Source organism: Elaeis guineensis, chromosome 15, assembly GCF_000442705.2.
Source record: "Elaeis guineensis isolate ETL-2024a chromosome 15, EG11, whole genome shotgun sequence".
In the NCBI taxonomy this organism is placed as follows: domain Eukaryota; kingdom Viridiplantae; phylum Streptophyta; class Magnoliopsida; order Arecales; family Arecaceae; genus Elaeis; species Elaeis guineensis.
Window position 1 is genome coordinate 67,470,109 of NC_026007.2, and position 70,763 is coordinate 67,540,871.

Genomic DNA, 70,763 nt, shown 5'->3' on the forward strand with positions numbered 1-70,763 from the left:
AAGAATACATAAAAAAAGAAAAAATGAGAAAAAATTAAAATTAAAATTTTAAATTTAAAAAATTTAATTTTAATTTTAATTCAAATAAAATCACCATTTCAAATTAGTTTCTCCGTTTCAAATTAATTTTTTAAAAAAAGATGTTTTTAAAAAAATAAAAAAAAAAAATAAAAGTGCCATAAAGAAGTCAAAAATTTAAAAAAATAAAAAATAAATAAAAATTATAATTTTAAATTTAAAAAGAACAAAATTTTTAATTTTAATTAAAATAAAAGACATCATTTCAAATTACTTTACCCATTTCAAATTAATTTTTTTAAAAAAATTTCAAACAAATAAAAAAAATCTCAAAAAAATTTATAAAAATAGAAAAAATGGTAAAATGAGAAAAAAATAAGAATTATAATTTTAAGTTATAAAAAAATTTAAAATTTTAATTTGAATTCAAGAAAAATAAAAGAAAAAATGCCACACGAAAAGTGAAAAAAATAAAAAATGCAAAAAAAATAAAAATTATAAATTAAAATTTTTAAAAAAATAAAAATTTCAACTTTAATGAAAATAAAAAATATCATTTCAAATTAATTTCCACATTTCAAATTATTTTTTTAAAAAAATATCAGAAAAAAAGAAAAAAAATTGGTGTAAAAAAATAAAAAACACCATAAAAAAGAAAAAATTAAAAAAAATTAAATTTTTTTGGCATTTTTTCTCACCAAAAAAAAGAAAAAAATGGTTAAAATAAAAAAAAATAAAAAAAATAAATTTATAAAAAAAATAAAAATTCAAATTTTGATAAAAATAAAAATTATCATTTAAAATTAGTATCTCCATTTCAAATTATCTTTTTAAAAAAATATCTGAAAAAATTTATGTAAAAAAAAATAAAAAATATCATTAAAATTTTTAAAAAATAGAAATTATAATTCTAAAATTTTAAAAAATAAAAATTTTAATTTTAATTCAAATAAAAATCATCATTTCAAATTACAATCTCCTTTTCAAATTAATTTTTTAAAAAAATATCATAAAAAATAAAAAAATAAAAATTATAATTTTGAATAAATTTTAAAGAATAAAATTTTAATTTTAATTCAAATAAAAAAATAATTTTAAATTATTTTATCCATTTAAAATTTATTTTTTTAAAAAATATCTCAAAAAATCTTAAAAAATTAAAAAAATAAAAATTACCATAAAAAAAGAAAAAATGAGAGCCAAATAAAAATTATAATTTTAAATTTTAAAAAATAAAAATTTTAATTTTAATTCAAATAAAAACCATCATTTCGAATTACTTTCTCCATTTCAAATTAATTTTTTTAAAAAAGATATGTCAAAAAAAATAAAAAATTAAAAAAATACCATAAAAGAGCAAAATATTTAAAATTTATGAAAAAAATAAAAATTATAATTTTTAATTTAAAAAAATAAAATTTTAAATTTTAATTAAAATAAAAAATATCGTTTCAAATTACTCTTTCTATTTTAAATTATTTTTTTAAATATTCCAAACAAAGAAGTAAAAAATGAGAAAAAAATGAGGAAAAAATAAAAATTCAAATGTTAACTCAAATAAAAAACATAAATTCAAATTATTTTTTTCATTTAAAAATAATTTTTTTAAAAAAATATCCCAAAAAATTTGTGGGAGTTAAAAAAATAAAAAATATCATTAAAAAAAATATCAAAAAAATGAGAAAAATTAAAAATTATAATTTTAAATTTAAAAAAATAAAAATTTTAATTCAATTTTTTTTCAATACCGCACCGTACGTAGCTGTTTGTATCCGTACCAGATCAAGATGTATCAGTACGGTCCGATTCATCTCATAATTAAATTATCTGATATACTATTATTATTTACAGTATAATTTCTATAGTCCTTTTAGCATAACTTTTTCTCTCCTTTGTCGCCGGCGGTCAAGAAAAAAGAGAGAGAGAGGAGGAAGAAGAAAGAGAAAGGAGGGAGCTCACCCGTCGGGAGGTCGCCGCCGTGCCGTCGGAGAGGAAAAATGCCGGAGATAGCCGGAGGAAAGGGAGAAGAAGGAGAGAGGGGCGGGAATGGCATTTTTCTCCAATTTTTTTTCTTTTTTTATGTTTTTTTATTTTTTTATTTTTCTTTACTTTTTTTATGTGATTTTTTAATAAATAAAATTAATTTAAAATGGGCATAGTAATTTGAAATAAATTTTATTTGAATAAATAAATTTTTATTTCAAATAATTTTTTAATAAATAAATTTTATTTTTTTATCATTTTTTATTTGAATTATAATTAAATTTTTTAAATTTAAAATTATAATTTTATTTTAAATTACAATTAGAAATTTATTTTTTTCAATTCAATTATTTTCCCTTTTTTCTTTTTTATGGTGTCTTTTATTTTTTTTACACCAATTTTTTTCTTTTTTTCAGATATTTTTTTAAAAAAATAATTTGAAATGGAGAATGTAATTTAAAATTATATTTTTTATTTTCATTAAAGTTAAAAATTTTATTTTTTTAAATTTTAATTTATAATTTTTATTTTTTTTCATATTTTTTCTTTTTTTTCACTTTTCGTATGGCATTTTTTCTTTTATTTTTCTTAAATTCAAATTAAAATTTTAATTTTTTTATAACTTAAAATTATAATTTTTATTTTTTTCTCATTTTTACTATTTTTTCTGTTTTTATAAATTTTTTTTGAGATTTTTTTTATTTGTCTGAAATTTTTAAAAAAATTAATTTGAAATGGAGAAAGTAATTTGAAATAATGTCTTTTATTTTAATTAAAATTAAAAATTTTATTCTTTTTAAATTTAAAATTATAATTTTTGTTTTTTCTATTTTTTTAAATTTTTGACTTCTTTATGGCACTTTTATTTTTTTAATTTTTTATTTTTTAAAAAATATCTTTTTTAAAAAAAATTAATTTGAAATGGGGAAACTAATTTGAAATGATGGTTTTTATTTGAATTAAAATTAAATTTTAATTTTTTAAAATTCAAAATTTTTATTTTTATTTTTTCTCATTTCTTTCTCATTTTTTCTTTTTTTATGGTATTCTTTATTTTTTAAATTTTTAAGTTTTTTATATATTTTTTAAAAAAATTAATTTTAAATGGATAAAATAATTTAAAATTATCTTTTTTATTTGAATTATAATTAAAATTTTTATTTTTTAAAATTCATTCAAAATTATAATTTTTATTTTTTTCTCTTTTTTCTTCTTTAATGATATTTTTTAAAAAAGTTTAATTTGAAAAAATTAATTTTATGGTATTTTTTATTTTATGCTATTTTTTAAGATCTTTTTTGAGATATTTTTTTTAAGCATTAAATTTTTAAATAATTTTAGAATTATAATTTCTATTTCTTTTCGATTCTTTTTTTAATGGTATTTTTAATTTTTTTTATACAAATTTTTTTCAGATATTTTTTTGAAAAGATAATTTGAAATAGAAATACTAATTTTAAATGATAATTTTTATTTTTATCAAAATTAATTTTTTTATTTTTTTATAAATTAATTTTTTTTATTTTTTTATTTTTTATCATTTTTTTTCTTTTTTTTGGGGGGGAAAATGCCAAAGAATATAGTATTTTTAAAAACGCCATTTCGAATGGCGTTTTTAGAAACGCCATATTTTTTGATGTTTTTATTTTTTTATTTTTTTTTAAGTGGTTTATGTGAAAAATATGAGGTGACGTGGTCATGATAAAACGTCATTCAAAATGACGTTTTACCGAATTTGTATCATTCTGATAAATAAATTAAAAACTAAATTATTTAGATAAATAAATTTTTTTTATATATTAATTAGAAAAAGAACTCCCTCCAGACTTTATTTACCAAGCGGAAAGATACAGCAATATAGTTTAAAATAACAACCTTTATAACTTCATAATGACCATTGCAACAGTTATGGAAGCCTCCTATTGCCTTGTATGATATCGGGCTTCAAGGTCCCGGTCTCTATGGTTGTCATCCCATCTTTCTGACAGCTGGTTGTGATCCCATTATAATTGTGAATAAAAATATTACAGTTGTTTATAATATAATGGGAATAACACTGTAACAGCCATATTTTTACAAATTTTTGTTGTTCATTGAATTAGTTATTCGTTTCAAACTCAAATCATATTGCAAGCAGGAGAGTTTTTTCAATAAAGAAAACAATTGTGAACAATTAAGCCAATAACTCTGTTATTTGATGTTATGACAGCGAATAACAGATGTTTTGTTGGTTAAGATTTTATCCAGCTAAAATTAATCTTGGGCTATAAATTTACTAGGGGAAGATAACAAGATGTTGGGTTAACCGGACAAACAATGCCTGTCATTTGTGTTATAACGGGGAACATTAATATTTCTGAATGGCGTAACCAAAATCATTTTTTTTTACATTCTCCTCCAAAAACATCATGCAGCGAATTGACTCAATCTGCATGAAGACTATGTTGCCAATTAATGATTACATCCAGAAAATTTTGGAGAAGAAAGATGGCACTCCATTAGCCATTTGTCCCAGCATTTGCACTGATCAAAGATACAATCTGACCGACAAACGAATTATTGAATATCACTTCAATGAATATGAGGGCTATCAAACCTACTTCCACCATCAATGAGGGCAAGTTAATAGAACCTAGTGCCATCGAAGCAACAAATAATGGTTGTTAATGAAATGCTTAGCTTTATGCAAAAATCCTTCTAATAGTTCTTGCAGCTGCACGAGAGAACAGCCTCCCAACTAAATCGGCTGGTAGACGAACTACTTGCTGTTGGGTCTCTGGTGGAAGCTGCCAATGGAAGGAAAAAATAGCATCTCAGCAGTCTAACTGGTGTGACATGTTTAACTCTCAAAGAGGCTGAGACATTTCTTTGAATTAGCTACCAACAAAGCACTGATAAGAAATCAAAGTCAGCAAAGCTTTGCAACGACACACACACACACACAAAATCAAAGTCAGCAAAGCTTTGCAACGAGATACACACACACAGAGACTATTACCAGCCTAGTTGTATTACCAGGTCTGAAGTTGATCAAACAGCCCTTGTAACCGAGTCTAATAATATTTTAAGTTTCTGCTAATAAGCCTATATTTCTACCATTTTAATGATCAATATCGCACACCTATTTGTTAAGCATAAAAATAACTAATATGAGAAAGTTATTAAGAGCAGTATTTATCCAAGAGAAAGCAAAATAATATCCATATGAATGGTCGAAAGCTTTGGGAGTTATGCAGGTTTTGAACTGGTGCTCTGAAACTTCAAACATTTTTCCTTTGAACCGATCAAATGGCATAGGGGAAGCCAAACATCAAACAAGCAGCATCGCATGTATGTCTGGATGTGGATGTGCATGTTTGTATAGGTTTTGAAAAAATATACATAGGTGATGATGCAAGCCAGCAGTTACATACACCTAACATTTGACAAATCTCCCTTCTGTAGTGCATGTTAAAACATGTGCGCATTGTGCAGTAATACTCATCACACATCAACATACTGCAAGGTGCCAATCTCTAGATACATAAATAAAAGCAACTTAAATTATGTATATCCTCTTCATAGTTCAGCAGCAAAGTAAATCTCAGCTAAATCAGTAACGTAATTGTGGGTGGACCTAATTGAAGACCAGAAAATGCAAAGAGGATATGGCTCTGGTCATCAATGAAGAAAATTGATGGGCCTTTTTTTGAAAATGAAACATGACTATGCTACATCTGCATTCTAACAAACCTGGGAATCCTAACAAGAACTGCATTGTTTGAGAAAGGATGCTGGTAGGCCAGGCCACCAACTGATGTTGGAAATATTGTATCGTATTTGCTACTTTGAAATAGAAATAAGGCCAGCCAGTAAAGAAATTGCCGAAGTTATTGACAGCAAAGGATTCATATACTGGGGTCAAAAGCATTTCTCCTAGTTGCAGACCTTTGCAATTGTCTTCTGGGAGGGGGTTGGGTGTTGTTACTATAGTTCTCTTGAGCTCTCTTCAAGGTTCATCAGGTCCAAATATCCAAGAATGCATGCCCATCAATCATGTTATATAACATTTTAGTTAACGTCTACACCAGTTGTCTTTTGTACAAATTCTTGATTATAACTCCAATCGCTTTTTCTTCCTGACATTGTCACGGCCATAATAGCAAGAAGTTTTTACTTGAGGTGCCATGCTTTGGAACCCTTATGAAACTCGCGCTTGCACCTGCTTCCAAAGTGTTTCCTCTTCATAACCCTTTTTGCAAGACTTCCATGCAACAGAACCAGAATTTGCTCCCACAACCACCCTTGCTTCAGGTAATGAGGTCTTGACTACAACACATATCACATTTATAGATTCACCTATGAAGTGGAGCTTTTCAAGATAATCCTAGTGCTCCAAGTTTGTCCTAACTTTAGGATTGAAGTTCATATTTCTGCACCTTTACCTCCATTACGAAGTCCATTTTCACTGCTTTAAAGTTTAATCTCACCAATATTTCTTTTTCTGAGAAAATTAATCTCATCAATATTTCTAATTATCATGTATTACAATTTGAAGTATGGACCCAAAACGTTTTTCTTGGCCTTTACTTCTGTCAGAAAGTCTGTTTGCAGCATCTTCAATGACATTACTGGTACCTCTACACCATGTATCAGAATATTTCATCACCATTTCAGCAGTTCTATCAAGTATCAGGACTGTCTTTTAAAGCTTCATGCATTGGTTGAATTCAATCATACGAGTCTTCCATGGTTACTAACTTACTAATTTAAATGCTTTTCCCTTTATTTGATGAGCTTACAGACATACCTTGCAGTTAATCCTACACCCTCACTGCCCAACTTGTCAGCAAGATTAGCGCATCATAGTGCATATAACTCATTCGTGGTCATATGCTCTTGAGGTCAACACCCAGCTCAATCATTCTTTAGGCTCAGCATGTGGGTCATCGCGTTTGAAGCTCATTACTTGACTGCCATATTACCATCTTGATGTTCTTCTTTCTTGTCACCAGATCAACTACTTCTTGCCCTAAGTCATGACAAATTCTTGGTAGGTGATCTACCTTGATTTTAAGGGAAAAAGGAGGGTGGGGATGTAGCATAACCCTCATCATGCACAAGCGTTACAAAATATGTGCGCTGATTATGCTGGTCATTTTTTGTTTCTTTAGTCCTTTCATGAATTTATACTATGGTCCAAAGTCTTGGTTTCGGTTTCGGCTTCAATCAGGCCACCAAATTAGTTTTAGTTTCAACATTATCAGCTCCAATTTTGATAGTTATGGTAAAAGTAATCAAATTTTCAAAGAAAAATCCAAAGTAGAAAGATATGCCAAAAAATGGATATTAAAACCAATTGAAAAGACATTATATGGGGATTACCATTTTTGGTGGTTTAATGCTGAAACAGTCATATACTATATTTTTATCCAAAGATGAGGAATAAAAATCATGTTTCACTTTACTGATGAGTGTAATATATCTTTAATTTTTCTGAAAACAATATAGCACATTGCATTCTAAATGCGTATGAGATCTAGGACAGACAAACCTGTCAACAATCTTGTTCTCTGAAGTTCGTTTGAACCCAATACTGAAATGCTTCTATTTCTTTTCAAAACTTGCAAAGTTCGAGTTCGCAAAATTCAAGAAACGGAGATGCAACAAAATAGCTACATAAGTTTCCATGTATGCTATACTTTTGGAGAAGTTAGTTTTGTCTAGAACCCTAAGCTGACACAGTTTTAGATATTTTGTGGCCAAGACCAAAATGTTTGAGTTTTAATTTCAGAGTTTTGGCAAAACTTTCCAACCAAGATTTGTGCCCCATAAATGCCATGTGTATAGTCTATGTATACGCACACATTTATGTGGTGATATACTTAATAGATGTAAAAAGACAACTCGGTGCACAAAGATTCTGCCACTTAGGGTCTGGTGAGGGTCAAAAGTACGCAAACTTACCCAGCCTACAGAGAGGCTATTTTCATGTTTTGAACATGCAATACTCTGGTCAGAATGGAGCAACCTTATCAGTGCACCAAGGCTCACACTCATACGCTTAACAAATGTGAATCTCATAATTATGTTTGATAGATAAGTTCCCTGGCAAACAACACTGTTATCATGATTGCCATCCTGAGATCAACCAACTTCTCGTATCAAGGTTTAGGACCTGCATGCTCGCATGTAGACATGCATATGCAATTACACATAGATATTGTTAAAAATTACAGTTATCTACACAGAGATGCTTATGCTTGTGTGAAACATATATATGTGTATAACATAATAAGTTAATAACTATCAGATGGTGAAAAAAATAGAAAACATCATTCTGAAAACATGAAAAAAAGGCTTGAATGAGCAAATGCATGCATAATTAAATCCAGTCCTATGCATGCACACATGATATTTGCTTCCTTACCTCATAAATGACAGAAAGAATAGGCCAAAATTCTTGTATAGATGTCATTTGATATATAACAAGAGAGACCTCCTCCATATAGGCACTTTTGTTCACTTCAGCATCAGCATATTTTATTTCCTACAAAAGGAATCATTATGTTGGAATTACAGCATCACATTGTCTTTTTCATTTTTTAGAAGAAAGAAACAGATTCACAATTTCAAATCATAGCAAATTTCTATCTCGTAACAACAGGATCAGCTATGTAGTGATTAGCATGTCTATGTAATTTCTTGATACAAAGGAACATAAGGAAATTAAAGGGAATTATGTTGGTTGATTATGATCAGGACTGTGTTCGATAAATAGTTCCAGCAAGTTCATAAATCACAATTAATTTAAAACAAACAAGTCTCATCCAATTTAACATCTGTATTTGTGTATGCATGTGTCTTGTTCAGGAATCTTCCACCTAAGGTAATGAACCTGCTTGAGAAGCTTCCCAGAATCCTCAACCTGCACCTTCCTAAGTGCCTTCTTACCTTAAGTGTTACTTAAGGAACTGCTTCCCTCCACCCATACTCGCTCTGCACCTGCTCCATATTTTGTCAACTAAGGTATTGTAACAGTTATATGTACCTCTCATTGTTTTTTGTAATTTATACATGATTTGCACATCATGGAGTCTGTGCAAACATCCTTCAGTTAAAACCTCATATTTAGGATAGCTGATCTCGTTAAATATATACATCTGGCTATATGCCACATGAGAGTTGGGCATACTCTCTGACTCTTGCTCCTCGAGTACTATATTTAGGCCAATCATGTAGTCAGGCATTCTTCTATATTTCCTAACATTTCATTTTTCGTTTTTGCAAAAAATTTGTGTAATACTGCTTAACTATAGGTATCCTCAAATTCAACAGGCGGCAAGAGTATTGGGGTAAATATTGATTCTGACCTCCAAATTAACCTTGTCACCACTACACAAGGTGTTGTTACTGCTAAGTTAAAAAGTTTGATGCATTTTCATGAAGACGTGAACTTAATCATGATTATCAAAGAAAATGCTAGAGTGAAATATACATCCTTACTGTATTTGGATTTCCATCCTTCTGAAGCCTGGATAACAGCAGGAGAAGGCGACGCAAAGTTCTCAAATTAGCAATATCTTCATCGGTGACTGATGATGATGCTGAGTACGGAAAGGCAAATGGCAACCTTGAAGCAACAGCAGATGTGAGAGAGTCCAAGGTAGCTAAACCAAGTGCATCTATTCCCTGTATATATTCAATATACTTATCATGTTAATTAGCATGAAAGAACATGTTTTAAGTGAGCAGCTAAAGAAACTAATGTAAGAAGCCTCATGCTAGGGACAATAGTTTAAAACATATGATTCTCTTTAAGACCTGATGAAATTACGTAATCATACCATGCAAAAATTGATGTGAAGGCATAATTATGTTTTCAGCTCCTCACCAATCTGGGACAACTTAGGCGTATTCGTTAGAAATATTTTTTAAACAAAAAATGAATAATGAATTTCTTATACTTTAAAATAGATTTTATCTAAATTACTTTTTAATTAAAGCAAAATACCATAGTATTGATTGTTGACCTCATTGCTAGATGAATTCCAAGTATTAAAAATAGATTGTGCGTCTAATCAATCACTAATGCAGAATGTGGCCGAAGACAAGTTACTGAAACACAATAAAATAAATTTGTTGATTCACTAAAATGACCTTATTAAATTTGTTATTTTGTGCATTCTTGCTTAACACTGTTTGTTAATAGTGGGAATGAGGATTCATATGGACAATGAATAAGAGTAATCAGATGAAACAACCTTAATTTGGTAGTAGCAGGTAAGCATGCCTAACAGCATTCATAAATAGTTCAAATTAAGGATTCAAAAAACCAAGATTAAAGTTATGGTTTGGTGAAGATGGATTTATATAACTGACCTAAAGTAGTTGGGACAAGGATTATGATTATGGTTAGACATGCTTGCCTATGTGTGTCTTCCATTTAAAGCATGTTTGAGAAGAGTTTTAATTGCAACTAGAGATGCCTAAAATTGAGGAGATGCAATCCACCTGTATTTTTTCTTTTTCCTTTGGTAGTAATTGTCAGTGACGCTCTTGAAAATAAATGCATCAGGAAGTAATGAATAGAGAGGAGGCAAAAAACCCAATCCCCATATATTTCTCCTAGTCATAATTAGCTGCTATGCTGATCCTTAATTTGTTTACTTTCTAAGTGCGTAGTTCAGCAGACCATTATTTTGCCACTGTAGGTCATAAATTTAATCAGCATGGTGCAACCAAAAGATATTCAAAATTGCAACTTCGATGCTTTAAACTGAGTAACTTGAAGGTGGTCCAACCGATGCATTTGAATTACATGATCTTATGGAGTCATGGATGCATGATCTTATAGAGTCATGGACATATGGTGATTACAACAATGGCTTAGGCCTACATATACATACTTTAGCAAACTCTTGCATCAATATTTCCCTCACAAATGCACCCTGAAACAATGAGAGAAATCTACCATCAGGTTCCATGTCCATTCATTGCTCAGCAAAGTTCAATAGCAAACAAAGAGAGGCACATCCTTTGTACCTTTTCAGACAAAGTGAAAGAAAGCGCTTGCTGGATTGCTGCTGTAGAATCAGTTTTCCCTACTTCCTTTCTAACCATTGACTGCTCAGTTCTTGCACGAAGTGACTGCAATTAGTTACACCAAAATTAATTCAGATATTTTAGATATAACAATTTCCAACAATAGAAGTATTGGAGTACTATCATGATGCAAGCAGATCCACTTAAGAATGGAACATATCATACCTTCAAACTTGAAAATACTATAAATGATCAAAGTAACAATTATGATGCACGAGATGACAGAACACGGATCTCTTGATCAGCTGTCTCAAGTCGAGAAAGAGAATACATGTATGTTCTAGAGTGCTCCACTACGTGTGATATTTTTTTTCTTCAAGTTTTGCTATTTGATTATCTCTTAGTAGAACTTTCCATTGACCTATTGTTCCAATCTACCTACTGTCAAACAATAAGCAACCTTATGTTCCTTTACTTCATTAAGTTAAACAACCATATTTTGAAAGATTCATATGTATTAACAACAAGGCATATTCTTTAACTGATTTTTCCTCAAAAAAAGAAAAAAATATTGGCTAACTGATTAACAAACCATACATACATATGCACATGATCACTAGATTATGGATGAAAGAATGCGTTTGTCAAGATCTTTCTAGAGTGACTGGGTGAAAACTATTAGTTAAACCACTGCCAGAATGTCATATGTGCCTGGTTCCATATTGTTGCTGATAATTTGCAACTTTATAGTTTGTGAAATATGTACTCCACATTTAGTCATCGAATATGCTGCTCAGAAGCTGCCACATTTGTTGCTGATAATTTGCAACTTTATAGTTTGTGAAATATGTACTCCACATTTAGTCATCGAATATGCTGCTCAGAAGCTGTCACATTTGGGTCTATAACCTTTTCCTTCAAGATGCCTATCCAAATATGATCTTTAATGTAAAATTAAAATTATCGAGAGTATCTTTTCTTAACATTCAAATGGAAATAATTTATACAAATTCCACAGAAACATGCAGTTCAGTTTACAACATTGATAATATACTGAATAAACTAATATACTAGTATGTTGATAATAATAACTTTAAGCTGGTTGCTTTAAATATTAGCTTGTCACTCCGATCATTAATCATCCAAGAGAAGCCAATTTAAAATAGACCAGCATAGTCACCAGCTTTGGTCTGAGCTTGTTGGACCAGCAACTCTACCTGCCTTCCCAATAATTGTAACAACATAGGGGAGTCCAAATAGGGATATAAGTGTTGAAAGTTGAAACATTAGGCTGTCACAAAATAAACCTCACTTGGCTGCACTCACAGGCTTTAAACATGGTAAAACAACCTATGAAGTAATGTTAACATTAATGAGCATTTGCCTAGACCATGGACCCAATCTAGAGTTAAAACCCATCTCTCGGTCAACATGAACTATTTGCAATACAAGAACAACAAGTTGTTTTTAAACAAAAAAGTCCACAAAAGTTAAGCCACCTTTTATTAATGATCATGATGAGCAAATAAATCCAAAGTAATATATCTACTTGACAATGGCTTCAAGATATTGGAAAATTTTCTGAAATCCATGACAAAAGCATGAGAAACTGCAACCTAAAATTTCACAAGAATTTTTGTGCATCCAATTAACCCCTAAATGATAACTTCCCTGTATGGCTATACTTCGCCAGGTACATTACCAAACATTCCCATGTGCCTTTTTTATGTTTTGCATATTAAATATATGTACGTATGTATGTACCTCAGTTAATAGAGACTCTAGGCGATCAATCCGGAAAACACCTTCCTGACACAAGGGGGGAAATTTCAGTTAGTTTGTGGATCAATTTTGCTGCAGAAGAGCTTAAGAAGTCAACGTGCATGGCTTCAGAAGATCAGATGCAATAGAGATAGATAACAATGGCCTTATATTTTGTATGTGTCATCAACCAACACTGAAAATAAAGATGTATAAAGCAACCTTATAAAGGAGTGCCTGCAAAGTAGACTGAAGCTGGGGTGAGCTGTCGGTGAGAACTTTTCTTGCAATCCATGGGTATGAACTACTTAAAACTTTGTAATCTGGATTGAAACTGATAGCAATACCCTCCAGAACAGCAAGACTGGAATCAAAATACAGTCAATTTGTTTCGCAACATTTCATGAAAATAAACATCATCAGGTCATATAATCATGGATGCATTGAGAGGAATGATGCTTTAAGGTTAAAAATAAAATGAAGTAAAAAAAAGGGGCATTTCTTTTGCCTGAAGAATGCCCCTTCTCTCACAGACTAAATCAGCTCAAGACTTCTAATAATGAAAGATACCATAGATTCATAACTTCATATGATTACCTTCGAATTACAAGCGAGAAGTAGGAGGGTATCCGAAATTTAAATTTGTACCTGAAGAACCAAAAAAAATAATTAATGACCATTTGCCTAGAAGCAAGAGCCGGCTTCAAAAAGCTTGTTAGGTATAAAGCATACAATTCGAAGTCAAAATCTCTTAAATTATTCTTTTGTTGGAGATATGGATGCAGAAATTAAAGATAACATCCAATAATGCCAAACATATAGAAAATGCATCATAAAGAAATCCCATTGCATTCATCTAGATGACACAGTGAATCACAATGCTAAAAGATGGATAAGGCTAGTTGGTTGATATTAAGGTATCCCTTTTGTATACACTTCTGTTGATTACTGAAAGAAATACCATTTATTTGTTTGTTAAGTTATAACACTTACTAAGATGTACTCTTTCAATTAAGAAACTTGTTCTTTTTGGATCCCTATTAAATAGATGTAATAGTCAGGATTCGCCAGATCTTGATCCAAATAAGGTTACATTCATGCAAGCTGAGCAGTCAAATCTAACCATTCATCTCCTTTGTCTATATTTATCTCTACAGAGGCTGAAATTTCACTTACTTTACAATATCCACCATGACAAGCGATGGTATTACATGTATACATCAAAGGAGGGAATTGAGAGGCACAATGTTTACCAGTATATTCCAGCCTTTTCTCATGCATGATTTTCATCTCAGCCACGACCTAAGCCAAGATACTGCTTTGTAACAATGCCAAAACACTCATAAATACATTATGCGTAAGATATTCCATTTTATAAACCTGGCCGATATATATTTGTTGAGGGAATAAACCTGGCCAATATAAACCAACATATATGAGATATTAGCCACAATAAATATCAATTTATTGCCTGAGACCTTTTTAATCAATTCATCATATGCCTTTAGTTAATAGATGTTAAACCATTGTTAAATGGACCATCAATCTCACTTTCAAAATACTGGTTGAAATCTCATCATCACTTCATCATATATTGGCTGACAATATGGTGATAGTGCTGCCAGTTTAAAATTCTTCAGCCTAACATCTTGACTGAGATAAACCAACATATTGATTGATCTTATAATCAGCCAACCACATAGCAAATTGAGATATCCAAGATTGAAAGTGTTGTTCTCATGAATCTTTGTTGCACAAGATGTGACATGAATAAGACACAAATTTGCACAAGTTCATCACCTCCAAGAGTAGATAACATCCAGTTATGTCTTCACCTACAAATTATAAGAACAACTTACAGGATGGACTAGCGGTGAACAGTTTAGAGAACTTCACTTGGCAACCATTTTAGGGGTTTTATCTCACAGAACAACTCCTGAATCCTGTCACCACTCAGGTGCTTAAAGGCTTTATAAGTAGATGATAATACATTACGTTCATGGGGCCAATGACTGGTCCAGCCTTACTGTCAGATTCAGAAGACCACAGATACGAGCTTTATTCCAAAATTCCCAGAGAATCAAGCACAAGGACCTCTAACGAGAAAAGGATAAGCAGCAGCATCTCAAAGCCACTGAATAGTGAGAATTAAATTGATAAATGGATGTATGTTTTTTGACTTTACTGTTTTCATGGATACGCTCTACTGTAGGACCATATCGTCTGACAAATGGATATTGACAGTTTTCTAAGCAAAGTTATGATGATTAGATGGTTTCATTTGGATCATTATGATGACAAAAACCATATTAGAGTCTGGGAAGAAAAGGCAGGGATTATGTGGTGAGGATGGGAAGAGAAGGTGGTGTTCACATAATTAAAACAAAGGCAGCATAGAATTTGCATGTATCAGATCTTTGGATATATTATATACATAGTTTTCCCAGCTTGCCCTTGAGTCTTGAGAGTTCGTTATATGCATTAGTATCATACCACTATGATAATTGCAGATAGATCTTATATGCAGTTTGATAAATCAAAGAATTTTTTCAAGTTTGTATTGGGTCCTCAACCTTTATTAACAATTTGAAGTATCACAAATTCTGCTTTACACTACCATCATAATTGACCACTCCAAGATAATTTCCGATTAAAAAAAATTCAAATGCTCGGTATTATCATTCAAGAAAAATAAAATCTCATCTTAGCAGACCCTGATCTTCTAAACATTCTAAAGTTATTCGGTCTGATTTTGACCTGTTACTTAAGTATAGCTACTCCTCTGAAAAATTCTGAAGAAAAATCAAAAAAAATCTGGAGCAGCAAAACATTATACCGGGACATAAAAAGATACCATACATGGTGCGTCCAAGATTTCCTGACAAATCTCCAAAACTTATATTGCGAACTCCTTTGTTGACAGCATTTTGGAAAACACCTGCAAACAAATATGATAGTAAACATGCACATGATGTTGTTCTGAGGCTACAGATTGTAAAATGAAGCAGAAAAAAACCTGTCAATGCCTTGCTAACTTCATCCTTTTGTGCGGTCGGAGGAAGGAGTCTGGAATAAATGTAAATAAGAAACCCAGACTAAGTGAAAAGCAAAACATCAGATAATGTCTTAGAGATATTAATGATCCATTCACAGGAGGAGTTCATAATTCATGCAATCTATTCATATGGATAAGATTCATGGTTTATCTTTTACTTATATAAGATGCTAATATGACTGGAATTCCAGCTTCCAGGTAGTTTTGTGGGGAGATATATTGCAGCAGACCTCTCCAGCAATGGTTAGGAATTTCATTCTGCGATTTCTCACTGCCTTACTGGTCATCCCACTAAGCTAAAGAATTGGAAAATAATACATGAATTCACTCAAAAACCTCTCACTTATATGAATTAAATGCATGTATCACTCACGTTGCCAGGCAACTGTTTTCTTACACAACTATGCATTCTAACTGTTGATGTGCATGGCCATGTCGGTTCAATATGAATGCATTTAAGTTATAGCTACTCATTCTCACCAAGCCTGCTTTCTACCAGCACATTCCTCCAATTCTATGGCAATCAACTGGCTTACCCAAGTGTTACAAAGTCCTTTGCCAAAGCATCAAAATCACGATTAACAAGGTGAAGACAAGCTTCAATAAACCCATCTTGAAATTCTTTCTTAAATTCACCCATCATTCCAAAATCTAGAACATGAAAAAACATACAGCAATTAGCATACAGAAGAAAATAACAAGGTATGTTTTTTAGGATTCAGTCTTTGAATGCTAAATTTGAGACACCAGAATTTTTTTAGCAGATTTATCTAGTAATTGACTAAGAACCAAACCTAAGTATGCTAGTTTCCCATCAGATGTCCGCAGAAGATTTCCTGGATGAGGATCTGCGTGATAAAATCCATGTTCTAAAAGCTGAGAAAGTGAGCAATATACTCCTACCTGTAACATTTTTTAAAAAAAATCAAGTTCTCCCAAATATGATGTCAAAATAGCAAAAAATCATCACAATCGCTAGCTTAGGAGAAAAAAGAAGTAAATTCAGAATACAGTTTTCATGTCAAATTTATACCTCAACCAAATAAAGATCTTTGACTTCAGTTAATTTTTGCCCCTACATAGTAAGGAGAAAGCAACATTAAGTTAATACAGCTGTTTCTGGAAATCATACCAAAGAAAATAAAAAGCTTGCAAGGTGCACCTCCACCCATTCCATGACAAGAACTCGACGACTGGTTTGTTCCATAAACATCTCTGGCACAAAAACATCCCGTAGTCTCCCATACAGCTTCCTAGTTAAACACATGTATGGCAAGATGATCAGTTATAACGTTCACTCGGTGCATATAAACAATAATGAACAGAATTGCAAAGATAGCACAACTTTACAGAAACAGATAGAATTGCCTGCTTAGAGTGCCAACCGATTATTTCACCAATGTTAGAACATAATGCACCTATTATCATCTAATATTATTCCTATTTCTGAATATTGAAATGATGAGAGTTTGAAAACATAATGTTCCACATTGAGTGTTCTGTTGCCTACAAAACAGTTATTTCAACTTTGTATTTGTCACAGTAGTTATAGAAGCCAAAAATTAGCACACAAGTAAAATTAAGAAAGAAAGCCACAGGAGAATGGCTTATCCATGTCAAACCACAAAAAGCTAGTCAGAAAAACTTGTAAGGCAGTCATCATCAGTCATCACTACAATATTCCCACCTGAACTTGAGTCCGTTCCTTGCTTCAGCCCTGTAATCCATCTCCTGCATTAAATGTGATTTACCTGTATTCAATGTCAAGCTCTAAGCATATGTTCAAGAGATTCCGAAACTGATTCATAAATTATGATGTTAAGAGAAGTTAAATGCATTAAATAATTATACTAATAAAATGGCATCAAATTTTTCTGAAGAACAACCCAGAACAAAAATCACAGACAATTTATAGATAGATAAGAAAGAATAGGAGACATCATTTCAAAGTGCAGCTATCTCATTTCTAAGTGTAGTTATCTTGATCAAAGACATAACTATTATGAAAGAGAAAAAAGTGGTAGAGAAAACTTGAGGTAAAGATAAACCCACAAAAGAAGGTACTCGTCTTCTGCATATTTCCCACAGGATACTTTAGCAGATTATAAGCAGATCTGAGAATATCTCTAATAATGGATCTACATAAACAAATTATTGTGTTTATGTTTGTCTCAAAAAAAAAAAAATCAAGTTCATGCAAGGGTATGAGATTTGAGTTTTCTTTTTTTTTCAGAAACCAGAAAAAATACTCAGGCTACTTCAAAGGTTTCATATAGGTTCTTACATCAGCTTAGGTTGAAAACAATATGTTGTTGTGCCAATTGGACTGAGATTCATTTATCCCAGTTCTCAATACATCACCAAATCTGGAGGGGCAGGCTACCCATTACCAAGTAAGCTCCCATCAACGATTCAAATTTAACAACAATGCAGGTGGAGATGACCATCAAAGTAAATAGTTAGAGACTATATGGTGACAACCCCAAAAAGTATTTCCACTCCATATACCAACAAGTCTTGATCTATTTAGCTTCTTAGAAGCATAAATGGCTTGCAGACTCCCCTAACATTGATATTTCGTAGTTAATGGTTCATCAATCCAGAGGCCCACTCCAATTAAGAAACTAGGCAGCAGGACAGCTCATAGTCTACTGCCACATCAAAGCAATAACTATGAATAGACATGAAAGGAAACAATGTAAATGTCTTGACAGCCAACAACAGACTACAAAGAAGCTGATTTTATGAAAATATGCCTGATACAGGGGACCACAACTGGATGACTCTAGTTCAGATCAAGCCAAATTGACAGACCACCTTTGCGGCCATAGGGTCTCAGTGACTTTTATGCATGCTCTTATATGCATGATTCATGCCATCACCATAACAAAGATTGAGCTTGTATTTTAGTTTTGAAATTTAACATGATCCCAAAAATTTACCGGAGTCACATATTAGTTAGAAAACATATGTCACTTTGGATTGTTCATCCACTTCAAATGCTCCAAAGGAAAAAGGAAGACATTGTGGGAGAATAGAAGTTTAAAAATAAAACATTACAGAGATATGTATGTACCCGAAATAGGCTTGATGCCCATTCATCAATTACAGCCTGCAAGTGACAGAGAATTTATCATCAGCTATCTCGAAACCAATGAATATGAAAATAAAATATTCAGACTTCAGAAGGAAATCTTAACAGCTAGAATGACTCCAATATGTAAGTGTGATTCTTGAACAAGTCTGATTTTGTGGCATTACCTGAAGATCAGTGTTCAGCTTGGCTGCTCTCCTTACCAGCCCTGCAATATACCGCAGGATAAAGATATCCAATGAAATTGCTGCTCGAACTCCAGGCCTCTGCACTTTGACAGCAACAACTTTCCCACTAGAGCGAAGCCTGGCCTGATAAACCTACAAATTGGTGGAGACACATTGTAACCTGAGTTGGATTTTTCCTTTTTTCACGTAGCATATGTGGATATTGCAAACCTGCCCAAGAGATGCTGCAGCAACTGGCTCTGGTGAAATCTCAGAGAAAAGAATGTCTATTGGTAGTCCAAGCTCTTTTTCTATCATGCTGAAAGCAATCTCAGTTGAAAAGGGTGCTATACGATCTTGCAACAATGAAAGCTCCTCCAGATATGCAGGTGGAATCACATCCTAAAATAAGCAAATTTAGAAAGAAAGATTTTGAGGAACAGATATATGTAGAAAAACTGCACCATGCATGTAACTTTTCAAATTTTAACAAAATTTTAATAAGTGAACATCTCTTTATGCAAAAGGGTTGCCAAATTTATATCACAGATTTCTTATTTTCAAAAAAAAAAAAAATCCATAGTTTATCAAAGTTAAACTTATATAATATTCTTGAATCAGAGTTCAAAACTAAGATTAGTTTTAAAAATAGTTTTTATTTATGCATATCAAGGACTAAAAACTGATAAAAACATATTTATTGTGAGATTTACTATTATTTTTTCAAGAAAAAGTAGACCATTAATCCCAAGGGGCCAGACTGAATTAAATAACTAGAGTAGGTGATAAAATTATAAGATCTTTCCTCCCTTCTAAGATGAAAAATATCAATGGGCTGGAAAGGACTAAGGATTATAAGAGAGACACAACCTTTCAACCTTCTGTCAAATTTTAGTTAAACATGATCTACATTCAGTAGTAAATCTCCAACCTAACAGGCTATGGATACATCTGTGTACAGAAGATCTGTCATCCAACTTTTGGTTGACTTATGAACCATATGCAATAAATAAACATTCAACAATTTTTTTCCTCATGTTTTTTGTTATCTGCAGATTCAAGTCACTTATCATTTGCTAAGAAAATACACTTGAAGTGGGACAATATGTACTATGATTTCAACAGGAATGAAGATATAGCATGAAGCATCTTATCTGGTACTGGATTTTTTTTTAAAAAAGAAATCATTTATACAGATAAAGTTGCAAATTTATCCCCTGAAAAATGGAAGAATTATTGTTTCTCCCAAAGTATAATTTATCCACTAGAATGCAGAGAAATTTTATCCCTGATAACTCGGATTTTAAATGAGTAAGATACTCCTACTGCATTATTTTTTGGATGCACTCTAAATTTAAAAAAGAAGCCTTTCTTTGCATCAGTAGCGAGCCATTTGTGCACATTAGGATCAAGTATTGCATACGACAAAGCTCCCTCTGACATAACAACAAGGGTCAATCCCCCGCATCAGTGAAGATATGTTAGGTAGTTTGAGTTGCCTTGCATTCTCTTATGAGAAGGAACTTCAGTATTCAGGCATAATGACAAGGGAAGAAAGAACAAAGAAATACACAAAACAGATAGAGACAGTTATCAATCTTCAACAAAGAAATGAATTATTATATGACTAACCGAATAACCAAAATCTTTCTATGGACCAGCTGCAACAAGAATGCTCAAGTATATTTAATTGATGGAAGTGTGGTGACTACCAGAATAACAGACTTGGAAACCGTATTAGATTTATATATACGTGGATGTTTGATATTGCATAATGCAATTCCAAGGGGGAAGTGATTTTGTCAATGATGAGAAGCCTAAAATGCTGCTTTCTTGTAATTGCTTGAAAGGTAATATTTTGCTAACACAAGACTAGAAAGCCAGAACAAACGATGCCACTTCATCGTAATTATTTAGCCTCACCAAGTTATAGTTGAATAGTTTAATCTCAGATAGCGACAAGATCAAATTTAATTTTGGTTTTAGAAAAATACCAATTAAACTAACTAGTTTCCAAATCTCTGAACAAGGTATGAGGCAGTGATTCTGGATGTCGAAAAATAACATTTCACAAGAGGTACAAATAATATTCAGAACATCTCTGTTTCAGGCACCACCAGCCATGGTGCCCTCTGTCCACCATATCAAACAAGCAACAGCAGCAATGTTGCATGATATTGTTCAAACAAAATCAACAGATGATTCTGAAGAAAATTATTAGTAATAAGGTGATCAGTTGAAGCTGTTCAATAGAAATAACAAAAAGCCACTTACTGCTCTTGATGACACAGCCTGAGCAATTTTCACAAATGCCTGTAAAAGAGGGCACTTTTTTGTTTAAAGAATCACCAGAAAAAGAAAAAAAAACAAAAAAAACAAAAGAACAGCTTATATATATCACAATAACAAGCCTGTTCCAATACAACTAGAAAGAAAACATGAGCATGACAAGTAGGAACACTTCACAAAAAATAAAAGCATACTTCAATAATGATGATTTGTTAGCATAAATCTAAACTAGCCTATTGAAACAGTACAATAATTTTTAAAATATGTCTATCAAATATTTATTAACATCGAACACTGTTGCGTGCAGGAGACCATTCTACTACGACTTTTAGCAAGCAGTATTATTTGGCAGAAAAAATAAATCCACATAGTGCTTTCAGAATACAAGGCAATATCTCTAAGATTCAGATTGAATATTGACAAGTCTAAAATAGTGAAGATATTTAGTCTTTTTGAACAAAAAACAAAACCTTGTATGCCTTATGACAAACTAATGAAGAGAAGCATCAAAATCTCAGTAATGTGACATAACATATCTAAGGATGCAGCAACTGGTCCAGTTCAATTGAATGAGAAACAAAAATTACAGGTTGAAATAATTATAGAATTAGAGTTAGGGTATTTATGCTTAGGAGGAAACAAACTCTTTAGCACAATCAAATAGCCTATCAAGACTAGCACGACGAGATGATCAGATCATGATGATACTACAGTTTACTGTTTATCCTGAATTGCTTTACAAATTACTTTACATCAAACATCAAGGCTACAGACCATGTTTAGGTTGTTCTTCTAACTTGTTTTATCCATCAAGAGTTGTCCTATATATGCTGCCATCGAACTATATGGATGTAACAGAGAGACAAAAAGCCTAAGTCTTCATGATGTTTGCGCCATATAAAAGAATGTACCAGAGATAGTTCTTTCTCTCTAAAGTAAGTTTTTCCTATACTTCAAAGTTTCGACTGTAAACTACCCAAAAAAAAAAAAAAGTTTTGACTATAAAGGACATAAATAGTGCATTCAACTCAACTAAGCCTCAATCCCCAAACTAGTTGGGGTCGGCTAAAATGACATCATTGGTGATTGAACAGCTAAAATGGAAACATAACACTGGATTTTTTTTTTTTTTTTTTTGAAGGAATTCCTGCATGGATATTAATCCAATTACATGTATTTTTACACACAAGCATAGCGAAACATGTACAAGATCTTGTTGTTTAAAATAGTTGCCATATCAGATGCTTTTCAATGCCCTGGTGGTTTTTTCTTTTTTCTTTTTTTTTTCTTTTTTTTTTTTGAGTAAACAAGGCACTGGTTTTTGACATCTATGTCAGGCATCTAGGTAACATTATCAAGGACCCATACTTCACATGGTAAGTTAATGATCTCTGCTTCCTTGAAGGAAAATAATGATTGAGACTGTGCCCAAAGCTATGTTTCCCTAAATATAATTGGAGATATCAGGACAGATAAAACATATATGTAGACTATCCATCTAACTTGATAATATCTGAGTGGTAAAAAGGTAATTTGAGTTTAAGCTACACTATAATTCACAATTCCCATTGTGGAAAGGCTCATCTAGAGGGCCCTTTTTACAATATAGTGATTTCTTTCCCGAACACTCATGAACTTTTAAAAAGAAGAAACAAGTCGTGCTGTAAGGGAAAACAAAGGTGTCTAACCGGGGCTCTTGGCACCTCCTGAGAGTAGATAACAATATCAGAAGAGGAAAGAAAAGAAAAAGAAAAGAAAAGAAAATTCTTTGCCTTCATCTTAGCAACTGAAGAAACTACATATAATGCAAACAGAACTTGTAAAATAATGATCTCACCACAAGTCCATAGACAATGCTCCTAATCCAATTATATTAAGAAAGAAATTAGATCTGTTTTCCATGAGCTACCACCCTTTTGTTGAACTGAGGTAGTCTCTGAGGTAATGAATAATGAGGAGCCACAGCTCTCAAGGTAAATGTAATTTATAAACAAGATGATCATAATTGTATAGGATACAAGAATTCCAGCATTTTCCTTTAAAGATTGCATTCAATACTATCCAATTCACAAAAGACCACATCAACCAACAGACATACCGGGCCGAGCTCCAGTAGTATCATCCGAAGCTCCGCAGCTCTAACCTGCAATCCAGAACCATAACAACAATTATCTCCACAGTTTACAAGAGAACAGAGCTGAAAAAAGAGACCGAAAAATAATGAGGGAAAAACAATGTTATCACCTTGAACATCTCATCGGACCGATCGGAGATGCTATCAAGGTAACGGAGGGCAAACCACCGACCAAAGGTGGCACCTATTTGGAGAGACCGGCGGAGGAGCAGGACGGGTTTCCGGCGATAAATCGCTGAAATAGCCGGGAGATCATACTCATCCAGGAACTCCGCCGCCGAGGAAGCACCGTTCTCGAAGAGATAGCCAGAGTACTTGGTGAAGGCGTCTTCGTCGACGCCAGAGACGATGGCCCCGGCGGCACGCGGTGGTGGGCTTTCCCGCCGCCGGGGAGCGCGGGGACGAGAGGAAGGGAGGGGACGGGCCGGTTTGAGGAAGGCCCCAGGTTTGTATTTGGCGGGAAAGAGAGAGACAGGTGGCAGGAGAAGGATAGTCATTGGAGGGGAGAGAAACGGGAAGGACGAGTAGGGAAGAGAACACTAGAGCGAAGAGGGAAGAATGGAAATGGAAATTACTTAAAACGGATAAATCTTTTGGTTTTATGTGTGCGGGGTGGCTTTGCTACGTGTCATGCGTGTCGATTGGACCACTCGGTAGCAATCCTGGCCTCAATTGGGAATATTTTTCCAAAAGTTAGATACCTCTTTTTCGTGGTGTCTAAACTTTGCGCTTTAGTTTTTTGTTTTGGATGCTAATTCTAAGTTGACATAAGTTTAATTAATAATTATTATCAATTATTTGTTGTTTATTATCTTTAACTAAAATAGATGTTTAGCTTATGCTGTCAATATTCATGTTAATAAGATCATTCATCATTCAAATCTCTTATTATTATAATTTATTATATTATCATATTATATTTTAAAATAATTAAAAAAAAAATATTATATCCTATCTGCCGTTTGGGATCGTACCGATAATAATATTTTTTGTACAAAAATTTTGTATAAAGTTCTTTGTTCATCTATTGATGATAATGGAAACATTTGTAGGTTTACTATTAAAATTTATTATTTAATATATAATAAAATTTGATTATTAAAATTTTTTATTTGTTATAATTTATGATATTGCTATACTGTATTATAACAACGGTTGAAAAAGATGAAAAAAATCAATCCTGCGTTATCATCTTTTTGTTTTTTTTGAGTGAACCATGTTATCACGTAGATTACGTGTTGGTTTGCAAACGAATTCTAAGTTGGCAGAAATTTAAGCAGTAACTGTTAACATTATTAATGATCTCTTGGGATACAAAAACTAATTTTTTTTGCCATTTCAAGGGCTTTAACGACAAACAAATTCTAAAGAAGGTCACCAGATGGCTTCATTTGTTAAGTCATCCTATTACTTCTTAAATGATTTTATCAGCCCATATTCGTTGGGCCCCAACGTTAGGGTCATCCTCATTATTTCAGTAGATGGTGGTGCACAATTGAAATATTTGGAGACAGTCAAAAAAAAAAAATCAATAAATGGAAATAAAAACTTTTTTTTTACATATATATTCTTTTAAATATACTAACTTGACCCTTAAAGTGCTCTGGTCTTAATCATCCATGCATAGATCTCAAAATATTTTATTTGTGATCTATTTGTTTGCATACATCTTAAAGCATTTTATTTATGATCCATTCGCTGCATAGATCTCAAAGCACTTCGTGCTATATCATCCATTTGTCCATGTAATTTCAAAACACTTGATTGTCTACCATCCATCTACTTTCATTAGTATTTCTGTGCCAATCTTAAAGCAATCCATCCTCTATCATCTATTTGCCTACATAGTTTCAAAATACTTTATCATATGTCATTTATCTAACTGTATAGATTCAGAGCACTATATCCTCTATCATTTTTCATTTATATGATATCGAGTCTCCATCCTTTATTATCCATCCACTTGTACAAATGTTAAAGCAATATGTCCTCCATCATCCATCTATCTACATATATCTCAAAACACTCCAGCATCTATCCTCCTACAAAATATTTAAGCATGATGTCTTCTATCATTTATTTGTATACATATATGTCAAACTCTCTATTTACCGTCATTTCTATGCTTTCATTTTCTGCATAATTTTTTTTTTTACAAAATTCTTTATTCCTCATATCAATATCGGCATCGATGATGTTAATATTAATGACAAGAGTATCTACTTAGTCATTATTAAAATTCATTATTCAATATATAATAGAAATTTAGCTATTAGAATCTTTTACTTATTATAATTTATTGCATTGTTGTATTGCGTTACAAAAGTAGTTGGAAAAGAAGAAAAAAATTACTTCCTGCATGATCACGCCAATTACATGCTGGTTTGGATACTAGTTCTAAATTGGTAGAAATTTAATTAGTGACTGTTTGGATACAAAGACTCAATCTCCTTTGTCATTTCAAGGGCTTTAATGATGAACAAATCAAACGATGGTCATCGAACAGAGTCATTTGTTAAATCATTCTATTACTTCTTTAATCATGACAGTGTTGTCAGCCAATATAAAGATACTCATGTAGCAAGCTTTGAAAGCAAACTGCACATTGAAAACTTTTCTCTGTTTTTTTTTTTAACAATTTATCAGAATTTTTTCATCACATTCTTCTTGATTCCAATTCTGGATTGTGAAGTTAGGGGCCCAATTTACATCTCTATTAGATGTTTCTTGAGCAGCAATGGATGCTTTAAAGCAACTTTCTCTTTCCTCAAAACATCGATGATCTTTGTTCATTCCAAACCTCACCCTTCAGTTTCATAGACTTGCTTCAAAACTTGTCTTCCATAAATTTTCATAATAAAAGAATGTACAAGAAAATAAAACTTTTTTTTCTGATTGAAAGAAAGGCATATGCCACCCAAATTTTTATTGAGAACCAAGTAAAACAATATTTACATAAATGTATTGGGAGATGCAAGAACTTGTGAAGGAGTATCTGAGGATAAAACAGGAAAATGGCTATTGTTTGGACAGTGCGTGTGTGTATATATATGTAGATAGATATATATAGATATATAGATATGGATATAGATATATATAAACAGCAGCATGGAAGATCAAGAAAAGCAACTGAGAACAACTAATTGTGGCTAATCACTTAGCTAATGATCCTCTAAACTAAAGAAGCAGTCTTCAACCAAATTCTTCAGAAAAGGATGCTACATTTCAGCAAGCAGGCATGTGTTGAGGTGGAGAAAGAGCCCTATGGGACTTCCCTGTACCATTCTTTACTATAAACACCATGCTCATGCCTACACTCTGGTGATGCTCAAAGTGACAATGCAGAAGCCAAACACCTGCCATTGATGCAGAAAAGCAATTCGGGAAACAAGTATTGTAACTCAAGGACCCATTAGCACTATTACAAGTGCTTGTAAATTTCTAGCTTTAAGCAATCAAACTATGATTTTAAAACATATAAGCATGAAATTAAACTCCTTAATTTGTAGAATCAGAAAATCTCGTCTCTATCATGCCTTTTTTAAGAAGACCTCCTTTGAAAAAAATTGAATATTTTGATTTTTTTTTGAAATTTAAGAAAAGCAATAAAAACAATTATAATGTACTGATGTTTGCTGGGAAATTTCGAGAATGTCAGCGATCCAGCATTTCTAATATTTATCATTTGCCTAACGGATCAATAGGGTATTAAGACATACATTGTGCATATTATGCGAAAAATCTCTCCAGAAAGCTACATCCCCTAATTACAGTTTTCTAGATTAAAAAAAGGAAAAAGAATTTTTGGATGGAATAGTGCTAAATACAAGAAATTTTTTTAAAAAAATCAGCCACTTCAACAATTTGTTCAAAATATGTAGACTTCCAGGGCACGTAGGCACCTGGTGTTCAATACAGACATGCATGCACGCACGCTCGCAAGCGCGCGCGTGCGCACACACACACACATACATACATACATACATATATCTATGTATGCATGCATGTATGTGTGTATATAAAATTTTTGGACTTCTCTACTGCATGTCATATCTCCTCCTAAACAACCCTATTTCCGAAAATTATGAATTTTTAACAGAAAACAAAGAGATGAACTCTAAATGCAGCCATTTCTAAAGGAATCAGTCTATTAATAACTCAAGCAAACAAACGAAAGTAAATTTCTTGAACTAGCTGCTAGTTGCCCGAAGAAAAGGTAACCACCAAAACTTACCAGGATTGTTAGCCCTGAATCTGATGGCAGTCCATCCATTCTTTGGAACTGCGACAGTGGACATGTGAGGTGGATTGTTAAGGTTGTAATGAAGAGGGTCCTTCTTGGGGTCAAAATTCCCAAACCCCCATCCAACGACATAAAATCTATGTCCATGAAGGTGCATTGGATGACTCTCACCAGATACTACACTAGTCCCTTGGAAAACAATCTCCACAAGCGTATTATACTCCAACACCTTCACCTTGGTGCCCATCTCTGGCTCCCATAGCCTCCTGTTCATCATGTTCATGCCAGTGTAGTTGAACTTTAGTGGTGGCTCTCCTGGAAAATCTTCATCATAAACACCATGAAGCCCATAATAGTAAGCTTGGAGCACATCTACCTCGGGCTTCACAAAGCTTATGTTGTTGATACTGGCCTTGTTCATCATGCCCATCTCTCCTTTACACTTGTTAGCACCACAATTAATCAAGTTTTCCGAGAGAGTGAAGAAGAGATGCTCCTTAACATCCCTGAGATAGGAATCCAGATTTTTTCCATGATTAGCCAGATGACTTGTGAAATTATTGGCTGCATGCGAATCATTATAAGCAGGGAGGGATGGTAACATAGGGGATGATGGAGGAGAGCAACACGAGCCAGTATAATGAAGGACAGCTGTGGTCACAGTTTGGTCAGCCATAGGTCCCATAGAACTCATGGAGTCCATAGCCATCATGTGTCCCATAGACCCCATTCCGTTGTCAAAAGCACTGGCAGCCATGACATAGTAGCCAGGAGATTGGTTGGCTTCTATTAAGACATCCATGGTCTGGCCAGGAGAGATCATTATATAGTCGGTTGCCAGGGCCTTAGTGTAGCTTCCATCAATCCCAACCAATGTCATTCGATGCTTAGCAATGGAGAAGAAGAGCTGCTCATCCATGGCCGCATTGACGATCTGAAGAAGATAAGTTCTACCTTGTTCCACCGACATCTTGAGGTTTCTGTCATGGGTAATTTGATTGAAAATAGTTTGGACGTGTCAGAATTTAGTTTTGTCTGTATAAACTAAGATCAAGTTGGTTTTCTCTAGCAATCTAGTACCTGCCTTGGAGCATGGATAGAGATAACCAGGTTGTCCATTTATAGTATAAGCATCAGAGTGCACAGGATCTCCACCCATTTCAACTGCCTCTTTGTACACCTCCATCACATCTCTATTCCACCACTCTCCTACAAAAGAGAGCACAGAATAACATTTGATACCAACTCTGATTAAAATGTGTTCAAGAATATATCTTGAAAACTAAAGTATGCTGATTCAAGTTAATTAAGATACTACATAATTAGCAATCGAACTGGAGCAAATTAGCCCTAGCTAAAAGAAAATTAGATATGATCTTAGGTTCTTCAGAGGGGGAGGACTCTACCGAGTACTATTGGCTTGTAACCGTGAGGTATCGGGAATGGATACTGGGATTTTGAAAATAGACGTGGAGACACGATGATAGCGCCATGAACTGTGGCCCGTGCAGCATGGTCGTGTGCGTGCCACCAAAAGGTTCCTTGTTCTTTGCTTAGCATAAACCGGTACGTTTGGTTATGGCCTCTCTGGATGGGGCACTGAGTAATGTATGAGGCACCATCTGCCCATGGGTTGCCCTGCAGTATTACTCCATGCCTGAAATTTTGTCAGAGTCCATCAGTAGCTCTCCCCGTGAAACAATACAAAACCACTTGTTTCAATTCTATGAAGTGCAGTGAGATTAGACTCGCCGGTGGTGGATCAGGTGATTGTGTCGATTGTTGCAGCAGTGTTGGTAGTGGTACTGATGATGGTGGTGGTGGTGACGTTGACGGTGGTAGTGGTAAGGTGGTGGTGGTGGTGATGGTGGTGGTTGTCTTCTAGTGCTGCTGATGGTGGGTCATGGTGATGTTGCTCATCCGAATTGTGAGGGTCGGAGAGATGGTGTTAGTGATGGTGGAGCTGATGATTATGGTGGGAGTGGTGATGAGGGGAGTAAGGATAGAAGGAATAATGGACTTTTTTTTTTTTGTAATTTTTCTATAAAGGATTATTCTTTGATGATGGATATTGTATATTATTTTATTCGGACAGCTAGTTCTTAAGACAGATTTTTTTCTTCAAAATATGCTGTAAATATCCAAACACTTTGTTTTATCAAATATAGAGTAATTTTTTCCTAGGACTAGTTGTTGTGCATCACCTAATTACCAGAGAATGTTCATTCTCTAGAAGTTTTTCCGGAGTACCCAAATATGGTCTCAATGCTTTTCTTTGTTTTCTCAGCAAAAACTAAAATTAAATGATGGAATGGTATGAATATTCCAATGCAAAAACACATCAAAGGTTTTGCACAAGATACTTAATGGAGAATAGAGAGAAAGAGGGAGAGATAAAAAGTGACCAGTGGATAGTTATATTGTGCCTAGCCTTGTTATGGACATTGACCACCATGGTGTCTCCTCTGCGGGCACGTAGAGTTGGCCCAGGGAATTGCCCATTTACAGTCAGGATGCTTTTTGTTCTACAGAGCCGAGTGTATGGTGACAAGTCAACCTGCAATCAATGAGTTAGAAGAGATGTATATATATATTTTTAGTAAACACAATATACAATCTCCAATGTGTAGGAAAAAAAAAATCGTCATTATCATGACACAATTCCTTTCTTGCCTACATAAAATTATGAATAAAGATATATTTAGTATGTGAATGCTTCAGTTTCTTAATATCCTAATGATGTTGCAACAACATAGCGACTGAATCTTGAGCTATCTTTTGGACATATCAAACACCATATAAAGACAAGAGGAAAACCACATTTTTTAGTTTGTTCCTACACAATGGAAATTGAGATGTCACGATCAATTATGATCCAACAATATTTAAATTTTCTTTTATATTCACATTAACTTCTAGATGTGTTATAGGTTTCTCTGACACTTTCAAATTCCTTTCCAATGCTGCTAAAATATTATTTATCATTGCAACAAAGATGATTAGATAGGGAACGCTCACAATAAAATCATGATAGCGCATCTTGGACTTATGGTTATTCGAATTAACTCCAAAAGGTGAGAAAGAGAGCATCAGTGATAACAGTAATGATGTCCAGACTGTGGCTTTCCTCGTCGCCATTTCCACTTCAAATAGGCTGTTTCACCTCCTTCTTGATTACCTTCCAAAATTCCCTTCAAATTAGCCTGGTGAGTGAAATTGGTAGTTAATTAACAAATCTTTTATGAATAAAAAAAACTGGAATTGGATTTATAAAGTACATAGAAGACAAGCCAGAAATTCTGTCTCCACCATTCATAAGTAGTGAGAACTCTATTACTAGTCCTGTTCTTATTAAGTCCATCCACTTAGTCCTGTTTTTTTCTGGGGGAGGAAAAAAAAGAAAAGGAGACCAACTAAAACTAAAAGTGTATTCATTAAATTATAAATATGATACAAAAATAGACATTAATTAGATAGAATATTTAGGGCCTGTTTGAATGACTGGATTAAAAATCTCATAAGAATCGTGGATTTGTGCCAATACAATCACTTAAATAAGGTTGTTGTACTGCTGGTTGTATTTGTAAAGATATCTTCATTTAGGTGGTTGTATTTATCCAAACCCAAGATTTTTATGGGATTTTGGGCTCTGTCATCCAAACAGGTCCCTAATAATCAATGCTTCCTTTGATGTACACAAAACACGCCAAGAACAAGATAATATTAGAGTCCAACTCATAAAGATGCACTTGAGACTGAGTGATAGCATTGATGGCTGTGATCCCCAAATCTGTTGAAAAATTATATACAAAATTTGATAAAGTCTCCTAATTTTGGGAGGTGCATTTCTCGATTATTTCTCTTCCGTAGATCAAGAGAGAAAGAAATTGATAACGTGCAGATGCATGGATAGAAAGAAAATTGAAAGTCTGGGTTTAATATCAGAATAGTAAAATTAAATAACCAGATACTTATTAATGCCTTTTTAGCACTTCCAAAGCATGAAACAGATGCAATATTGCAATCTCCTATGGAAAAATATTGCCATTGATGCAAGTGCTTGAAGTGTTTACCTTCGCATATGATGGAACTTAAAATCCAAGCTCCTCCTCCTTCTTGGAAGGCTTCTTAAGGGCTTATAAGCCGATTGAGCCTATGAGGAGATACAAGACTGTTGTGGGAGAGTGACAGAAAAGATAAGGGAGTTTCATCTTGTAGGCTCTCTAAAGAAAGCAAGGTGGGCATGAGAAACTCTGCTTTAGTCTGATCTCCAACTTAACAAACTTAGTCAGAGACATAAAAATCCTTATCGCACGGTGACACGTGGCAGAGACAACAGTAAAGATTTCACAGGTAGGCGTTACCTAAAAAATTAAAAATACAAAATTATAAAGGTTATAACTTTAAGAAAAGATATAAAATATTGTAACCGAAGAAGGAAAGGGGAAGAAGAATAAATGAGACCTGCAGCTTAAGGAGGCCTAGAGCGCTTCATTCCATTCGCTTCCCTTTTTCCTCGCTCATCTTCTTCGTGTGAGCACCAAAAAGCCAAACAAGACCAATATTCCCAAAGAGAGGAACCTTCTACTAATTAAGATCACGCGAGCCCACCGGGATTTGCTTCTATCCTCCGTTTGTTTTGGTGGGCGAATATCTTTCTCTTCGAGCCAATGAGGCGTGAGATATGAGGAAACGCCGGATCGGGACCGGGAAGAAGATAAGGAATCAAAGCGCTTTGAAGTGGCGAAAGTTGCACCCATTAAAATTCTCTGCAGCCCAAAATGAGGACAGTCAAATAGGCCTGATCAAATCATGAACCATGATGTCAGGCCACCGAAAGAAGCTCGCATTATGATAGCAGAGACATACGACCGAATGGGTTTAGATTTTAGAAAGCAAGAAGTCGTTAATTGGAGTCCTCAAGAAGTTAACTTTCTGTCAGATTCTCGAATAAAAAACTATAAGGATGGATGATGCACTTCTAGCTTATCTAGCACGGATGCATTTAAGAAAGTGGGGGCAACATTTTCTCTAGTGGATCAGCACCATCTTTGACAATAAGCAGAGTGGTCAAGACCCAATAAGATGGTGCTCTAAGTGGCAATGCAGGAAATTGAAGTATAATGGTGGCTTGCAAGGAACATCATCCTCGATAACCCCATTAGTGCTGGTATAATAAGTTTGGAGTATATCGATCGAGGGGATATCAAAACATATGTTGTTTAATGTTGTCGATGAAATTGTTTCGCTAATAGTGTTGGGGACATTGGTAGGTTGGTCTTCATTGGTTATGCTTCATATTTTCATTAGTTTTGAAGATGGTTTCAGCCTCAGTGTAGCAATAGAAGGGAAGAAAAATATTATCACTTCAGTAAAAATAGAGCCTATGACCAGTTCATGTTAGAGATTAGAAGTGATTAGAAGTCTGCTAAAATCATTACCAGGAAATCCTTGATCTTTGATCAAATTTTGCCAAAGTAGGGAGTTCCTTCTGATGACACAACAAACTTGACCAGCCATTAAGGAGGTCAGGGCCAAACCAAGCTGTAGAGCCAATAAGGACGAATTTATCAAGAGAGATCCATAGATTTTTTCTTTCCAGAATGCCCAAGTAATTGCAGCTATCATCATGATGACGATGATTGAAGGAGTGTCCTTCACAAAGGATTTCAATCTCTAGCCTGAACAGAGATTACTAAATTTGTTTGGAGGTTGTTGAACACCCAATTGCTTGCAGATCGCATTCCAGATATCTGAAGAAAATGAACAATTAATGAACGCATGATCCACAGATTCTATATAAGAGAATACAACCGCCTAGATATTTTCCATCTTTCTGCTTAAATTATCTCTGGTGCATGGTTTTTAACATCAATAGACCGCTTATTACATTCCGTATTAAAAACTACTAGATGACCACTTCAACATACGACGCAACCAAAATTCAGATATGAGATACTCTCCACCAAATATCTAAAACATAGATTATTATTTAACAGATAAACACTGCAGTAGGAAGGCTTCGCACTAGGTTATATCCTGGCAAAAGAAACAACTAGAGACCGCAGTAGAAGATCAGGAGGAAGCAGCAATTGACATGACCTATGCTTCTATCTCAATTATGCTGTGGAGGAGGTGATTTGTTTGGTGCTGGGGGGTTTGGGCCACACAGCGCTGCTACTTGGATCCCTCTATCCTGAGCATCCATCAGCCACCAAACTTAAGACAAAATACCACTAAAAAAGTTTGACAAATTAAAGTATTCTAAATTATTATTATTATTTCTTCTGTAGAAAAGAAATCACCTGCACTGTTCTCAACTTGGCTTTACCTCTATCTTCAGAGCCTAAAGATTTAGGAATATATCAAATTAGATGACAAGATATAAAGCTCTATTATAAATAAGATGAAAGAAACGTTTCCTATTTTTACATTCATTTGTTATACTACCTACCTTTATCTTGATGCTTGCCATTGTTGCCACATTTGATGCCTTCAACCATGGGGAAGAAGCCGTTCTTCATCTGCTGGGTGAGCTCAGCCATGAAGGAAATGATCTCTAATCTCTGTTAAATGGACGGAAGAAAACGCTTCTCTCCTGTCCAAAAGGTAGTTTTCTAATAGAGGATTTAAGGACAAAAGACCTTGATTCAAGTGAACACCATCTGCACTGGTTATTGTTTTCAACAAGCAGCATGGAAGACCATTATTTCGAAGCTCTGACTTTGAGGATGCCAATCAAAAGAGTTTGTCTGCTTGTTGTGGGAATCTTTTAGAAAAAGGAAGGTTCTTTTTTTATGGGAAAGGACGGAAGCAAAATGCTTCCCCCCGCTTTATTCATAGAAAAAAGGAAGGTTCTCAGACTTTCGCCCAGGGAAGGAAATATTAGGTGTTTTTTATCTAAATAATATTTAAAAAAAATTATAAAATTAATATATTTTTTAATTTATTTATAGAAATAATGTAAAATTATAAAACACGATTTAAATCATATTTTTTGATAAAAAATATTATTTAAAATAACATTTATTCGCTCCACTCATCTCCTCCTCCGTCCTCGTGGAATCAAAAAAAAAAAATCCCCATGGAATCAGAAGGCCAAAAAAAAAAAAAAAATCGGCATCAGAAAATACCATTCCAGATGTCATTTTCAAAAGCATCATTTTAGACATCTTCTTTGAAAGTGCCATAATAAATGACGTTTTCTTCTTGTACCATATAAAATAATTTATGAAAATAATGTCTTCAAAGCAGAGCTATCTAACCCATCCTCACGCCATGTAGGAGGGATAGAGCAACTTTAGGCACCACCTAACCCACCTTCACGCCATGTGGGAGTGCTAAATCGGCCAGTAAAATCGTGGCTATACTAAAATCCTGTAGCAGTTTTTGATTTATGGTATAAATATATCTTCTTGGTATGAAAGAATGATGTTGAATGGTAAATGATGTTGAATGGTTAAATGCTGTATATACCATAAAGCATAACATCTGATCACTTGAAATTAAACTAATCTATGATAAAAGTAATAATTAATAATATAAAATAGAATAAAAATATCAAGTGTATAAAAAAGAATACAATAAAAGTCCCAGAAATACTAAGTATAAATCTAAAAAATACTAAGTCCCACAAGGACGTCGTGGTCGTCGTAGTTGCTTGGTCCTTCTCAGTGGCTGCTCCTGCTCCTGTATCTGCTGTGATGGCTCCTCCCCCATATCATCATGCTGCTCAGGAATAATTGGTACTATCGGAGCATTAGCGGACTGAGTGACCCCCTCAACCCCCTCATCTGGATATAAAGATGGGCCTGAAAAGAAAGTATCGTATTCATGTGGCCAACTAGGACCCGATGATGTCATCTGGGCATGTAGGAAGAAAAAGGCCATGCCATCTGTGGATCAAAAGGTGGTGGTATCTGTGCAGTATGTAGTGATGACATCTGCGAAATATGCGATGATGATATATGTGAACATATGATGATGACGTATATATCATATCTGACGCATCGGCTGCTCCATTCCAAGGCGCATAGCTATCTGGGTCAATGTCAATTTCCACCAATATTTTCGAACATGATCTCTCCATCTCACGCAGTATCTGGATCCACTCGTCCTCATCAGTCGTAGATAAAGCACAACGAAAATCGAACATAAGATCTGACATAGAATCAATCTATATAATAAAAATAAAATTAGTAATATACTGTAAAATATAAAACAAAGATATAACAGAACTACATAAAATATTTTACAATCTTAATTATTAAAAATAAAAATATTGATATAAAATATAATTTTCGTGGTCTTACCAAAAGACGTACAACAGAACTCTCACCTTCGTATCCTGAAATTGTATATCGAGGCTGTCTAATGACTCACACTGTAATGCTAAAAAATCAAGCCATGTAGTCCTCGGTATATGGACAGCCTTTCAAAATATGATCATCATGAACTATGTGATCTTAGTGTGCATTCCAAATGGTAATATACTCTACATGTCTAATACACTAGCCAATACGAGCTCTCCTCGTCGATCAATACGATGAAGTCTCTGACTGGTATCACACTACTCTGGGATACTCTAAATCTGACCAAACTGCCATAGCACATGATCGAAAAGATGCCACTTCACATCAAAACAAATAAGTAGCACCCTAGCAGTCCATATGTCATGTCCAACATACACATCTGCGATAATATAGCTAATATCTCACTGTATATGGTTCCACAAAAACTGATAGAGTTAAAATAAAAAATAAATTAGTAAGCTAAATTTTTAATAGATTATGAATACTGTAAAATGATATTTATAAATAAATCAAATTTATCCGTTTATGTGTATCAACTAATGTATCCAGCTGGCACCTATAAATTTATGTCACTCTCGTCGATACGTGGTGAACGTTGAATGCAACATTCCATCTGCTTGACAGTGTATTCATATTAAATAAATTTTATCGAATTTAAAACAGTACTAAATTTCAAGTAAATGAAGCAATATTTTTATATCTATATCCCAACAATCTGTCTAGTCTGAATGAGACATCAGGGTCATACTACTCTGGTGGCATCTCGAGCAATTGTCGTCGTAATAGACTGATAGTTGGTATCCTCTCTCATGCCCAAATCTGTAAATTTTAAAAAAATCATACATGATATACCCAATCAGAGCTACAAAAAATATTAAAAATATAAATTTTTAATTCACATACCTATAATAATACAAGATAACCACCAATCTCACTCTGATCAGCATAAAAATCCCAGCACATAGTTCTGTACAGACAAATTAGTACTGCACTGCCCCAATTGTGCCTACGAGCGAATTCTAAATCCTCCAATAATGGTAAAAACATCAACTTCATCTTATTTGATGAAATATCAGGTAATAGAACACCACCTAGCAACCGCAGCACCTGGCTCCTGACATACTATGCACCATCTCATCTGGTGCATCATCCTCAATGTGAAAATATGATAACGATCATCCAAATATCTATCCTCAGTCGTGAATGATCGAAAAACTGAGCCTCAGACTCAAACCCCAGCAATCGTAAGCACAAAGCTTGCCACTCTGGAATGATAAACGTGGGATCAACTCCGGTAACTGGATCACCATCAACTGAAAGTTCGATAAGGATGCTAACATCCTGTAACATGATGGTCGCCTCATCGAATGGAAGATGAAATGTGTGTGTCTCTGAATGCCATCTCTCAAGCAAGACAGTAATATGACCATCGTCCATCTGTATGCGACTAATCCAATACACTCTATAGAATTTCAGATATAGTAAATAATCCAGCACTCTAGGTGGGATGTGTTCTATCCTCCAAAAGTCAGTATCGGATCGTCGTAGTCGAAGGTGTCTGGGCTCCTACAATAAGATATAATAATTAGATAACGTATACAACTTTATAAAATATTTTTTTATAAAAAATATAAGTAGTAAGAGTAGGTTTGGAATGCTTACACCGTCATCTAAAATAGTCTGTGATCGATGGTGCTCCTGCAATGTAAGAATACTCCTGTCTCGAGGGCTTGGATACTGTGGATTGTAAGCCATAACACGCTAATGTATCTAAAATAATGATATATATCCCAAGTGTATTAGAGCATGAGAAATATAATTTTTAATATAAAAAAATGATGATGTCACTAATTCATTACTAGTAAATATCTGGTAGTACAATATTGTCACATAATACAACTTAAACACATAATACATTTCATCTCTGGATATAAAACAACATTGAAAATACAATCCACAAAAATACATAAAATAATATTGAAAATAAATCTTCGAAGCCTTTAAATTCTTTCACTGCTTGAAGTTAAAGTGTGTTAAAGTATCATAAGACAGCGGCGGTGATCATGATCCTGTTCCTTATAAATGCTATAGTGATTCTTACTTCTTATTTGCCTATCATTCATCTCATTTTGCAGTCTTGTTGACTTTGGTCGGTCTTTCTATTTGGGTCTCAAATGATGATGATCAAGAATATATTTAAACATACTGTATACATCAAATAATCTTCATGTGGTAATGGATTAAACTCGCCGCTCCAAGTATTCATTATACTATAATTGTATATGCATCACCCATAAATCTACTAAAATGTACAGTAATTTCTTGGTACACAGCTAAAACGTGTGAACATGGATATTTGTACATGCTCCACTTTCTACAAGAATATTTTCTTTCAGTTAAAGTAACAGTATGAAAATTTTTCTACCATATAATCTGCACTTGCTCTCCTCGTAAGCACTTCATATATGCCTCTTTGAAGGTTGAAAGCCGTTACTCAATGCTAGTTAGTTTTAACTTGATTTTCAGCAATCTTAATAGCAACATGAAGAGTAAAAAGATTATTTGGGTTCTCCTGTATATATTTAAAGCTTGGGCATGTCTTATATTAAAATATTTCACAAGACGGTAAAATATCATTTAAACACCAATTGTAATTGGCACATTTCTAGCTCTTCGTAAAATACTGTTAAAATCCTCCGACAAATTTATAATTAAGACACCATAGCGCAAGCCATCATTATGTGCCAATGTCCATTTTTTTTTTCTAACTCAGACAATCAACTCCAAGCCTCTTCATTCACTGTTCTGATCCTATCCATGATAAAGTTGAACTTACGAACTTGATGAGTGCTTCCTACTTGTCATACTGCTCTTTTGAGCTGCACATTTTTAAAATGAGTGTTGAAATTACTACAAATATGTCTTAAGCAGTATCGGTGATAGGCACGTGACGGATTCCATCCAATAGACTCATCTGTAATGGTATTTAATATACCTAGATGCTGTCAGAAATTAAGCATACTCCATTTCTATCTTTGACGACATGTGTTCTGAGCTAGAAAAGAAACCAACTCTAACTGGCAGTCATTTTCTCATCCATAATTGTATATGATAAGAAAAATATCACATTCTCTGCATCAATTCCTGTTGCAATTAATATTTTACCTTTAAACTTTTCATATAAGTGCATGCCATCAATGCTGATTACAAGACGGCAATACCTAAAATCTTGGATGGATAGTTTGAAAGCTTAGAAAATATAATTTAAAATTCAAGCATTGAAATTTGTAGTTTGAAAAAATCTCATGAAATAATAGTACCAGGGTTTGCATGTTGGAATGCAGCTAAATAATAGGATAATTTTATATAAGACGACTCTATTCTTCATAAATATCAACCAATGCCTTTTGTTTTCCATACCATGCTTTCCTGTATGACACTGTGTATTGAAATTGATCATTAATGGTTGCTACAATAGCTTCAACTCTAACACCGAGATCTTTCTGAACAATATGTCGGACTAGTGTGCCAATCATCCTTTCACTGACATGTTTGTAGTATCGACTCAATCTTGTAAACAAACAAGTATGAGGATCCTCATATTTTGTGATTTGAAAATATCCATGCTTTTTCAACAATGCAGCATGAAGCCTCATTTATAATTTTGTATATTATCTGATGATGCACATCATACGGATCACAACTTTGAATGTGACTTAATTACATTGTATGTCTGATGCTTCAGAATGTGATAAAAATCAACAGCTCTTTTTAGATAATCTTCACTCTGAAACATTAGATCTTTAAAAAATTCAGTCATCGAAGAGTCCCAAAACTGATAATCAGAGTTCAATTTTCGACCAGCGCTAATACAACCACCATCATCTAAATTTATGTTATTAAAAAATTATAGGGGTTCGTGCAAACAAAGTTGAGGTTTTTCCACATTAATATCAGGCTGAACATCTTCATCACTATCTTCATCTTCATCATTATCATCACCGCTACTGTCCTCATCCATCCAATAGTCTTTATCCTCACTTTCATCTGACTCAAAATCTAGATTATCAAAATTTATTCCACCGCCTATCCAGTCATCGTCCCTTATATGAGTATCGTATCTCGCACTTACTACTACTTCCACCATAGAAAAAGTCACCATAGCAGAAGACATCACAAGAGAAGTCACCATAGGACTTTGAATAATTGGACAATTAGGGCTAGCAGTAGTAAAATATTGTTCTGCAAATATGGTCTCAACATTATCGGTTTGCACCATAGGAGTTACGAAAGGAGAGGAAGGCCTAGGAGTATTACCGTCTTGCATGAAAAGCCGACTATAGCATCCAAAATTTGATACATCTTTCTTTTCATATATAATTTAAAAAATGATATTTTAAATATTTCAATGAAAATGTCAGCATTTCTTGGACATCTTCATCGTCATCAATTGAAATTAAGATATACTTGCTCTGCATTAATTGTCCCGACAGATTAGGAGATCTCCATTTCAATTTGATTTCGTATTTTTTTTGTTTATAGGAATACTATTATATAAATGATCCAATAATTTTGACATGATAATGATGAAGATACCCTAATCATTCGATTTGCAGGATGACCGTACTGCACGCCAGCTTCGCTATTCTGTATTATACTATCATAATACAATAGTAGACGAACCCGAGTACTGGCTATTTTCTCACAAAAATCTATGACAATATCAAAATCAAAAAATTTAGTATTAATAATTATTTTATTATTTCAAATGATTTACATGATAAATACATCAATCCTATCATCAACTAATAGGTAAAGATAGTCTTATCCCATTCAGAAATTACATCAATTTTATAGATTAATTACAGTAATCAAACGATATGCAATACGGACTGAAAGAAATTTTGATAGTATTTCTCCTTAGTTCTCCCCACGTGACTGAAAATGTGTGAAGAGAACTAAAGAAAAATACTGTTTGAAATTTCTCTCGAACCTCTGCGTATCATTTGATTACTGTAATTACTTATAGAATTAAATGCAATTTCCAAACTATCCAAACTGGACAATCAATTGATCAATATATATATTTTAGGGCATCCGTACAAAAATATATAATTAAATTATAAAAATCTCTATGAGTTTAAGTCGAGAGTATACTTAAGTTCAGTATTTTGAAAAATATACACCTACAACCCGATATTTATGAAAAACCTATAATTTAGTCCCCACCTTAGGGGATTACGTGTAGATTTTTTGTAGACGTTAGGGATATAGGTATAGGTTTTTCAAAATATTGAACTCATATGGTAATTTCGACCTAACTTAGAAGAATTTTTATAATTTATTCATATATTTTTGTACGGACGTCGTAGAATATCCTACATTGCCCAACTGATGGGGCGGCGACCCCCCCCGCCCGGCAGTGCCGAGCCAAAGGAGGGGCGGCTGCCGTCGGGGGAGGCCGCCGTCGGGCCAAAGGGGGAGTGGGGATGCCACCGGCGAGGGCCGGTGAGGTGGCCGCCGCGGGCCAAGGGGGCGGGTGGGGAGGGGGAGCGATCGCCGCCGAGGGGGTCATCGTGGGCCAAAGTGGGGGGGGGTTGCCACCGGGCCAAAGGGGGGGCGACCGCCAGGCCAAAGGGGGGGCGGGGCTGCCGCCGGCGGGGGTCGGGGGTGGGGTGGCCGCCGCCAGCAGAGGGAGAGAAGATGGGAGAGAGGGAGAGAAGAGGAGGAAGAGGGGCTTACCGGCACGGAGAGAAGCAGAGCTCGTCGGAGATCGATCCAACAGTCGGAGTCACCGTCGAGAGGGGGAAGATGGGCTTGCAAGGTTTTTTTTTCTTTTTTGGTATATATGAAGGATAAACGTTAGTTGGAATGGCGTCTTTGAAAACGTCATTTCACATGATCTTTTTTTTTTTTTCTGATCCTTTGATTCTACGGGGGATGGAGGAGTCCATGGAGATGGGGGAGGAGGTGACGTGGAGCGAAGAAAAACCATTTGAAATGATATTTTCTATTAGAAAAATGTATTTGAAACGGGTTTTATGATTTTACATTAGTTTTGTAAATAAGTTGAAAGATGTATTAGTTTTGTAAAAATTTTTTTTTAATATTATTTGGGTAATGGACTCAAAACATTAGGAAGGGAAATTTATAAACCTTGTTGCTCCTTGGATTCAATTAAATATCTCTATTTTGTATCAAGTTAAACTTTACAGTCCATGTTATGGTCGTAGGATAGGAACAAGTGGATAATGATGCAATATTAGCAGATAACTATGTACATTTTCAGAATTTTTGGAGGTAATCTTTGTAATTTGTCTACATTGTTAGGCAGTGAGTTGGCGGCGAACATGGATGAGATTGGGCCAGCCTAAGCTTTTAGTCCACCTTCAAATTTTCTTTGGTGTCAGATAGCCCTTCAATGGCACGGTGCAGGCCCATTCAGGATATGATTTTTTGAAACCCAGCCTGCTTTCCACTGGTTATTTGGGCATTCAAATATAACATGCTTGGACACCGTTTGCTATTATTATCAGTTTGATAGTTTCGAATCATTTAAATTGCAGGAGCATCAAACACATATCCTCTTTCTCATGCAATTTGGACACGATTTTATTATAAAATTTTTATCAGTTTAATATTTATTTAAAAAAATTATCAAAATAATATTTTTTCGAAAGTATTTACCAAATTACTATCCGAATAAAATCGTCCTATTTTAGAATGACTTTGTGTGCTGACTCAGCACCTTTACTATAGCCTTACTACCAGAATGGATCCATAGCATGAGTCGCCCTATGATAAGACGACTCTATAAGCAAATTATATATTATAATATTATATATTATAATGTTATAATATTATATTATAATATTATATTATATTAATATATTATGTTAGTATAATATAATATATATTATATAATATATTATTATAAATTATATATTAATATATTATATTAATATATAATTATACTATTTTCTCATTGTATATTATTATAATGTAATATAATATATTAGAATATTTTATTATATTAATATTTTATTTTAATATAATAAAATATATATTATATAATATTATTTTATATAATAATATAGTGTAAAATATTATAAATATATAATATATGATATTATATTAGTATACATTATTGTATTATATAATATTATATATTATATATAATATAACATTATTATATTATATATAATATATATCATATGACATTATTATATATTATATAATATTATTATATAATATAAAATGGTATAAAATATTATATATATTATATATATCAATATATAATATATTATATTATATTATTATACATTATTATATTATATATATTATATATTATGTATCATATAACATTATTATATATTATATAATACTATTATATATCATAATATAGTGTAAAATATTATTAAATATCAATATATAATATATATATATATTATATTATATTATTATATATTATAGTATATTATATTATATTATATTATATAAATATATATTATTATATAGTATCGTATTATATTATTATATTAAATATACTTTTTTGAGATATAAATTCAAATTTATCCAACATTATTTATAATTAATATGGCAAGATATCTTAGAAATGATGGACAATCCCAAACTCCAACAATATAACCTGTATCAAGGTCAATAATTAATTTTTTTTGCAACTAATAAAAATTATAATATGTGCTTTTGAATTAAAAAAAATTTATAATATTAATTTTAAAATAATGTAACCCAATAGTTGATGATTATAATTTTTTTTAATAAGAAAAAATATACGAGTATCACAGCTATCGAGAAATATATATATCAAGATATTGGGGCCTCCTTCGCGTCCGTCTCTCTCTAAGAAGGATTGTTTAATAACTCCTGAAGAGAGAGAGCGTATGAGTAGAGTCCCATATGCTTCGATCGTGGGATCTATCGTATATGCCATGACATGTACAAGGTCAGATGTGGCATACTCATTGAGAGTAGTGAGTAGATACCAATCTGATCCTGAAGAAAATCATTGAAAGGTAGTTAAAGCCATCCTTAAGTATTTGAGAAATACTAAAGACCAATGGTTGGTTTATGGCGAGTCAGATCAGAAATTTGTGGGGTTCACAGACTCCAGCTTTCAATCTGGCCATGATGACAGCAGAAGCATGTCGGGTTATATCTTTACTCTGAATGGTGGAGCCATCTGCTGGAAGAGTTCCAAGCAGCATACTGTGACAGACTCTGTTTGTGAGGCAAAGTACATCGCAGCATCGGATGCTGCTAAGGAAGATATGTGGCTGAAAAAATTCATCATCGAGCTCGAAGTAGCACCCTCCCTCGATGGTCTGATCCTGCTCTACTGCGACAGCACTGGTACCATAGCTCAGGCGAAGGAACCCAAAGCACACCAGCGGAGAAGCACATTTTGTGTCGCTTCCATCTGATCCAGGAGATCGTGGATCGAGGTGACATCGATCTTTAGAAGATCGACGGAAAGGAGAACCTGGCCTACCCCTTCACTAAAGCCCTAACGATAAAGGAGTTCGACGACCACAAGTCGAAGATGAGTATTAGATACTGTGCCAAGTAGCTTTAGGACAAGTGGGAGTTGTTGGAAAATATATCCCAAAAGTCAATCGTCAATCTGTTGACGGTTGAGCAACTTTGTATTGTAATTGATTCGTTAATAAATAAAATATATTTTTGATATTTTCATCACAAGTTTTCATCTTCTAATGAACTCCGTTGTTGTGATGAAGTCTTTAGGACTATTTAGGTTCAATAAAGAGAGGATTTATCGATTAGTCCTTAAAACTGTTCACGACCAAATGATAGGCTATTAATAAGGACGACAGTCTCTATCGAGTATAGATCGCTGTAGGCCATATGGGTTGGTTATCCTCTTAACCAAGGTGTGTGGAGACACTGGTATGGCATACAGGTGAGATGTAAGGGTACATCGTCATTGAACATGACCAACTCCAGAGCATTCTGCTGTCGAGAATGTCTCTGATGGGATATAGGTATAAGTATCCCTTAGACCTGAGATCGCCTCAGTGATTTGCAACTTGCAAGCAACTCACTATGCTTTGGTACTGGACTAACTGAATTTTTAATTCAGTAACGGAAGATTTTTGGGCATAATCAAATACTTGCGAAGTCAGAGTGTGATCAAAATAGGATTGACCACTCCAAGAGTTAGAGAAGAATGAGTCGTTGTATTTCAATTTAGCAAAATTTTGGCCACGGTAATCCATCAGATGGATTTGATATTTTGAAATACAATGTGGACAATCTGATCAGAGTTGACAGTTGAACTCTGAGGTATCCTATGAGCATTTTGGTCAAGGAGATGAATTATATGGAAACTATATCCGCATGGTTCTAAGGATGTTGTTCTACACATTCGACCTATCCGACCGTCGGATACCATTGCTAGATGGTCACTTCGATTGGTACAAAAATTTATTTCTGTACTACCGACTTCAGTTCGGACCTATGATGTCACACACATTAGAGTTCACGATCCGATCGGATGGTTGATCAACGATTAAGAATCGTTCTAGGATTAAACGATCAATACAATTGACATTTAACCTAGTACAAGTATTGCAGGAGGATCGATTAGCAATTCAATTACTAATTGACTTAATTTGATTAAGCCAAAGGGCTGAGATTAAGTCTAATTAAATATGATTTAATTAGATTTGATTTGGACTTGATTGGATCAAGTTCAATTGATTTATTAGATAAGTCAAGTGCAAAAAAAATTAGTCCTAGTTCAATTAGGACTTGGGTCAACCTAATTTCTAATTTGATTAAAAAATTAAATCTAATTTAAATCTAATTTAATCTGATTAAATTAGGCTCTTAATTGGGTTAAGATCTATTTTAATTAGGTTGATTTGATTTTGGTTTGATTTGATTTGAAAAACCAAATTTGAATCCTAGTAAGATTAGGATTCCACCTTGCGCCACCTTAGCCCCCCACGCCCACTCTCTCTTCTCCCACACCCACTCTCTCTTATTTTATATGACAAAATCCTCTCTCTTAGGTCTTCACGCATGCCCAAAACTTTTCTCTCTTTCTCTCGTACATGGAATGTGATTGTGGATCAAGTCAAAGTAGAAATTAGTTTGGATTTCAAATTCTATGAGATAGAGTTTTAGGAAACCAAAATTTTTTTCTTATGGCACTGATTTTATCCAGATTTTTTTGAGATTTTTATGGCTTTTATGGTATATAATATGCGCCCTTTGCTAGTGGTCCATGGCAGAAAAAGAAGGAGGAGACATCCAAGAGTTGGGCACCCCTTGTCTTGTCTTGTTTGGATAATCTTTGACTAGGTATTTGACCTAGATAAGGACTCTTCATATCTCTCTATTTAAAATGAATTTCTTCATAAAATTTTTGTGGATTATAGAGCATTGAGAGACCTTTGGGGCATCCAAAAATTAAGGAGAAAGAGTCTTGGGGCATGGAGATCTAATACACATAAACTAGGTGTTTGGGTTAGAGCAAAGAGAAGAAGAAGAGGATCTTCTTCTAGAGTTGCTGGGTTCATCCCTTCCCTTCCTCCATCTATAAGTTTTATGAAAGTGTCTCATCTAAAACTCCTTCTCCTACTTCTCATCTTTGGAAGAGTCCAAATCAAGAAGAAGGAGGTATCTGATCGACCATCGAAGAAAGATCAGCGCAGTACTAGCATACTGTACTGATTTCTTAGATCATGACTTATGATCATGATTCGTGGGCTCGTATGGATGATTTCTAGAGATCGGACGTGTGTGCAGCTCGCAACATCATCCTCAAGTCTGGATCAGCAAAGTTAGAACGTCTAACTTGCAAGGTAATAGATCTGATCTATTATATTTTACATACATTAGATGTAGTATAGAAACATATTGATATGATCAACATGTAGTTCTTGCTCTTTATATTTTAATTTCTGATTTAATGCCATATAATAATCATGTAATAGGATCTTAGATTTAAAGATTCTCTAGTTTTACAAGATAAATTTTGATTTATTTTAATCTTCCGCTGCTTGATCTTGAAAAAGTTTCAAAATCTAACCCTGAAACCCTAGATCTGGTTCCTTCAAATCCAACAGATTCATCTGAAATAGCAGCTAGTATTTCTTTATGCCGGTCTGAAATTATGCCAATCTCCATACGATCACGTGCCACATAATAACGCAAACGCCATAAAAATCATGACCAACTACTACTGCTCTCGCTTTCATAAATGACAAATGCTAGAGGATAGATACTCCCATTTTCATCTCTTCCTACAGCTATAATAAGAGTATCCTTATACTGACTGTATAAATATGTTGCGTCGATACTAATCAATGGGTGACAGAACTGAAAGCCCTGAATGTATGGATCAAATATCCAAAAAACTTGATGGAATACCTCTATATTTGCTTCTATTATAGAAAATTTTATAAAATCTATCACGGTCCCTTCCTTGGCATGACAAATTGTAGCTAGCCAAAGATCCAATGTGTTATAGGACTCTGTCCAATCTCCAAACAACTCGTCTATAACAAGTTGTTTAGCTATCCACGTCTTTCTATAAGATGCCTCACACTGCCATGCATCATGTACGTAAGCCTGACAAGCTGATATAGATATGGATATCTCTGCTCTAACTGATCCTCTAATAATATTGACAATCATGCATGCATCAAGTTGTGGATGATCTCGTATCACATCTGTATTCAAGCATGTGTGTGACCCTTTATATATCGTAATCTCTTATCATTGCATCTTGATCCGAAGGAATGTACAAAGATGCCAACTACAAGTATCAGACTATCTACACACGACACTCTATTTAATCCTATCTGACTCGATGACTTTGAAAGGATGGTGGGTGTGAATGGCATATTGTTTCATGGCACATTGTACTTGTTCTTTCGATCTAAATACCATTTCTTTCTTAACTTTTTTTTTCCATCAAAAAATGGATGTTCTGACAATGCTCCATAGAATGCGGCCTCATCATCATAGGATGCATCAACTAGCCCGAATTTAGGAACAAATGGTGCCTCATATGATGGGACATCCTCTTCTGCACTAAACTCTCCACTGTCACTGCCATCAGACTCTACATCATCATCCTCATCTTCGTTATTGGTAGGATTAGGATCATAACTAATAGCGTCTTTATTTTCAAATAAAGTTGTATCGACCATTGCAGTTCTCAATCCTTCAAGTCCGACATGTGTTGCATGTGGCTGATTAAGTGATACAAGATCATAAGATTCATATTCCACATGCTCCACGGTAGCTGTCACATAACTAAGATCGACCCTTGTATCATCAAATGCGGTGTTATATGGATATTGATATGCAGACTCTGCACCTATCATATATCGAGGACTATTAGTTATGGATGTTGCTGGTCCACCAACGGTACATACAGGAGTACCTCCGTACTCATACTCAGCTTCATCGACTATTGGAGCTGTATCAAATAGAGATCCCCCTATCTCCAATTGCGCAAGTTGGATAGATACAGCCTGAGAAACACTCATATGCTGTTTACCACCATTCGAAATTCCTACTGCTGCCGGCTTAATAAAAATTTCAACTGCACAAAAAATCCCCTCTGATGGGATGCCTAAGATGGTATTCATGTTCTGATCATCTTCAATAGGAACAGCTAAATACTGCCCAACAGTATGAATCGAAAATCTACATAGTATAAAAACTCTATAGTGATTGAGGTTCCTTCTAGTGACAGCATAGTAGACTCACACAAGTTCATGGTATATTGCGTTACGATCCACCATGATCATTTGAATCCTTTCACCATCATAATATACACCATTAGCATCACGACCGATCCTCCTATTCCAATGAAAGATAATAGTGACAAGACTTGGATCTATTTTGTTAAAAATTATTATGAGAAGTAACTACATGAACATATAAACAGATATTGACTAGAAGAAAGTACTTAATATTTAAAATGACTTACATAATAAATGCATCTTATCGTCGTCTAATATGTAAAGTTAGATCCTATCTCATTTAGAAATTGCATTAATTCTATAGATAATTACAATAATCAAATGATGCGTAATAAGGACCGAAGAAAACTTTGACAGTATTTCTCCTTAGTTTTCCCCATACGGTCGAAAATGTGTGAGAGAAACTAAAAAAAATTACTGTCCGAATTTTTTTTTGATTCCTACAGTGCATTGTTTGATTACCATAATTATCTATAGAATTAATTAAAATTTTTAAATTATTCAAATTGGACAATCAATTGATCAATGTGCATAATTCTCTCATCCATACAAAAAAAATATAACTGTAAGGATACTTTAGAATATGTACATTAATCAAAAGATAGGTCTATGATTTTATGCAATGCAAAATTTTTAAAAATAAACGATTGAGTAGAAATTTTTTTTATAATTTATTTATAAATTAATATTACTTAGATAAAATTAATTTTATTTATAAATTAAATTTATCTTTCTTATAATCAAGCCATATAAATAAATAAATTTCTAATTTATATAAAAATAAAAAAAAATTAAAAATTAAAAAAATATATATACCTGATGGGGGGATGGGGCGGCGCAACAGGACCATCGTGAGGGTGGGGGCGCTGGGAGGGCAGGAGGGGCGCCAGGGACCACTGAGAGGGAGGCGGGGTGGGGGGTTAGGAAGGGACGTCGGAGACTGTCAAGAGGATGAAGGAGGGGCAGCGGTACGTCGGGGAGGAAGGGGCTAGGCCGAGAGGAGAAGCGAGGAGGGGCGGTACGTCGAAGAGGGAGTGGGGGCGGGCTGAGAGGAGGAGCAAGGAGCATCGATTTGTCGGGGAGGGAGTGGAGGCGGGCCGAGAGGAGGAGGGAGGGCTACCGGAGATCGAGAGGAAAAGGGAGGGGAGTTCTCGCGCTAGGGACCAAGAGGGTCATTGGGGAGACATGCGGGGAGTAGTTCGGGGAGAGGGGAAGGTTTTTTCCTAAGTGATGGAGAGAGGGGAGGGAGGGGTGTGGATTGATGTTTAGGCCCGACTAAGTCGTCTTATAGTATGGTGGCTCTATGAGTCATTCTATTATAGGGCGGATCTCTTACTGCTGACTCCACACTTCAGGTGGAAGGCGAGACGATGAGTCAGCACAAAATCATCCTATGATAGAACGACTTTGTGTGGAGCAGTATTTTCATAAATACTTTGGGAAGAGCATTATTTTGATAATTTTTTTTAAAAATAAACCTTATTTTGATAAAAAATCCCAAACTATGGATACGTTTCCCCACGTAACTAGATTTTTTGAGATACATATGTGGGAAACAAATTGAATTCAATCGTTTGAAACTAGTTTCTCATGCATAGTTTATCAAATTTTACATGAAAATGCTCGTGTTTTATGTTAAAAATATTTAAATACTTATGATCCATTTTTTTAAACATTTTTATTTTTCTTATGTTGCCCAGCTATGCAACCCAAGAGGGGGGGTGAATTGGGTTTCTAAAAATTTTAGGCTTAATTAATTACTTATGATGAACAAAACAAAGACTTTAATTCAATATTAATTACCTAAAGCAGGAATGCAAAGATATAATAAAGAAATAAAGAGAAACAATAAAGCACACCACAAACACAAGGATTTATAGTGGTTCGGTGCCAACCTTGCACCTACATCCACTCCCCAAGCTCCTACTTGAGAATTTCAATCCACTATACTTGTATTCAACCCGAATACAGAACGTCAGAAACTCCGACACTAGCTATCCCAAACTAGTCTACTTGTTTTCTGGGTACAAGCTAACCCAAAACACTCCGATTTCAGGTTCGGATCAACCTTCCCTTGTTTTGAAAATCCTCCAAAAACAAGAACAATTACTCACAAAGAGTAAAAAAATTTAGAGCACAAATTAATACAATAATAGCTCCTTAAATGAGCGAATATAACAATAAAAATACTTTACTCAAATGAAGAAACCCTTTTTGGATTTTCTCAAGGTGGATGAACGCTTGAATGAATGCTTGAGAAGAGGATGATCTTTGATTGAAGACTTCTTGAAGGCTTTGAAAGATCTCTTGATCAAGGTTGAACAATAGGCTTGAAAGATCCTCTCTTTGAATGCTCTTGCTTTTCTCTTTCACAATCTCTCTTGTATATTGTGGATCCTCTCTCTTTTTCTTTTGGGTATTTCGTTGATCTCAGGCTTTCTCGTGTAGATTTTGGATCCTTTTGTATATAGGTTTGATCTCTCCTTTTTGATCTACAATTTTTTCATCATTTGAAATATTTTATAGCAATAAAAAATAAGAGAAAACAATTTAGGCAGATAAAGAGCCGTTAGAGCAATTTTAGGAAGCATAAAAGGCAATTAAAATGGGCAAAAAAATAGTCGTTACTGATATTTTCCATCGCAGGGGTCGACTCATGAGTCGACTCATGCTTCAGGAGTCGACTCATGAGTCGACTTCTGTTGCAAAGACCAGAGAATGAGTTTCTAGAAATTCTTGGCTCAAATCAGCAGGGGTCGACTCATGAGTCGACTCATGCTTTGTGGGTCGACTCATGAGTCGACTCACAGATCGTGCCAAGCCAGAAAACTAGCGTGCCAAGGGGAATTTTTGCATGCCAATCAGCTCATAGTGCCATGAGTTGACTCATGAGTTGACTCATGCACTTCAAACCTTCATAACTTCAAAAATATAAGTCCAAACACAATGAAATTTTCACCAATAGATTACAAATCACTTGTTCTACCAAATGATACTATCAAATCAGGATTTTAGTAAAATTACAATTTTACCCTTGAAGAGCATAAAGATTTTTTCAATTTAAAATATTTGTATCTCTTCAATCTGCTTTGTAATCATCAAAATCAATCTAGGAGCAACAATCTCCTCCTTTTTGATGATGACAAAATATTTGAACAAAAGTATTTATGTGAATCAATAATTTCAAAAGAATGCATTATACATTTATATACTTGAAAAGAGTAAGATTCTTTTGGCATGTAATATAAATGATCATATACAAAAATAGTTTGTCCATCTTTTTAAAGATTTGAAGATATGCTCATTGGAATATGTGATTTTAGTGTTAGAGCAGAAAACTTGTTTTTGTTATCAGAGCAAGTTGTATTTTGAAAATTTGCTTATTTTCATTTGATTTTAGTTTTAGCATCAGAGCAAAAATTAATTATGTGCTTTAATTGCTTTTGATACAAAAAAATAATTATGTGTGCCAAAGCATGTTTAAGAGTTGATTTTGAAAGTGTATTAGCTCATTTTGAGTTTAAGATATATCAGAGTAAGAGAAAAATAAATTTTGCAATGTATCGGAGCAAGAAAAATAATTTTACAATGTATCAGAGAAAATTTTATAATGTATCAGAACAAATTTTATGATGTATCAGAATAAATTTTATGATGTATCAGAGCAAGTTAAAAAAAAATTTAAGATGTATCAGAGTAAGTTGGAATTTTGAAGTATATCAGAGCATATTTAAATTTTTAAAGTAAATCAGAGCATATGTAAAGAAGTAATTTAAAAGTTACATAATTGCATTGTACTTAGCATTGTACTTTTGATATTGTTCTTTAAATTCTTCAATTAATTCTCATAATTTATAGTTTTGCTTTTGATGGGTTGCTTTTTCTTTAATTGCTCATAATTGAATTATTTTTTGTTTAATTTCTGTTTGATGCCAAATTTCTCATAATTTAGGGTTTTGCTTTTAAGGTTTTGCTTTTGATGAGTTGCTTTTTGTTTAATTTCTCCTCCTTTTTCTCATAATTTAGGGTTCATTGTGTTTAATTTCTCCCCCTTTTTCTCATAATTTAGGGTTCATTGTGTTTAATTTCTCCCCCTTTTTCTCATAATTTAGGATTTTGCTTTTAATGATTTGCTTTTTGTTTAATTTCTCCCCCTTTTTGACATCATCAGACATGGTTAACTTCTCCTTTTTCTGAAACATTCTTTAATTTCTCCCCCTTTAGAGTTAATCACAGATGTTTGCTCCCCCTTAATACAGCAATTATTAACAGCAAACAACAACAAAGAGAAGACAATATTTCAACAAGGAGAATATATATATAACCAAAATATGATCAACATCATTACAAAAGGTAGAAATATAAGTAAAAGATGATTCCATTAAAATCATAATTGTTTCAATACATAGTTCATATTATAATAATCAACCAGCTAATTGTCAATACATGGCCCCAAAATACAGATCCTAGAACAAGACACTAATACCTAAGATCTAGTAAAGATCATGAGAAGTCATGGATCGGAGTCATCAGATATGGTATGAGAAGCTGATGGATCAGAAGTGCGTCCTCTACCCAGTCTACCTCTGGCACGAGCAGGAGAGCGAGATGAACTGGGAGGCTGAGTACGCTGAGATGCTAAGGACTGAACAGAAAGGGTGAGTCTAATGGAATCAAGTACGTTCAGTGCTCTGGAAACAGATTGTAGTAGAGCAGTGAACTGAGTGGTAGCATGCTCACTCGATCCTCGGATCTCTTTCCTCAGTAACTCATATCCACCTTCTAGTGCTCCTCTGAGCCTGCCAGCCTCTGCAGTGAGGTCTGTGACCTCAATAGTTGACTCCTATGGCTTGGGATGGGCCAATGCAAGGACTTGCCCCTGCAAGTCTAGAACTCTGCCAGTCAGTCTCCAGACTGTGTCCTCAAGCTGCTGGATCCGGATGGACTGATCTGTTATCATCTGAAATACAGTGGAGATGTGGAGAGTAATGGTCTGATCAGAAGAAGTGGCTCCAGGTGCAAAAGAAGTACTAGTCCACTGACTAGATAGCAGAGAAGCCACACGCTGTGATATAAGCTCAATCTGATCGTCAGCCAGTCTGAACTCTGAATGAGGTGCTCTGCTCTCTGGCTGATACACTGGTGTGGGCATCCTAGTAAACTCTGAAGGGCCAGCCTCTGTATCAGGAATGAACTGAATATGTGGTGATGCTACCCTGAAGTCATGGACAGGAGATGATGGATCTTCTTCTTCTACTCTGCCTTCAGTTCTGTCTTCAGCTCTCTTCTCAGTTCTCTCTTCAGTTCTCTCCTCAGATCCCTTGATCCAACCACCATCAGTCTTTGTAAATCCCATTCGGTGCAGGGTGTGTTGGTTGAAAGTGTCCACATGAGAGAGCTTAGTAGAAGCCTCCCCCTCACAGCTAACTCCAAACCTCCTAAATACTCTAGTAAGGGCCATACCATAAGGCAAGTGTGCTTTGGATCTGTTCAAAATTTCTCTCATGGCCTCTATCATAAGTGTAGGGAGGTTCAAGGGGGTCTGAGTGATGACATGAAACATGATACAAACATCTCTGCTAGAAAGTAAATCATGCCTACCACTCTTAGGAAAGAAGAGCTTCGTTACCATCTGATGCAGGATCCTCATCTCAATGGACAAAATCTTTGCTTCCAATTTATTTAAACTTCCTGAATAAGTTTCTCCTAGAATAATCTTATCCCCTTTTCTTTTACTGGGAGTTCCATATAAGAGTAACCCTCACTAGGCAACTGAAGTATTTCTCTCAATATCCTAGAATCCAAGCAGATATCAATTCCCTTGACTGTTGAAGTCACTGACCCATTTCCATAATATAGGTTTTGGTAGAATTCTCTAACTAGGTCAACATAGGTGACTTCCTTAAGGGAGCAGTAGAATTCCCATCCTTGGTTTTTAATTTTACTTGCAAAAGTAAAACCTTCTTTCTCAAAGAACCGAAAATCTATATTCTTCCCGGTTTCAACTTTTCTATCAGAAAGAGGATTCTTACTGGGGCTTAGGGAGGATTGAGGGGGACCTTGAGTAGAACTGAAGCTGGAGTGGGATCAGTGGAAGACTGAGCATGCCTTTTCTTTCGGACAATTTCTTCAGGCTCACGGATGATTTTCTTCTTTGGGGAAGTTTCATCTTCGGAGCCATATTCAATATAGTAGCAGGCAATAAGACTTGGAGAGTGGAGGAGGGATCACAAGAGAGTGAAGAGGGATTTTGGTGGAGAAAAGAAGTGGATTTGGAAGATCGGTGAAGTGCTAGGGCACGTTCCAACCGCGCCAAACACTGCGAGAAAGCACAAAATTTTTTTTTCAAGGTGGCGATTTTTGGTGGAGAGGAGGAGGGAGAATTGCTTCGAATTGGATCCTTGGATTTGGAGCAAAAAAAATTTTGGAGAAGACGGCTTTTGGAAGGAAGACGATGAGAAGATGAGTCGTCTCACGAACAGGGATTCAGTATATAAAGCAATGAGCTCGTGGGAAGTTTGAGGAAATAACAAGTTTGCCATTGAGTCGACTCATGGGGGTCGACTCATGAAGTTCAGAAATTCAGAAAAAATGCGAATAAATTTCAGAAAAATTTGAAATTTTGGGAGAAGGAATTTTGCTCAATGATAAGTTTTTAAAATGATAAATTTGAGCTTTTGGGACCAGGATAGATGTTTAAATTGAGCTCCAAATTTACATCAAATTTTTTTGGAAATTGAGAAATTTAGGTATATGGATCTAGAATTCCTAGATTTCTCCTAATTTCACAGAATCTATCCTCACTAAGGGCCTTTGTAAAGATATCAGCTAATTGATTTTCAGTGCAAACATATTCAAGAATTACATTTTTGTTTTGAACATGTTCTCTTATAAAATGATGTCTTATTTCAATATTTTGGATCTTGAGTGTTGAATTGGATTTTTAGATAGATTTATGGCACTTGTGTTGTCACATCTTATTGGTGTTTCATTAAGTTTGATTCCAAAGTCTTCGAGTTGTTGCTTAATCCACAAGATTTGAGCACAACAACTTCCGGCTGCAATGTATTCGGCCTCAGCCGTAGACAGTGCCACCGAATTTTGTTTCTTGCTAAACCATGAGATTAGGTTAACTCCAAGAAATTGGCAAGTTCCACTTGTGCTTTTTCTATCTAATTTATATCCAGCAAAATCAGCATCTGAATATCTTAATAAATCAATTTGTGAGTCCTTAGAGTACCATAACCCTAGAGTTTGAGTACCATTTAAGTATCTAAGGATTCTTTTAACAGCATTCAAATGAGATTCTTTAGGATTAGATTGATATCTAGCACATAAACAAACACTGAACATGATATCAGGCCTACTTGCAGTTAAATATAATAATGAGCCGATCATACCTCTATAGTATTTTAAGTCTACACATTTACCTTCATCATCCTTGTCAAGCTTACATGAGGGATTCATTGGTGTGCCAATTGGTTTGCAGTTCTCTATTCCAAATCTTTTGAGTAGTTCCTTGGTGTACTTGCTTTGGGTGATGGAGATTCCCTCTTTTGATTGTTTGATTTGTAGTCGAGGAAGAAGGTGAGTTTCCCATCATGCTCATCTCGAACTCTCCCTGCATAAGCTTAGCAAAGTCTTGACAAAGGGATTCATTAGTAGACCCAAAAATTATGTCATCAACATAAATTTGTATAACTAGCATATCATTTTGATTTCTTTTAATAAAAGGGTTGTATCTACATTACCTCTTGAAAAACCATTATTTAGTAGAAATTTGCTTAGCCTTCATACCATGCTCTAGGTGCTTGTTTTAATCCATATAAAGCTTTATTTAATCTAAAGACATGATTAGGAAAAGCATGATTTTAAATCCAGGGGGTTGTTCTACATATACTTCTTCAGCAATATATCCATTTAAAAATACACTTTTAACATCCATTTGAAATAACTTGAATTTCATAAAGCAAGCATATGCAAGTAGAAGTCTAATAGCTTCTAATCTAGCAACAGGTGCAAAGGTTTCATCAAAATCAATTCCTTCTTCTTGATTATATCCCTTAGCAACCAGTCTTGCTTTATTTCTAATTACATTTTCCATGCTCATCTAATTTGTTTCTAAAGACCCATTTTGTGCCAATTATTGAATAATTTTTAGGTCTGATACTAAGGTCCAAACATTATTTCTTTCAAATTGATTAAGTTCCTCTTGCATTGCATTAATCCAATTATGATCATTTTCAGCTTCTTCAAAAGTTTTAGGTTCAAGATGAGATACAAAAGCACAATGATTAACTACATCTCTAAGTGAAGAACGGGTTTTTACCCCATGCATAGGATCACCAATAATTACTCCTTAGGGTGGTTGTGAACATACCTCCATTCCTTGGGTAGGTCATTTGTACCTTGAGGTTGTTCTTGATTTCTTCACCTCTCTCATTTTGTTCGTCTTCTTGATCCTTGTCTTCTGGAGTTGCTGAATCTTTCAGAGTGATCTCCTTCATACCTTCTATTAGTGGATCTGCATCATCAACACCCTCATTCTTCCTTGAAGGAAGATCGTTAGATTCATCAAAAACAACATGTATGGACTCCTCAACTACTAAAGTTCTTTTGTTGAAAACTCTAAATGTTTTACTAGTGGAGGAGTAACCTAGAAAGATTGCTTCATCTGATTTTGCATCAAATTTACCAAGTTTTTCTTTGCCATTATTTAATACAAAACATCGGCAACCAAAAACATGAAAATATGCAATATTTGTTTTCTTCCTTTCCAAAGTTCATAGGGGGTTTTCTTTAAAAATTGTCTAATAAAGTACGATTTAAAATGTAACATGCTGTGTTAATTGCTTCGCCCAAAAATATCTTGGAAGATTGCTTTCACAAAGCATGGTACGGGCCATTTCTTCTAAGGTTCTGTTTTTCCTTTCAACTACCCCATTCTGTTGGGGTGTCCTAGGAGCAGAGAAGTTATGGCCAATTCCATTTTCATCACAAAAATTTTCAAAATCTTGATTTTCAAATTCAGTTCCATGATCACTTCTAATATTTTGAATTGAAAACCCTTTTTCATTAGTGACTTTTCGATGAAATTTAGTGAAATATGAAAAGTTTCATTTTTGTGTGCCAAAAAAAAAACCAAGTAAAAGAGAGTAATCATCTATAATTACAAAGCCATATCGTTTTCCTCCTAGACTAGTGGTTCTAGTTGGTCCAAATAAGTCCATATGTAAGAGTTCTAAGGTCTAGAAGTTAAACAGTATTCTTGGATTTAAATGAAACTCTAGTTTGTTTACCTAATTGGCATGCATTACAAATTCTATCCTTTTCAAAATTCAATTTTGGCAAACCAAGAACTAATTCCTTTTTAATTAATTTTGAAAGAGAATGCATGCTAATATGTGCAAGTCTACGATGCCACAGCCAACTAGTCTCATTAATTTTAGCATTCAAGAATACTAGGCATTGCATGTCTAATTTGGCTAATTCATTCAAATCTACCATATAAACATTGCCATGCCTATGTCCTATAAATTTAATGCCATCGTTAACAGGACTAGTCACAATGCAAATAGATGATTCAAAAACTACTTTATACCCTTTATCACAGAATTGACTAATGCTAAGTAAGTTATGCTTTAAACCTTTAACTAATAAAACATTCTCAATGTATTTGGAGGGAGTGATACCAATGTTACCTATCCCGATGATCTTTCCTTTGCCATTATCTCCAAAGGTGACCATCCCTCCATCCTTAGCATCAAGCGTGATGAATTGTGATTCATCACCAGTCATGTGTCTCGAGCATCCACTGTCAAGATACCATTTTCTGTTTCCTCCTTGGGATGCTAGACACACCTGCAAGCAAAGGTCAAGTTTATGTCTTAGGTACCCAAACTTTCTTGGGTCCTTTTAGGTTAGTCAGAATGGTTCCTTTTGGAACCCATATTTTCTTTATAGTTGTGTTTGCAGATTTGAGGCATGTGTATGATTTATGTCCTATTCTACAACATTTGAAACAAGTGATATTTGTAGACTTGTTACTTGAATAATTTACATAAATATTCTTCAGAAATTTTTGTTTCTTCAGGGGTTTATAGCCAAGTCCAGCCTTATCATATATAGCTTTCTGATTATCAAGAATCATATTTAGTTTGTTTGAACTTAAGGTGAACTTATCTACTATAGGTTTCAGCTTGTTAATTTCATTTTTAAGTTTTGATTTTCTTGAATCAAGGTGGATTTTTCAATTGAAAGGTTTTCAGCTTGTTTCACTAAGGACTGATTTTCCAATTTCAGTTCTTTATTTTTCTTCCCTAGATTCTTTAATTCATCAATTAAATCATAGAATGCTTCATGCAATTCTTCAAAAGTAAATTCACTAGTGGATTCAGAAGTTACCTCATTTTCGTGTGCCATAAGGCACAGGTTGGCTTGTTCTGTTGAGGTTTGCTCATCGGAGCTTGAGTCATCACTCGCACTCCAAGTTGCCATCATTGCTTTCTTTTTGAACTTTTTGGGACCTTTCTTCAGTTGTGGACATTCGGATCTGAAATGTCCCGGCTTCTTGCACTCGTAGCATATAAGGGGTTGATCTTTCTCTTTCTCTTTGCTTTGTTCCCCTTTTGTGAATGACTTCTTTCTCATCCCCTGTTTCCTTTTTCTTAGGAACTTCTTGAATCTCCGGGTGATGAGTGCCATCTCTTCATCCTGTTCTTCATCTTCAGTGTCATCCGTTTCATAATCAGGCGAAGTTGTGGATTTGAGGGCAATAGTTCTTTTCTTTTTGACTTCATCCTCTTGATGTTGCTTCATGCTAAGTTCATGAGTCATCAAGGATCCAAGAAGCTCTTCTAGAGGTAGAGTGTTCAAGTCCTTTGCTTCTTGGATGACAGTCACCTTGGCTTCCCAAGTTCTAGGCAATGACCTGAGAATCTTCCTTACAAGCTCACTGTTAGTATAAGATTTGCCAAGACTCTTCAAACAATTGATTATATCAGTAAAACGAGTAAACATAGCAGTTATGGACTCATCATGCTCTATTTTGAACAATTCATATTTATGCACTAGCATGTTTATTTTAGTCTCTTTTACTTGATTTGTTCCCTCATGGGTTACTTCTAACCTATCCCATATTTCTTTAGCAGATGCACAAGTAGAAATGTGATTAAATTCATTTGCATCTAGTGCACAATAAAGAACATTCATAGCTCTGGCATTTAATTATGCCAATTTCTTATCAACCTCATCCCATTCTTTTTCGAGTTTGGTTGACTCCTCACCATCTATAATCTTGGTGGGTGTGTGAGGACCGTTCACTATGATACTCCACATATCATAGTCAAGTGCTTGTATGAATATCTTCATCCGAGCTTTCCAATAGGTATAATTAGACCCATTGAAAAGTGGAGGTCGGTTTGTAGATTGCCCCTCGGCTAGAGAAGTACCGACATGGGTTGCCATAGATCTTTGGCTCTTTGATTGTTAGATCAAAGAAGGGCTAGAGCACCGGGCTCTGATACCACTTGTTGCCCAGCTATGCAACCCAAGAGGGGGGGTGAATTGGGTTTCTAAAAATTTTAGGCTTAATTAATTACTTATGATGAATGAGAATAAAGACTTTAATTCAAGATTAATTACCTAAAGCAAGAATGAAAGGATATAATAAAGAAATAAAGAGAAACAATAAAGCACACCACAAACACAAGGATTTATAGTGGTTCGGTGCCAACCTTGCACCTACATCCACTCCCCAAGCTCCTACTTGGGAATTTCAATCCACTATACTTGTATTCAACCTGAATACAAACGTCGGAAACTCTGACACTAGCTATCTCAAGCTAGTCTACTTATTTTTCGGGTACAAGTCAACCCAAAACACTCCGATTTCAGGTTCGGATCAACCTTCCCTTGTTTTGAAAATCCTCCAAAAACAAGAAAAAATACTCACAAAGAGTAAAATAGCTTAGAACACAAATTAATACAATAACAGCTCCTTAAATGAGCGAATATAACAATAAAAATACTTTACTCAAATGAAGAAATCCCTTTTTGGATTTTCTCAAGGTGGATGAACGCTTGAATGAATGCTTGAGAAGAGGATGATCTTTGATTGAAGACTTCTTGAAGGCTTTGAAGGATCTCTAGATCAAGGTTGAAACAATAGGTGTGAAAAATCCTCTCTTTGAATGCTCTTGAATCTCTTTCACAATCTCTCGTGTAGATTTTGGATCCTCTTTTCTTTTTCTCTCGAATATCTCGTTGATCACTTCGTGTATATTTTGGATCCTCTCAATTGAATATATGATTGATCTTCTAATTTCTTTCACCATTTGAAACCTTTTATAACCTTAAGAAACAAGAGAAAACATATTAGGCAGAAAAAGAGCCGTTAGAGCATTTTTAGGAAGCATAAAAGGCAATTAAAATGGGTAAAAAACTAGCCGTTGCAGACGATTTCCGTCGCAGGGGTCGACTCAGGAGTCGACTCATGCTTCAGGAGTCGACTCATGAGTCGACTTCTGTTGCAAAGACCAGAGATGTGGTTCTGGATTTTTTTTTTTGGCCCAAATCAGCAGAGGTCGACTCATAAGTCGACTCATGCCTTGTGGGTCGACTCATGAGTCGACTCACAGGTCATGCCAAGCCAAAAATCCAGCGTGCCATGGAAAATTTTTGCGTGCCAATCAGCTCATAGTGCCATGAGTTGACTCATGAGTCGACTCATGCACTCCAAACCTTCATAACTTCAAAAATATAAGTCCAAAAATAATAAAATTTTCACCAATAGATTACAAATCATTTGTTCTACCAAATGATACTATCAAATCAGGATTTTAGTGAAATTATGATTTTGCCCTTGAAGAGCATAAAGACTTTTTCAATTTAAAATATTTGTATCCCTTCAATCTGCTTTGTAATCATCAAAATCAATCTAGGAGCAACAGTGACAATCAGAACCCCCCGACGGTGATCAGGTTGTGGTGATCGACTACCCACAAAAGATGATGTGTTCTGAACACAGTACTGTAAAAGGTTTACTGATTCAAATTTGAATTTCAAATTTAAATGCATGCTGTTGTATCATATTTAGATCCTAGTATAGGGTTAATTAGTATTAATTAATGAGATTAATTAATAATTTCACTGTAAAATAGTAATTTTGAAAAAGTTTTAAAATTACCATTTTGCCCCTGCACTAAATTTTCGCTACAAATGGTATCAGAGCATGGTTCTAGAATATGATATACATATGCATGCATAGATTAAGATGTAATCTATAAGTTTAAATTTGAAATTCAAAATTTAAAATTCAAAATTCAAAAAAATTTGAAATTTAAAATTTGAAATTTGAAATTTGTTAGAAGTTTTAAATTTGAAATTTGAAATTTGGTTGAAATCTCAAATTTGAAATTTGAAATTTGAAATTTAAAATTTGAAATTCAAAATTCAAAATTTAAAATTCAAAGATTGGAAATTCAAAATTTGAAATTTGGTTAAAATCTCAAATTTGAAATTTAAAATTTGAAATTTGAAATTTGAAATTTAAAATTTGAAATTCAAAATTTAAATTTTGAAATTGGTATATTTAGATATACTTGATCCAAGTAGCAAGTAATCTAATTGGGTTGGTTGCCGTGGCCGTCCGGTCATAGGAGAAAAGTAGGGTTTAAAGGCCCTCTCTTCCCATTCGATGGGGTCTCCTATGGCGGTAGGGGTGCCGATGCAATTATATCCCATGTCGATGAAGCAGCGAAAGGACTTAATTATAAAATTTATCATGAATGTGTTAGATTAGATCTAAAAGAAAATTTATGATTTATTTTGAGTTATTTTCTGTTATGAAATGAGTAATAGGATTGCTGTTTATGAATTATGCTGACCCGTTTGTGAAATGAGTCAATACATTTGGTGAACAAAAAATAAAATCTTTCAAAATTTGAAAATTATTTTTGAAATGCCAAACCCTGACCCATCAGCCTAAGTACTTAATTAAAAGAATTAAGTGTTGTCTAGTAGGTCTAGAATTATGAATTAAGACCTAAGACAATTGCATAAACTTGTGGGTCAATGGGTTAGATGAATTAGGTTCATAATTGGGTTAGACCTAAGGTTAGCTTAAAAAATGGACTAAATGGAGTAATTGGTCAAATCTAATCAAAAGTTGAATTAGATCAGGTCAAGGATACTCTAGACTCAACTTCAATAGTTGTAGTTGAATGGGTCCATGTCTTTAACTAGACCAAGATGGACTTAATTCATGGCTACGCAGTGGAGCCCTATTTACTAAGTTGATCAAAATTAAAACTAATGAACCGGTTGGTGTCTAAGGTAAGTTCGACAGTTTTGACCAGTGGTTCTTAAGCGGGAGCTACTCGCATTGATTCGATCATGGACGAGTTAATGGCAAATCTCCACCACTGATCTCACTTACCTAGCCAATCTGGTAAGTTAGATTTTGATTAGATCACTTGGTGATTAGAGCTCACCCATGTCATTAGGTAAATCAGTGTGACTGATTTAGGTGCTCCTAATGCCAGCTTTAATTAAATCCTTTTTAATCTGACTTGGTGAAGTCAGTGGGAGGATTGAAATTGACTGGATAATTTCTTCTCTACTATTCTTTAATAAAATTTTCAAAATTATTAGGTCCCTAAAATGATTAAGTTATAATGATAACTAAGTCATAGCCTCCCATTAAGTGAGTGATAATGAGTCCATTAGTTCAATGATCATTGGAGGCCCAAAGGCCTGGTGCTCATTGGCTAATGGAATTATTATTCATCATATGATAATTTGATTGAGTCTTTCTGATGGTGGTTAGGTTGGCCGGCCAAAGTCGGGCCTGATCATTTATTGGTCTGATTCACTAAATTAAGTCATGTTAATGGTTGGACCTAACCAGATCTTTTCAGTGGAGGCCAAAGCCTACTGATTAGGTTCTGGGGCAAAATCAATTACTAGAAGTTGTTTAGAGAAACAACTGGTTAAGAACCTACCCATAGATGCACATGGGTTGACCAACCAAAGTTGGGCTCGTGTGTAGTCTGTGTGGATTCTAGTACCCATTAAGGAATTGAAGTAATTCCTCGAATTGGAGGATGAGGCTACCAGTTCGTAAAAATATTGGAAAAAACTTTAGACTAAAGTTCAAGTTTTTAGTATTAATTTATGTACTAATAGAGGTCTCATTTTTCTTTATGCAGCTATGGCCACTACCCTGTCGCTCTGGTCATTATTAGATAATGACAAGCTCATGGGACCCAATTTCGATAGCTGGTATCGAAAATTGAAAATCGTCCTTGAGCATGAGCGGATCCTTTATGTAGTAACAGATCCAGCACCTGAGGAGCCAGCTCCGAACGCTAGTAAGGCGATCCGAGACACTTACTTGAAGTGGCTCAATGACCGCACCACCGTTCGATGTATTATGCTAGCAGCAATGAATGATGAGTTCAGCCGAAGGTTTGAGAATGCCCAGCCACAGGAGATGCTTCAAATGTTGAACGACTCCTTTGGCACGCCTGACGACTTTGAAAGGCACAAAACTAGTTGTGCCATTTTCAATGCTCGGATGAGGGATGGGGCCTCAGTCACTGATTATGTACTGTACATGATCGATATGATTGAGCACCTAAGCAAATTGGGCTTTCCACTGCATGAATAGCTCGGTAAGGATGCGATCATTAATTCCTTGCCCAAGTCCTTCCTCCCATTCCTTACTCATTTTCGAATGACAAAGCCTGCAGTAAACTACCACGGATTGTTGGGGTTGCTGCAGAACTTTGAGAAGGATCACCAACTCCATAAGGAGTTGGTGAATGTAGTGGGAGGGTCTTCTTCTCGTCGTCAACCCTTTGGGAAGGGGAAGAAGAACAAGAAGAAGAAAAATAAGAAGGTGCAATCTCATGCTGGGACAGTAGCACAGGGTCAGACCAAGAAGCGCAAGCACGACCAGAGCCAGGCAGAGTGCTTCTTTTGCAAGAAGCAGGGGCATTGGAAGAGGAACTGTCCTCAATATATTGCCTCCCTAGACCCGAACAGGCCAAAGAAGAAGCAAGGTAATTATATGATAACTCCTTGCAACTTTTCGATTTGTGATACTACTGCCTGGGTATTGGATATCGGAAGCCTTTATCATATTTGTAATTCGATGCAGGGTCTGCAGGTCAGTAGGAGATTTGATGAAGGCGAGAGATTCCTGAACGTTGGAGATGGAAGCAAAGTTTCAGTTCTAGCTTTAGGAATCATGAGTCTTGTAATCAATTCTCGTAATATAATTCTGTGTGAATGTTACTATTGTCCAAGTTTTTTATTAAATATTATTTCTGTAGGCCTTTTGGCCATGTACGGTTATGATTTTTTAATAAAAAAAATATTTGCAATATTATTTTGAATGGTGTTACAATATTTGTTGGACAATTAAATAATAGAATTTACTTACTATCACAGCCTGTTAATGTGGTTCAAAACTTCGGTAAACACTCTAGAATAGATAATGTGTCAGAAGTCTACCTTTGGCACTGTAGGCTAGGTCATATCAATAAGAACAGGATAAACAGGTTGGCTCAAGAAGGAATTCTTGAAGTTAGTGATTGTGAATCACTTCCAACCTGTGAGTCCTATCTTCTTGGGAAGATGACCAAGTCACCTTTTACTGGAAAAGGTGAGCAAGCCAGTGAACTCTTAGGTCTGGTATATTCTGATGTATGTGGACCCATGAGCTCAAGTGCAAGAGGTGGATTTTTCTACTTCATAACCTTCACAGACGACCTATCTAGGTATGGGTATGTCTATTTAATGAAGTATAAGTCGGAATCATTTGAAATGTTTAAACTATTTCGAAATGAGGTAGAAAAACAAACTGGAATGTGTATTAAAACTTTTCGATCTGATCGAGGAGGTAAATACCTTTCCAATGAGTTTCTGATGTATCTAGGGGAGAATGGGATTCTTTCTCAGTGGACTCCTCCTGGAACACCACAGCATAATGGTATGTCTGAAAGGAGGAATCGGACCCTGTTAGACATGGTTCGATCCATGATGAGGTTTGCTGGTCTGCCGATCTCCCTCTGGGGATATGTGCTCGAATCGACTTGTTACCTTCTAAATAGAGTTTCGAGTAAGTCTGTAGCCAAAACGCCATATGAGATATGGATAGGACGTAAGCCAGTACTCTCGCACCTTAGGGTTTGGGGGTGTCCGGCTTATGTTAAATGTTTAATTACAAACAAGCTTGGACCTAGGTCTGACAAGTATAATTTTATAGGGTACCCAAAAGAGACCAAAGGGTATTATTTCTACCTTGCTGATGAGCAAAATGTGTTTGTCAGCCTTAAAGCAATTTTTTTAGAAAAGGAGTTCCTTAGTGAAAAAACTGTTGCCTCTAAGGTCGAACTTGACGAAGTTCGACAGATGAAAAAACTGACACATGTTACTGAACCTGAACCGGATTTGATTAGATCAGATTCGGAGTCCATTGATTATACACCCTTAAGGCGGTCTGGTAGAGTACCACATCAACCGGACAGATACTATGGTTTCTTGGTCTGGGATGGTGATCCTGTCGAACATGATGAAAATGATGAGGATCCGATCACCTACATGGATGCAATGCAGAGACCTGACTCTGAGAAATGGCTAGAGGCCATGAAATCCGAAATGGAGTCCATGAATGTCAACGATGTGTGGACATTGGTTGACCCACTCGAAGGAGTAAAACCCATAGGATGTAAGTGGGTCTTCAAAAGGAAGAGGGGCGCAGACAGAAAGGTGGAAACCTATAAAGCCCGTCTGGTTGCCAAGGGATATCGTCAACGTTATGGTATAGACTATGACGAGATATTTTCTCCTGTGGCAATGCTCAAATCCATTCGGATTATGCTTGCGATAGCTGCCCATCTGGACTATGAAATCTGGCAGATGGATGTGAAGACAGCTTTTCTAAACGGAGAGCTGGACGAAGAGGTGTATATGATACAACCTGAAGGGTTCACATCCACAGATGAGTCTAAGATGTGCAAGCTACAGAGGTCCATTTATGGACTTAAGCAGGCATCTCGGAGTTGGAACATACATTTTGATAGGACGATCAAAACGTATGGCTTCGTTAAGAACAGAGAAGAGCCCTGCATTTATAAGTGGGCTAATGGTCCAGTAGTAGTATTTCTTGTATTGTATGTGGATGACATTTTTTTAATCGAGAATGATGTCCTTGCATTACAGGGAATAAAGATTTGGCTATCGTCATAGTTCTCCATGAAGAATCTGGGAGAAGCTTCCTACATCCTAGGGATGAGGATCTATAGGGATAGATCCAAAAAGTTGCTTGGCTTATCCCAGTCTACGTACATTGATACTATGCTGAAAAGGTTCAGCATGAAAAATTCCAAGAAAGGCTATCTACCGATAGGCCATGGAATTTCTCTCTCGAAGAGGGATTGTCCGACAACACCTCAAGAGAGAGAGCGTATGGGTAGGATTCCATATGCTTTGACAGTGGGATCTATCATGTACGCCATGACATGTACACGACCAGATGTGGCATACTCACTAGGTGTTGCTCCTAGATTGATTTTGATGATTACAAAGCAGATTGAAGGGACACAAATAATTTTAAAATGAAAAAGTCCTTATGCTCTTCAAGGGCAAAATTGTAATTTCACTAAAATCCTGATTTGATAGTATCATTTGATAGAACAAATGATTTGTAAACTATTGGTGAAAATTTCATTGTATTTGGACTTATATTTTTGCAGTTATGAAGGTTTGAAGTGCATGAGTCGACTCATGAGTCAACTCATGGCACTATGAGCTGATTGGCACGCAAAAAATTCCCATGGCACGCTGGATTTTTGACTTGGCACGACCTTTGAGTCGACTCATGAGTCGACCCACAAGGCATGAGTCGACTCATGAGTCGACCTCTGCTGATTTGAGCCGAAAAATTCAGAAATCAGACCTTCTGGTCTGTGCAACAGAAGTCGACTCATGAGTCGACTCCTGATGCATGAGTCGACTCATGAGTCGACCCCTGCGACGGAAAATGTCAGCAATGGCTATTTTTTTTGCCCATTTTAATTGCCATTTATGCTTCCTAAAATTGCTCTAACGGCTCTTTATCTACCTAAATTATTTTCTCTTGCTTCTAATGCTACAAAATGCTTAAAATGGTGAAAGAAATTGCAGATTAAATAGCGGATCAAACGTGAAATCAAAAACGAGAAGAATAGAAGAGAGGATCTGAAATCTGCACGAAAAAGCCTGAGATCAATGAAAAATCCAAAAAGAAAAAGAGAGAGGATCCACAATATACCAGAGAGAGTGTGAAAGAGAAAAGCAAGAGCTTTCAATGAGAGAATTCTTCACGCCTATTGTTTCAACCTTGATCTAGAGATCGTTTCAAAGATTTCAAGAGATCTTCAATTAACAATCAACCTCTTCTCAAGCATTCAAGCATTCATCCACTTTGAGAAAATTCGAAAAAGGGGTTCTTCATTTGAGTAAAGCTTTTATTGTTATATTCGCTCATTTAAGGAGCTGTTATTGTATTAATCTGTGCTCAAAATTTTCTAACTCTTTGTGAGTTTTTGTTCTTGTTTTTGGAGGATTTCTAAAACAAGGAAAGGTTGATCCGAACCTGAAATCAGAGTGTTTTGGGTTTACTTGTACCCGAGAAACAAGTGATCTAGCTTGGGATAGCTAGTGTCGGAGTTTCCGACGTTTTGTATTCGGGTTGAATACAAAGTATAGTGGATTGAAATTCCCAAGTAGGAGCTTGGGGAGTGGATGTAGGTGCAAGGTTAGCACCGAACCACTTTAAATCTTTGTGTTTGTGGTGTGCTTTATCGCTTCACTTTATTTCTTTATTATATTCTTGCATTCCTGCTTTAGGTAATTAATATTGAATTAAAGTCTTTGTTTTGTTCTTCATAAGTAATCAGTTGGGGATTAAAATTTTTAGAAACCCAATTCACCCCCCCCTCTTGGGTTGCATAGCTGGGCAACACTAGGGGTAGTGAGTAGATACCAATCTGATCCAGGAGAGAATCACTGGAAGGTTGTTAAAACCATCCTGAAGTATTTAAGAAATACTAAGGACCAATGGCTTATATATGGTGAATCGAACTTGAGACTTATAGGGTTTACAGACTCTACTTTCCAGTCTGATCGCGATGATAGCAAGAGTGTGTCAGGATTTATTTTTACCCTTAATGGTGGGGCTGTCTGCTGGAAGAGTTTCAAGCAGCACACTGTGGCTGATTCAGTATGCGAGGCGGAGTATATTGCTGCATCAGATGCTGCCAAAGAAGCGGTGTGGCTGAGAAAATTCATCACCGAGCTCGAAGTAGCACCCTCCCTTGTTGGTCCAGTTCTGCTCTACTGTGACAGCTCTGGAGCCATTGCTCAGGCAAAGGAACCAAAGGCACACCAGCGGACGAAGCATATTCTGCGTCGCTACCATCTCATCCGGAAGATCGTGGATCGAGGTGACGTCGACCTTCAGAAGATCGACGGAAAGGAGAACCTGGCCGACCCATTCACTAAAGCCATTGCGGTGAAGGAGTTCAACGACTACAAGTTGAAGATGGGTATTAGATACTGCACCGATAGGCTTTAGGCCAAGTGGGAGATTGTTGGGAATAGTGTCCCAAAGCCAATCGTCAGCCTGTTGACGGTTGTGCTCCTTTTCTATTAGTACACGAATTATAAATAAATAAAAGTTATTTTGGTATTTTTTCATCACAAATATTTCATCTTCTAATGAACTCTTGTGTTGTGGTGAAGTCCTTAGGACATTTAGACTCGATAAAGGAGGATTTGTCGCTTAGTCCTTAAACATGTTCGCGACCAAATGATACGTTGTTACCAAGGATGACAACGTTTATCGAGCATAGGTCGTTGTGTGCCACATGGGTTGGTTGTCCTCATAACCAAAGAGTGTGGAGACACTGGTATGGCATACAGGTGAGATGTAATGGTACATCTGCACTGAACGTGACCAACTCCGGAGCTATTTCTGCTGTCAAGATTTGCTCCGATGGGATATGGGTATAAATGTCCCTCCGACCTGAGACCGCCACGGTGACTTGCAAGCAACTCACTGCACTTAGGCACTGGACTACCTGAATTTCTAATTCAATGACGGAAGGCTACTAGGTTTAGTCAAGTACTTGACTTGTCGGTGCGTGTGTCAAGATGGGATTGACCACTCCAGTTTAGGAGCTGTGTACAGTCATGTTTCAATTTAGCAAAACTTTGGCCAGGGTAGTGCTAGTGAGGAGTCACAGGACTAATTGAGTTGAGCACGATTCGGATGATATCATCAGGGTTGACTGTTTAACCTTGAGTCGTCCTAAACACAGGGGTCAAAAGGGATGAATTATACGGTAACCATATTCACGTTGGTTCTGAATGTTGCGATTGTGATTATTTGACCTATTCGGTCGTCGGGTACCATTGCTAGATGGTCACTTCGATTAGTACAGGAATTGATTCTTGTGCTACCGGCTTAGGTTCGAACCTGCAGGGTCACACACATTAGTGGTTCCTTTCTGATCAGATGGCTGATTATGAGTCTTTTGTTTCTGGGACTCTATGATTGAGAATTAGGATTTTTTGATCATGAGTTCCACACATTTTGGGTACCGGGGTCAAAATTTTGAATTTTAAATTTTGAATTTGAAATTTGAACTCTTTGATCAGGGTTTCATATCGATGGTCACTGATGCCTGATTGTCCATCGGATTTGGACTCAATATTTATGAGAGGTTTAATTAGTGATTTGATCACTAATTAACTTAATTTGATTGAGTAATTATTTTTGGATTATGTCCAATTGAATTGGATTCAGTTTGGATTGACCCGATTAGGTTAAATGTTGACCTAATCGCTAAGGTGGTTTAGTCCCTGATTT

At 34.9% G+C, this 70,763-nt stretch overlaps 1 protein-coding gene and 1 long non-coding RNA gene across 6 annotated transcripts; both read right to left on the reverse strand.

Annotated features, from left to right (window-relative positions):
- Window positions 1-4,327: 4,327 nt before the first annotated feature.
- Window positions 4,328-24,100, reverse strand: LOC105058359 (uncharacterized aarF domain-containing protein kinase At1g71810, chloroplastic). Of its 5 annotated transcripts, none has more exons than XM_010941256.4 (21): window positions 23,636-24,098; window positions 23,490-23,534; window positions 21,377-21,415; window positions 19,334-19,504; window positions 19,103-19,255; window positions 18,918-18,953; window positions 17,529-17,572; window positions 17,004-17,094; window positions 16,875-16,916; window positions 16,636-16,744; window positions 16,378-16,492; window positions 15,803-15,852; window positions 15,646-15,724; window positions 13,384-13,434; window positions 13,009-13,150; window positions 12,790-12,834; window positions 11,026-11,130; window positions 10,890-10,931; window positions 9,487-9,672; window positions 8,411-8,530; window positions 4,328-4,787 (listed from the first exon to the last, which is right to left on the reverse strand). In XM_010941256.4, exons 1-21 carry the CDS (start codon window positions 24,020-24,022, stop codon window positions 4,683-4,685), a joined length of 2,157 nt encoding a protein of 718 aa, XP_010939558.2. In that variant the 5' UTR covers window positions 24,023-24,098; the 3' UTR covers window positions 4,328-4,682. The 5 variants fall into 5 exon arrangements, with proteins under 5 accessions (XP_010939558.2, XP_019710588.2, XP_073105106.1 ...); XM_073249005.1 differs by lacking the exon at window positions 4,328-4,787 and adding an exon at window positions 4,803-8,158 and having other exon boundaries at window positions 23,636-24,099; XM_019855029.3 differs by having other exon boundaries at window positions 15,646-15,852; window positions 23,636-24,099.
- A 2,320-nt stretch (window positions 24,101-26,420) lies between these two features.
- LOC105058361 (laccase-14) lies at window positions 26,421-34,528 on the reverse strand. The gene is made up of 11 exons (XR_012137232.1): window positions 34,223-34,528; window positions 34,074-34,114; window positions 33,210-33,521; window positions 32,233-32,537; window positions 31,842-32,132; window positions 30,787-30,971; window positions 30,174-30,325; window positions 29,175-29,425; window positions 28,839-28,977; window positions 27,760-28,748; window positions 26,421-26,881 (listed from the first exon to the last, which is right to left on the reverse strand). It is a non-coding gene; the product is annotated as a laccase-14 (long non-coding RNA).
- Window positions 34,529-70,763: the final 36,235 nt, after the last annotated feature.

Coding starts and splice junctions, on each gene's coding strand:
- LOC105058359 (XM_019855029.3), bottom strand. CDS start 24,022: ATGACTATCCTTCTCCTGCCACCTGTCTCTCTCTTTCCCGCCAAATAC. Junction 19,256..19,333: donor CTGCAGCATCTCTTGGGCAG/GTTTGCAATATC, acceptor ACCAATTTGTAG/GTTTATCAGGCCAGGCTTCG. Junction 10,932..11,025: donor CTTTCACTTTGTCTGAAAAG/GTACAAAGGATG, acceptor TCATTGTTTCAG/GGTGCATTTGTGAGGGAAAT.